This window comes from Cupressus sempervirens, chromosome 11, assembly GCF_028749045.1.
Source record: "Cupressus sempervirens isolate cs-2001-9-10 chromosome 11, ASM2874904v1, whole genome shotgun sequence".
In the NCBI taxonomy this organism is placed as follows: domain Eukaryota; kingdom Viridiplantae; phylum Streptophyta; class Pinopsida; order Cupressales; family Cupressaceae; genus Cupressus; species Cupressus sempervirens.
The window spans coordinates 761,167,905-761,230,088 of record NC_143128.1 but is presented as its reverse complement, the minus strand read 5'-3'; the positions used below and the strand labels follow the sequence as shown (position 1 = coordinate 761,230,088).

The window sequence follows — 62,184 nt, the reverse complement described above, 5'->3', positions numbered from 1 at the left end:
CTTGTGTAGAAATGAGGTGATTATGGTATGACTTTTCTGGTGTAACCTTTGAGTCTTCGATCACTTATCTTTTGATGCTTTACAGTTGCTTGTATAGGACTGAGGTGATTATTGTGATTTGTCTTGTGGTGCTTTCTAGTTGCTTGCATAGGACTGAAGTGAATGTTATGCTTTGGCTTTAGGTGCTTTCCAGTTGCTTGTAAAGGATTGAGGTGAATATTATGTTTTATCTATAGGTGCTTTCCAGTTGCTTGTAAAGGACTAAGGTGAAAGTTGTGTTTTTATGAGTTGTACTTTTATGAGCCTAGGTAGGTAATCTGTGTGTTCGTTGGGAAGTGGCTTACAATGGAGGCTGGAGCCCTAAGTGGCTACTTGGGTAACCCATTGTAAGTTGTTTTAATAAGTGATAACATTTCATTAAATGAGAGTACAATGAATTAATAAGTGTCAATTTTTTCCCTCGCCCATGTCTTGAGTGCTAGTACAGGTTAGGATGGGAGTAGAGAGGATGCTTGGTTGTGACCCTTTTTCGTTAGTATGCCTTGTCTGTACGAAAGGATATTGGTGCCGCATAGAGACACTAGGGGGCTAGAGTCTAGAGAGACTACCAGGGTAACCTTAGAGTTGGCTCATGTAATGACACTTGCCCACGTACATACTAGATTTCTTACGTGTCTTATTGCCTCTGGGATTCTATGATATTTGTGTCTTGGCACCCTTTGAGATAGTTTGCTATCAGGATTTCCTTGACCTAGATGTTGGTTATGACTTGTGGTTTGATATATGTATAGGACTTGAGTTTACCTCCCCAACACAGTGGGAGTGGGCTATTTAGGTTACCATGATGTCAGGTGGTAGTGCTTTTTACTTATACCATTGAGATCCGCCCATTGGATGTCATTGCTAGATGTACCTGTACAATTGTTCCTTTCTATTTGATCTTGTATTTCTAATGTATGGTTACATTCTAGTGTACTATAATTATTTTACCAAAGATACTATGAGATGTTGTATATTCTTTGAGATTTTCATACCTTGTGACTTATACAATGGATGATTATGCATTCTAATTATTGCCAAGTGACATTCAATATAATTGTATATTATTTAAATGGATTCATGCTTGTAGTTATTCTTTGATGTGGATTTGTTATATATTGGATTTAAAATTAATTAAACTTAAATGTGATTCAACGTCATGGGACCCTTAAGAGATGTAATCTATTTTATGAATTGTCTTTGTGTATGTGATTATTGCTTCCACTATGTTAAATATTTGTTGTTGTTAAGTTATTATCTTTCAAATAAAAAAATGTTTGACAAACTTAGTGAAACTTTAGGTTAATTTATCTTGGGTTCCCTAGTGGGGCATTACAAACTATATGATATTTTTATTGATGTAGAGAGACATGTAGTGAATAACTATCTCCACAAAACCCAAACTAATAAACACTCTGTAAACTTTTTAAAGGGTTTTATGTATTGTTAAAATGTTTTGGCATGTCAACATTGGTCTATTTGTGTTGGATATAAGATATACTTTTTACACAAGTATATATTTTTTCTTAACAACAAATGATCCCCCCCATTTGTTGGTCTATTTGTGTTGAGATAACAAAGAGGTAAACATTACCAGATTTCCACAAGCCATTAGTAAATTTCAATATATTTATGGATTTGATTGTGTGTGTTTTTAACATCAAAATTTCATATCACACTTCAAGATCTATCATCACAAAGAGAGAGTGCAAGAATAGTAATAGTAAGAAGTAGACTAAGCTTGACTCAAGAATATAAGGAAAGAAAAAAATAGAAGCCTAAGCAAAAAAAGAGAAGAAATAAAACAAACTAGAAAAGAGTGAACGAAAAGAAAAAGGAGCCAAGAAAAATAAAACTTGACAATTTTTTTTTTGAGCAACCTAAAACAAAACAAAACACAAACAAAGAACCTAACCACAACTAGAAAAATTAAAAGACAAAACAAAAAATATGAGCACAAAGACAATAAGGAGAGAACAAGTATAAAACTATATAGCATAGTAGCATATATGTATTAATAAGAAGCACGCGCGCACACACACACACACACAAACAAATGGACAAAAAATAAAAACAATAATATTTGTATATAGGAACCAAGAAAAATAAAACTCCACAATTTATTTTTTAACCAACCTAAAACAAAACAAAACAAAAACAAAGAACCTAACCACAACTAGAATAATTAAAAGACATAACAAAAAATATGAGCACAAAGACAATACATAGAGAACAAATATAAACCTATATAATATAGAATCATATATGTATTAATAAGAAGCATATATATATAACAAAGAAAAGCAAGAGTAATACACACACACAAAGTAAGAGCACCAAAAAAAGAAAGAAAAACTAAAATGTCCACATAATACCTTTGGCATTGCTAGAAAATGAAACTAACCAAAGAAACTGCAAAAGATACACATACACCCCCTAAAAAACAAGATACCAAAAACAATCAAGCGAGAAAACCACAAGGGATGCAACCATGAAACAAAAATTGTGGGGGGGGGGGGGGGGGGGGCGCAAACTAGAGCAAGGAGAACACAAACTACAAGAAAACCTCGAGAGAGAGGGGACAAAGTAGACATCAAGAAAGATGGGGGTTAACGAGCGTGCCTAACAGAGGTTGCCAAGAGAGGCTAATGGCCACCCATCGTTAGGATTGTGATTAGTGGGATGTTGGTTAATCTCAATGGCCTCCTTAAGCTCTCTTCCTGAAATAGTTGTCCTCTTTGGAAAGGATTTGGGTACTCTCCAAACATATATGATGTTTGGTAGTCGATGAGTGCTTTGCCAAAGCAAACTTGTGTACGCTCTATTTGTTTCCATTTAAGTTACATGCATGTTATATTTTGCATAGAAATATGATATTCTAGGTATTCGAAGACTAAGTTTTAGTCGAACCTATTAGATGTGCTATTTTGAAGAATTGCACCTTAGTTGTAGATAAATTAGTGTCCATTTTACATTTCTAAAAGGAAACCCAAAACAAAAAAAAATGTCTTATGTTATTCTCTACGTAGATCACATATTGATGTTGGCAAGTCAAGAGTCCCTCTTCCTTACCCATCTATATTCAATAAAATTTGATAAGTTCTTTTATTTTTTGTTGAGGAAGTATCTCTATGACCCAACCTAATGTCCAACAAATCATAACTTGGATATATGAAGCAAGATTAATTCTCTTAGAAATACATTATTACACCCGCTTAAATTCAAACCTTCGATTTGAACCCAAGAAAAGAACATACTTAATATTTAAAAATTAATTTAAGATAATATTGAATTATTTATGACATACATTTTTAAAATCATACTTTACAATCTACTTTAGAATTACTCTTTTTGAAAGAACATAATGTGATGACAACCTCGAATATGTGGGGACAATGCCCATAAAGAGCCTAAGCTAAGAATAAAGGATAATCTAAATAATAATAATAACTATATTTGTTAGATGATCTTAAGTGTTTTTTGAGGATTCTATTTGATTACGATAGCCCTCATGTTTACTCCCGCCCAAAATATTATACCCCATTGAACGGTCCACACAGCTTCGTTGTAGTCTAGGGATTTTAAAGAAAGCATTACTTAAATTTTCTTTTTAGGACTAGGTACCTAGGATGTGGGAACAAAAAGGATAAAATGTGAGGAAAATAGGTTAAAAGGTCTCAGTCAACTCGCAAAGTGAGAATTGATTTATAAAACACCTTCTCAACAAATCAGACGTGACCACAAAGCTGACCTGACAAGAATACAAACACCTTACAATATTATATATATATATATTTATACACATTTGCAAAAACCAAGGTACATTTTAACTCCGTACGAGAACCATGGTTGGTCGAGAAGCCTGACCCGGGGTTAGATTTGAAAGCGTGATCAGACGAAGGCGGAATAGGAGAGAGTAGAAGAAGAAATAGTTACCATCCAGGAGTGGCAGGTCATCAGTTCGAGTCTCAGCTGGTCAATATTGATATTGAGAGAATAAACGGCTGGTGAAATCTTAGATTGCAAGGCAGGGGCCCGCGAGCCGTAGAAATTCGAAAAAGAATGCAGTGAAAAAATGGCAAATCCGCAGAGATCTTGAACTGGAAGATGGATTAGCTGAGGAGGCGATGATTTAACATGAAAAGCAGCGCAGAGGTCAGCAAAATAACGGCAGCGAAGAAAAGTTCTTGCAATGTATGGTTGTTCAAGTACATTTCTTAAATCTTTGCTTTAGAGAGCAGTGAAGTTGCTTCTCCTCGCCTACCTGTTGTTTTCGGTGCTCGGCGACTGCATATTGCTGTAGGGACCGGTCTGGATACATTGTAATCGGCTAATCTTGTTGCTGCGGTTATTACTGCTTTCGGATCTGTTTTAAGGTTTGTGTTTAGGAAAGTGTGAAATGAATCGTCGCGTATTTATTGTGTGCATAGGAGGAAAGTAATGAGGAGATCCCTCGCGACAAGGGGGGAATATAGAGCGTGACTGCAATTCGTGCGGAATGATGATGTCGGATGCGAGGCAGGCGAGGATTCGGCAGGCGCTGAGCAGCAGTATGAGCAGCCTGACGAATGAAGATATTTCTGTTACCTCTTCCAGTGGACATTTAGAGTTTTCAGCTCCTGTGGAGTTTTCTAAAGAGACTATCGACGCTCTCCTGAATATGAAAATGAAAGGGAAAACTAAGTTCGATCACAAGGTCTGTACATAAGCAACTAAAAGCTAAAATTAAATTCGTCTTAATGCATGGTAAGTTCCAGTGCAACTGAATGTGGATTTTAGTTATTTAGCAAAGCATTACAGAATGTTTAGAGAGTAGAATGTGGTTTAAATAGGCAAAATATGAACAATTGTGAAGGTTGTTTTGGACGTCTCTTGTTTGATTAAGTTTGAAGAGTAGGGACTGTGGTTTAAACAGCGAAAATATGAACAATCGCGAACTTTGATTTTGGCCATTTCTTGTTTATTAAGTTTAGTGAGTAGAGTGGGACAGCGAAAATATGAATAATTGTGAAGCTTGCTATTGGGCGTTTCTTGTTCGATTAAGTTTAGAGAATATGCCCTGGTTTTCTAAAGGGAAAATGTGAATAATTGTCAAAGCTTGTTTTTTAAGTTTCTTGATTGATTAAGTCCTTCAAGATTGCTTATTGAATTAGATTTAGACGGAGAAAATCGCGAAATATCGACGAGCTTAATTTCAGGTTTAGATCTGTAAAAATGAGTAGGTTTAGTGATTTAAGCAGGGAAAAGTGTGAACACTTAGGCTGCAGTCCCATTGAGGGGGCTTTTTAGAAAAATGTCAGTGGGTGCTGTTGAGATTTATAGACTTATTTTAAAGTGAATGATGTCATGAATTTTGTAGTACAGCTTAAGCTTAAGCTACAAAATTTGTGAACGGCTGGCAGTCTCATAAACTTTATCATTTTGCATATTCAGTTCAACAGATTTTATGATCGTATAATAACAAAAAAAAATTAGTTAACAAAAGTTTAAAAGCTTCAAATGACTGACAAGTGACCAATATTATACTGTAAAGAACCTCCAATATTATACTGTAACAATTAGTAGTTTAGGCAGAAGTAAATAGTAAACACTTTTAGGGCTTTCCTTTCAGCTGTTCTCTGGTCAAGATATTGATGAATCAAGGTTGTACGGGGACAGGGTATTTGGGTATTTAGGGTAACAGTATGACTATTTTTTCAAAATAGAGGATGGGGTACTTGGGTATGTCAAACTTTTTTTTTATTATAATTTAATATTTATAAAAAATCTGAAATTATGAGTCATGAGAACAGGGATAAAGTTTGCAAATGTAATGTGTTGTTCTCAGTTTCAGATTTGCCATACGATTGTAATAATAATATATGATAAATGTTTAGATGCATAACAGAGAAGGCACACTTTAAACACGAACAAAGAGATTCATAAATCAATGAATCATATAACGATGACATATTGCAAATGATAAACTTCTGACTTGAACAGTGATAAAGTTTACTGTTAATCAGTATTGCATCAAAGTTTCAAACTGATTACAAATTGAATTAAGCTTGATAAACAACAAGCTGATATAGAAACAAAAAGTCGGAAAAAAATTCAGAAATCTTAATCAAGGTCCTTAGCTATGATGGTCTCCACTGAGTACCTGCTAGTATACCTATGCAATGTAGTGATGAATGTATAGAGTTTTTATGTAGTGATGATACATGGTTTAAACCAGGCAGACTGATCTACTATCAAACTTATGTTGTGCTGTTTTTCTTTTGCGTTCAATGCCTCAAACGATTTCTAGGAAGTGGATTCCGATGTTTTGTCATCTAATCAGGGCAAAGTGAGCACTTTTTGAGTAAAATTTTAGGTGTTTAAGCTATCTGTTGTTTAGTTAATGTCTGAAATATTGTGTAGGCACTGTATTACAACTTTATATGGTTTAAGCACAAAAAACAAAAAAATATAAATATGATTTTTAGCTGGTTTTAGCAATTTAATTGTTTGATTGAGGAGTTTCTGGTTTTACAAATGTTATTTTGCAATGGTTGTATGTTAAATATGCCAATTGTGAACTACTGTTGAGCTTGATTTCTCGTATTTGCTTCTTTTGTTCGAGACACAAGACACTGTATGATATGGATCAGATCATGGTGGTATGTGGTTTAAATTTTAAACAAGGTAGATGAAGCTCGTGAACATAAATGAATGCAAATTCAGGCTTTAGCCACTTTTATATGTTGGTTGTTTAAGGCTTTCAAGGATGCAGAGATCAGTTCATTATGATTCGAGGTCCAATCATCACAAGTGTGAGCAATTTTTGAAGCTGACTTTGTTTTGATTTTAATGTAATTGATTCCAGATGAATGTCCCAAAATGATGAAGTTTACTTTCGGCAGTTTTCAGCTATTTAATGTTTAATTAGGGCTCCAAATTTTTTTACGGATTTGGTTGTGTCACTCATAACTTTAAATAGGGGAAATAACTTACTTTTTGAAGATCGTTTTCACCTATCTTATTTGATTGAGGCCTCAAAAATTGTGTAGGGATTGGATTGGGCTGGTCAGTATACAAGGCATATGTGAATGATTACTGAGCTCAGTATCAGCTTTTTCTAAATTAAAATTTAAGACTTTGAACAATGCACTTGATTGCATTGTAATGATTTGTAATTTAGATATGGCGAGTATTATCAAACACTGAGCTTATTTTCAGGCATTCTGGACTTATGCTTTATTAAAGACTCATAAATGTGTAGAGAAGGGTTTGTGATGTCTACAATTTATGCAGGGAAAATGCGAACAAATGACAGAGTACATCAAGAAACTTCGTGCTTGCATTCGCTGGTTTCAGGAGTTGGAAGAAAGTTGGGTTACAGATAAGGAGCAGCTGCAAAAGGATCTGATGACTGAGAAAACAGAGCGCAAAGAAACAGGTTTCTTTTTTTTTCCTTTTTGTATTTTGGATATTTAGGGACCCTGCCAATTTCCTTGTCCTTTTAGCTTCCTTTTGCAGATCCAGATTTAATTGATATATTCTTTATTTGGTTGGATGTGGTAATTTCTTTATTTTATGCACAATCAGAGTATGGAATGAAGAAAAGGGAAGAAGAGATGCAAACAACCATAGCCAAGTTTACGGAAACCTGCTTTTCACTCCAAGAAAAACTTTCAAAATCAGAGTGTGAGAGAGAGGTTATGATCGTTCATCTATACTCTTTTTGTTATAAGCATGACTTAGTTTGTGGTTGTGTTGTGTGGATTGGCTATGTGGCAAAATATTTCTTTCAAGCATCATTTTTTTGAAGGACTTATTTTGTTTACATTTAAGCAAGGGTGAAATGACACTAATGGTTATGTGGCAAAATATTTCTTTCAAGCATCGTTTTTTTGAAGGACTTATTTTGTTTACATTTAAGCAATGGTGAGATGAAACTAAGCCAGAGTTTCTAATCAGCTTTGCTTTTTTCATTTTTGCCAATGCAGGCCAGTGTTCAAGCTTGGCAGAAAGATCTAGAAGCTCTGAAAGTTGCAGAAAAAGCACTTGCATGTGCGTCTGCAGAACGTGATAAAGCTCAACAAGAGGCATTTTGTGCAAGTCAACAGGTATGGGTAGAGCAATTTGCCTCTGGGAGCTATCTTATTTCATCCTTTGTGCTGCTACCTCAGTTCACTTCTCTATAACTTGATTGTAGTAATTGGTATGCATGATGGTGGTGGAGCAGGTGACATCGTATCAGGATATGAGTAAACGTTTACAAGAGTATAATACTAGTTTGCAGCAATATAACAGCAAGCTTCAAAGTGATGCTGCTACTGCTGCAGAGATCATTTCCCAATTGCAGAAAGAGAAATCAACATTGATGGAAACTCATAGTAACTTGAGAGGTCACACTGCTGCACTTGAGGACCAGCTTAGTCTAACTAAAGTGAGTGCCTTCCATAAACAAATTATATCTGCAAAGCAACTTATCTTACTACAAACTTTTAAGATTTTAAACCATGGCCTCCATTTATAGCATTAACTTAATTTCAATTTCTCTGCATAGATTACATCTATCATAATCTTATGCTCAAACCATTTTTTCTGAAAAGGTGTATATCCCATTCCTTCTCTGTAGTTTTATTTGGACTGGTCTTAATCTACTGAACTAATTAGTTTTTAACTTTTAAGGATAGTATCACTATTACTTTTAAATTAGTTTTGTGCCATTTGCGAAAATAAACTTATTTATATTTAGTTTATTATCAATAAGCATGTCTTCAATTATTTTATTACACAACAAGCACAGGTTTTGAAGGATGATCTGATCTTTTGTAATCATGTTGGATTCTGGTTTAATCAAAACTTTTTGTACTAAGAAAATAAACCTTAGTTTAAGGTGTGCCACATTTTTTTTAGCATAGTTGTTTCTCATGTGAATGCTGTGCTTAGACCTATGTAGTTGCTTCAAATTTCTTAGCAATTGTTGCGTCTTGTATCTTAGGTTGCACTGCAGCAGGCCGAAAAGGAGAGAAAGGAGTTTTCAGAAGAGGTTGAACGACTCCGTGGGCAGCTTCAACGCACGACAGATGACAGGGACCATCATGCCACTCAAGCTGAGATTCTGTCAGTCGAGGTAAAGAAGTATAAAGAATGTACTGGAAAATCCACTGCGGAACTGGAGCAGCTCACAAACAAAGCAACATACTTGGAAGTATGTGCCGAGGAAAATTGTAATTTATATTGGCTTTTGCAGTTTCATGTACACGGAAATCCTTTTAAGACAATGTGCATGATCAAAGTCTGATAGATTGATGATCAATGTGACAGGAGACTTTTTCTTCTCAAAGTCAACTAATAAGCAGCTTGCAACACCGGCTTGAAATTGCAAACAAGAGGGCAGAGGTATGCAATTTGGAAGCGGGAATTAGAGCAATGGTTATATATTTAATTTAATCCATTATAATATTTTTGTCTTGTTGGACAGAAATGTTCATGTGAAGTCATATTGCCTGTTCATTTGTGCGTGCAGATTGCCGAGTCATCAGATTTGCAGCAAAGATCTCAGTGTACAGAGCAACATCAAAAAATAGAAGAGCTTCAAAGTCGCCTTTCAGAGGCTGAAACTCAAATTTTTGATGGCGAGCTGCTACGAAGGAAGCTACATAACACAATATTGGTAATGTAGTGCCATCTCCTTGGTGTTTTTAGCAACACCTATGAAGACAAATTCATTAACCGTGTCTTCTACTGTTTTATTTGACACGTGTTAGGAACTCAAAGGCAATATAAGGGTTTTCTGCAGAGTGAGACCCCTATTACCAGATGATGAATGTGCCAGTGAGTCTTTAGCTGTTGCATATCCGACATCTACAGAACTACTTGGACGGGGCATTGATCTGATACAGAATACAGGTAACTGTGACTCCAGTACATAAAATAATCTTTTGAAATCTTCTTTTTAGTTACTCTTGTCTCCGAAGTAAATATTGTTTTCACTATAATATTTGTAACTGTCTTGTATTTTCTTCTGTGCTCAGGGCAAAAGCAAACATTTACTTTTGACAAAGTATTTGGCCATGAATCCAAACAAGGGGAGGTTTTTGTGGAGATTTCCCAGCTTGTTCAAAGTGCTCTTGATGGATACAAAGTAAATTCATATTCTTTCCTTTCTCTTGCTCCTCTGGATGCTCTCTTGTTAACTATGTATCTTCATTTTGCCGGGAGAATCTGTTATCTGATTACTGTATGCCCAGTGAAACTTTTAGATCCCTTTATAAAAATTGTTGTCTTAGCTCAATGTAGTTTTAAAGAAGTCTCCCAAACGGTCTTCAAATTTCATTACCAATAGAGAGTTTGTTTGTCTCATCAAGATGTAGTGTCATGCTTAGAATATTTGGGATTGCACAGAGTGGGAAGTAGATGGTGAAGTGCTATGCATGTGAGTAGGCAACCAAAAATGGAATTTGCGAGAACACTCTCTGGTTGAAATGTAGTTAGGCAATTAAATTTTTTAATGCACCGGAACAATTCTCAGGTGCACCTTTGACATGTTTGTCCATAAATGAGACATCTTTGATACATGACACCACAAAAATAAAGCTGAAATAAGCTCACTACAAAAACTAAACTCTATTAATTTCAACTTGAGTTTGTACAATTGCTCAAGCCTAAAACCTTCCAGTTTGACTTGTGATATCATAACTTGTTAAGTAATCATTTGTTGATCAGCATGGGAAAAATTAATGCAATGAGATAGGGTGTTCCGTTTTTTATTCTAGACCCAAATTTTATTGCAGCTTTATCAAAAACAATATAGAGGAAAATCTTTTATGAAGTATACAGTGTATCGTAGACCTTCTTATGTATTGCACCGCTGTTTACAACTGGCAGATTAACTTCAAGAATAGTGTTACCAAACTTGAGCAGTAGATATGATTTGGTTACAACAACTAATCTCTCCAAAAAAATCTAGGAAAACCTTTGTATGAACTGCATGCTTTATTTGAGTGAATAACAAGCAAAGTTAACTGAAATAACTGATGTAAACTACGCATGTAGCACATGCTTATTCAAATGCATACACCTGAACATAAATCAACTCAAACTATAACTGCAGACCAAAAAATAGAACAGTTGCTCATTATTTGAATCTTGGCAGTGAGTGGCAACTGCATGAGATTTGCATGTGACGGAACTGAAACTTTGCATCAGCTTTCTACATTTCTGTAATATATTTGAAATCCTTGTATTAGAAACTCATCTTATTCTCATTTCAAGGTATTTTTGCCACAAGCTTTTAAAAAAAAGAATAATAAGAAAGAAATAAATTGTGTTATGTCAAGAATTGGTCAAAGCTGCTGAAGTATGTCAATTCGATGTAAAAGTATATTCATTTGCAATAGAAAAGATCTATGTTTGAAAGACCCTAGTATAAGAAAAGTACCCACATGCCAAGTACTGAAGAAATGTAGACAGTACAAGAATTGGTAGATAGAGTTAATGAGGTTTGAGCTAAACCATAATTTCTTATTATACAAGTAACTCAGCATGGATACGTTTTATTGTGTTGGGGATTTGGCACCCTATTTTATTTTCTATTATGGATCTTCCTGATGTTTGTTCCGTTTGGTTCTATTATTTGCTAGTAGCTAGCTTTAGTTGCAATCACTGCTTCCACTGCAGATAGAGGAAGAATCAGCAGTGTTATGTGCTTAAGAATTGAACTGTATGGCTACAGTAGATACTCACTTGATGAAATTAAATGCTATATGCATGTACTCATATTTAGGGTGTTTGCATTGTAATCTGAGAATATACTTTGATCCTGATTGATTCAATTCCTTTTTATTGCTAGATTCAGGTTTCATCGTAGTGCCCAGTTATCAGCTTCATTATTTCTAGCCTGAATCTCTGCTTGGCCTTGATTGCCTCCAGTTGTTACAAGTTAATCTGAAGCAATTGTGTGTAGGCAGGTTCATCTTACTCGTATTCTATTCACTATCAGTCATAGCTTACTCGTAGTCAGGTTCATCTTACAATGCAAACACCCTAAATATGAGTACATGCATATAGCATTTAATTTCATCAAGTGAGTATCTACTGTAGCCATACAGTTCAATTCTTAAGCACATAACACTGCTGATTCTTCCTCTATCTGCAGTGGAAGCAGTGATTGCAACTAAAGCTAGCTACTAGCAAATAATAGAACCAAACGGAACAAACATCAGGAAGATCCATAATAGAAAATAAAATAGGGTGCCAAATCCCCAACACAATAAAACGTATCCATGCTGAGTTACTTGTATAATAAGAAATTATGGTTTAGCTCAAACCTCATTAACTCTATCTACCAATTCTTGTACTGTCTACATTTCTTCAGTACTTGGCATGTGGGTACTTTTCTTATACTAGGGTCTTTCAAACATAGATCTTTTCTATTGCAAATGAATATACTTTTACATCGAATTGACATACTTCAGCAGCTTTGACCAATTCTTGACATAACACAATTTATTTCTTTCTTATTATTCTTTTTTTTAAAAGCTTGTGGCAAAAATACCTTGAAATGAGAATAAGATGAGTTTCTAATACAAGGATTTCAAATATATTACAGAAATGTAGAAAGCTGATGCAAAGTTTCAGTTCCGTCACATGCAAAGTTTCATCGTAGTGCCCAGTTATCAGCTTCATTATTTCTAGCCTGAATCTCTGCTTGGCCTTGATTGCCTCCAGTTGTTACAAGTTAATCTGAAGCAATTGTGTGTAGGCAGGTTCATCTTACTCGTATTCTATTCACTATCAGTCATAGAGTCAGCCTTCTATTGGGGGGCAAATGCTTTAAATTATTTATGAAGTTGAATACAAATCATTCTGTACTGGTTTTTGCTTGCCAAATTTGGTTTGAAATTAGAATTGTTAGACTTAGTTTAAACAAGTCTAATTGATAGTTCCGGCTACAGTTGAGTTTTTTTTTTTGTATAGTGGAATAGACGTGTGTATAAGATATAGACATACCTTCGTATATGCTTATACACAATTTGGTTGAGTTTGTGCTTGATTGTCTATTGCATACTGTCAAGCTCATTCAATTTATTTAGAGCTAAGTTCACCATTAGAGTTTGGATTTGGGTTCAGTTTCACAGGTTCAATTCATGGATCCTGAAATTTTTTTGGAAGTTTTTTTCGTTCCTCGGAACAATTAAAAAAAAATTAAATATATGAATATTTGCAACCAACAGAAATATTAGCAGTAATATACGTCTTTCCTAATGATTTTAATGCACAGAAATATAAATGAGCCTTATACAACTTAATAAAGTAATAATAAGTTATTTCAATAAATAATTGTCCTTTGTGAATCTTAGATGTTCATAGGAGATGTATGATTTATTTATGACTTTTCCAAGAAGGGAGGTTCCCTAATCAGGAGGGGAAAATTGTATTTAATCTTATGAAATTATCAAGGCCTCGGCTGTTTACTTATCAAAAATTAAAATAATAATAAAAATAAAGTAATAATAAGCTATAAATAAATTCAGTATTAAATATATTCTTTAATTTAAGAAATTAATTAAACTAATGTATTAATTTCATAGAAGAGAAGGATATCAATTCTTGAAGGATTAAACAAGGATTAACTCAATTTTTTTTTTGATCGGTTAACGGCCTAAGCCTAGATTAATTATTATTATTTGTTGGAATTATTTATTATTATATGTTAAGCGAAGGTAGATTCGAACCCAAGACCTCCCACATGAGAGGCTCGCAAGCTACCGTTGCGCTGTAGGCTTTTGCCTAAGGATTAACTCAAATTAAGAAGTAAATGGATTTGGAATTGTTTTCATTAACTTTCAGTAGTGATTTCCTTCAGTTGTTATTGAGGGTTTCCATTCAACAAAAGTGGCTGCATCTTGTGCTGGTATTCTGAGGGCTTTTGTACCACAGGTCTCTGCATCCATGACCATGTTCTGGGGGTATTTGTACAGAACTGCCATGGAATATTCCATTTCTGTGATTATCTCCCCGTACTTCTTGATTTTATTTTCCCCAGTGACAGGTGACAGGTTGCATGAGTTGTTCTACTACTGTCTATAACAATTTTGACTGATGAAAATATAACATTTCTTTTTGCCATATGAGTTTTTGTGCGTGTGCATTTTCTGCTCCTTGCCCGTCATGCGTTCCTGCTGCCATTGCTCCTGTCGATTGTATCCTGCTCTCATGGGGTTTTTTTCTACTTGACAGGCCTCCTTCTCCTAAAGTGTTTATTGCCTGTGTTGGGCAGCCCCTTTGCTACTTAAACCGTCACTGCTACACCCTGCTCATTTGTTTATGCAGAGGCTTTTTTACATGCCCGCAGTCTGGTCTTCATTGCTTCAACTGCTGGTGCTTTGGGAGTCTCTGTCTCTGGCCGTGCTCGGCTCTCTCCCTACAACTCAGACTGGCCTGACTGCACATTGGTCGGGCAGTTTCTGTAATTGCTCTCAGTGATGAGGATGATGGCTGTCTGGGCACTTCATTTGCTGAGACCTGTTCTGAGGGTCCTGAACTTCCACCACTTCTCCGAGACTTACATACTAGGTTAAGGAGGACGATATCCTAGAAATAAAAAATAAGCAGTCCGAACTGGTATCTCTTCAGCAGACCCTTAACTACAAGAATGAAAAACAATTGCAGACATATGCCTCAGTTTGCAACAGCAGCAACAACGTAGCACCTCTTGCGGGGGTTGAGGAATTACTCCATGCCAAACTCTCGGAGGAGCATGTTTAGGGGAAAAGGGGAGACACTTAAATAGGATTGTAGATCTCCGCTTTTTTGGGACACTAAGCCATTCAAATATGTATGTGAGAGAAAGAGAGAAATCTCCAAATCTGATTCCTCTTTATAACCCGAACTGGATTAGCCAGGACCCAAAGGAGAAAGGGCGCCAATAAAGGAGAATGCAATATAAGTAAATACACTCTATGACCTTTATAGGATAATGACTGTAAGATTGAACCAATTGTTTAAATAAGGTAGATCTAGAAGCTAAGTGTATACGATCAGCCTGATTGAGATATACATCTAAGGTAAAGATATGAAAGGAAATAAAATATAGAAGACTCACCTTGAAATATGTAGAAGATGTATTTTTTGCTCTGAAAGTCATGGTTCCGAGCCTGTTTTCGAATATTTGACAGTGGATTCCCAATTGAAACAACGAAAGGAACAAAATCCAGAAATAGTTTGTCCAGAGAAGCAAAAAGGACTAGGTTGACATGGAAGGATTGATTCCTGCGGAGTTGATGTAGTCCAAAGGCACTGTAGCAAAGTCGAACCAACTTCTCCAAAAAGCTTCTAAGGAGTTTTTTCTAGATCTGCATGCAAAATTCAGCTATCCTGCTCCAGTGAAGGGTTTTTGTTGTTGTTGGATGAGGGCTTGCCTTGGTCAAGCCCTAGATTGAGGAATCAACCTTGAAGTGAAATGTAATTGATAAAGGAAATGCTTGCCTGTAGTAGATTTGAATAATATCAAATGAAAGATACAATTACCTTTGGAGATGCGATTGCGTTTGATATGTGATCAAGTATGTAAGTGTAATAGCCTTGACTCAAAGAAACCTACATAAATCAAAGAAGCCAAAACCTCATGTGTGGGAATTTATGTGACATGCCATGGATAATAGAAGAACCTGAATGAACTAGGATGATATATCTTCTCCAGAGCCAAACTCCACTACCACCTTGAATGAAGAAGCTTGATGCAAGAAGGAGGTGCCTAGACTTGATTGCTTGAAGAAGAACGCCTTGATTGCTTGCTTGTGAAGATGAGATATGAAAATGAAGCTCTCAAGTCTTCTTTTATACTAGTTTTTGGGCGGGAAAACAACTTAGGCCAATTGGGGAGTAAATTAAATTAATTGGCAAACTTGAGGCACTTTGGGCTCAAACCCCACAACCACTAGGGACAAGGTTGATTTGGTCGACCTTGACTTGGACTAGGTCAACCTAGCCGACCTAGTCCTAGGGAAGGGGACAGGTGGGCCTCAGGAAGGCCCAAAAGGAGTTATAGGTGAAACTGGAAGATAATAGGTTGATTGGGGGATATGGTCAACAAGGTGACAAAACAATGCCTAGAAGACCATATTAGAAGGCAAGAGATGATGAAGAAGCATGATATGCAAGGGGAGAGTAGAAAAAGAGATCGAAACCATGCTAAGGAGGGCTAAAAGGTCTCAAAATAAAGTGCGTCCACAATAAGACGGTACAAAGCACACTCGGAGGGCTTGTGAGCTAAACCTAAAAGTTTGGGGCCTACCTTCCCCTTTCTCTGATGCACTCACAATAGTGTATTCCTTTCTCAAGGATCAACTTGATATCTCAGATTTGACTTTGAACAGAGCTTGGTTGGGCTTCAATGACACCCTTTTCTTTCGTTTCCTATCTTCAATAGATCACTTGAGAGTACTTAGAGCTAGGAGGAAATTGTTTGGATTGGGATCTTACTAGATCATTGGCAGGTGAACTTAAAAAATGGCCGGTCATTGAAACTTGAAAACAATGATTAGAGATTCATTCCCTTCGCAGTGGGATACTTGGGCAACACTTGCTGCCAAATGACGATCACAAACGTGGTTGGGCATGAAGGAACTTATTGGTGGTTCCTTGCATGCCAACTCTTGAAATGAGAATGCGTCGTTTTGGTCCGTACCAGGTGTACTCCTTGATGTTGTTAGTTTGGCGGACCTTCTCATCACAAAGACATGAGAGTCTGGCTCGACTGCTCCCCAGTTTTACTAGTTTTCATTAGCTCTCAGCTTTTAGGAAGGAGGTTTGAAGCTTTGGTGGTGTTAGAGGCTCAGGGGTGTTGCTTGCTTGGTCAATGATCAGCCCCAATGATTAGCATCTATAGTTCACTTAGACACCTTGCTAGATTTATGTGGATCTGGGTGTGCCAAGTGGTGGCTCATCTCAAGGATGTCTATATTGTTGTTTGTTATTTCAGCCTGCACTTGTTCGCTATTCTATACATGGTGGGCTTGACAGGGACCCTTTCATAGAGTTGCATGATAGTATTACTAGATTCTCAATGATTGGTTATATCATCATTGTGGGTGACTTCAATGCACAAACTAGACATAGACAACTTCCTCTCCTGGATAGGGTTTTGGATTTGATGTGCACTATTGAGTGAGATCTAACCCCACTTGGTCTTCAAAGATCTTTCGATGATTTTGCGGGACCTCTATCAAGGTATGTACACCATCTACTACAATTGTGTAAGTCCTCAAACTTGGTAATCATGAACAACCTCCCCCGCCTTTTTAGGATTTGGTTCATTCACATGTTGACCTCATTGTGGTGGATTATGCCTTCTCTTGGTCCTCTCTAATTCCCTTTGTCAGTCACTTTATTGTTACGTGCTTTCCCATTGTTGACCATGCTTTCCTTAGTCTCACCTTAGACCCCCCCTTCCATTTCTCCTCTTTCCCAACCACATCTCTTTTGCTTCGATTGAAGGACCATGACCTCTTCACCTTGCAGGCGGCTTATCCCCTTTGACCTAATGCCATAGGTGGTAGTGCCTCCATCCCGTTTGACCGCATTTCCACATCCATTTGGGAGTCATTGTGCCTCTCTATGTTCCATTGCTCCACACCTGGTCCTCTTCGCATACTCGTAAGAACACTTGTCCCCATAACTTGTGTCTTGATGATGACAACTAATCCTTTCACCACACCTTGCGTGCTACCTCCACTCTTCATCCAACCTCCTTCACGCAATAGAAGCAATCCTACCGCCTCTTCCTCCTCTTTAAGTAGCACATCTTCATCTCTCATCGTAGCCATTAGCTTTGGGTCTTGCTCCTTCAGTCCCCTAAGAGCTTTTGGCACACCCTTTTCCCTCGCAAGCCCCCCTCCCACCACTTGGGCCTTGAATTGTTGATCTCCTGTACCTCCACCCTTCATGACATTGTAGGGCAACCTTACATTGTTGTCACCCCTCCCTCCCACTGCCATATTTTCACGCTCAACAACATTATTGAGGCGGTCAGGTGGCTGAACAATAGCAGAGCAACGAATGAGGAAGAGTTTCGCTTGAGTATGGCATCAGGGTATTGTGTTATTTCTTCATAGATTTGTTTAACATGGTGGTTTGCACTAGATTCCCCTCCTCTTGGTCTTGACACATTATCCACTCGATTTGCAAGGTTGGGCCTACATTTGACCCAACAATTAAAGAACCATCATGATTGGGCACATGTTCGCCAAACTCTACGCTACAGTCCTGCACACTATTCTTTTACGATAGAGGGATCAGAGACAAATTCAAGCTAGAGGGCAAGTTGTGTTTTGTCCAGATTTCTTCATACATTGGATAGGGCAATTATTGAGGAAGCATGACGTTGCTTCTCAAAGGTTTATTGCTGCTTCGTAGATTTCCGCAAGGCATTTGATTCTATCCCTAGGACGATGTTATTCTAGATGCTTTGGGTCCTGGGATATTGGGATTTTTGAGACCTTTTGGTGACCATCATGAGACTCTATGAGTTAGTGGTGGGATGCATCAAGACGCCCTAGGGGCTTTTTGAGTGAGTTCATAGCATAATTTGGGTGAAACAGGGCTGTCCTCTTTCTCCTATACTTTTTCGACTTTACATAAATGAGCTGGAGGCTTACCTGCAAACACACTTGCTTCCTAGAGACAACTACTCCTTGCATTAGGTCTTGATCTATATTTTGCTATTCGTAGATGATGTGGTCTTCTTGGCCTCCTTAAAGGGGTTGTAGAGACTTCTTCATGGTCTTGCTTCTTTCTGCGACTCGCAATAGTCAATAGTGAATCTGAGGAAGATCGAGGTGATGGTCTTTAATTGCCTCAAGGCTTCTCACCTCCATTTCTTCTTTGAGGGTATTGAGATTGAGATCTCGTCGTCCTACACATATTCAGGGGTCAAATTCTTCTGTCCTTGTTTCAAGATGAGACCTGCGCCCTGTATCAACATCAGGTATTGGCGAGATAGTGTTTTAGGCATCACTTTTAGATCACAACTTCCAAGTTGACTCTTATGAACACTTTGATTAGACCAACAATGCTCTATGGGTCTATGGTGCGGGGGCCCTCCTTGTTGTAGTTTGATTGGGCTTTAGTGAAGTGGCTTTATGTAATGTCCCCATTTTAGCAGTTGACCAAGTGTGTGTGCGTTAGCCTTGTTCTACATGGTCCCGAGGGCTAACAAAGGGTTTAATGGGATCTTGGAGTGTTTTGGCCTAGTCATTTCCAGTTTGGGCCAAAACGAAGTTGATTTACTCAGTTTCAGGCATACTTACTATTTTTAGTAAGTCGGCAGGACACAGTGCAGGTCAATTTTGGTGATTGGATTCGATACTCCTTGGTGAGAGCTTTTCGATGAGCTATCACTCGCATTATTCGGAGTTCGATTGCTAATACATTTTAATGCCTGAAGTTTTATTAAAGTAACGTCTAATTTAATTGTAAAATATTAAAGTGTTACTTTAATATTTATTTTATGGTGATGTGTACCCAAGGGAGACATAAGGGGTATTTTAATATATGTTTTATATTACACATCTTTTATCCCACATTGCCCATATGAGTTGAGGGGACCCGTGGGAATAGAATAAAAGGAAGCATTTGTGGCTTCATTTGACAGGTTGAATATGAGAAGAAATTGGTATGTGAGTTGCAGCTCAGTTCTTGGCATTTGAGGACGTCTATCCTCTCTTGTAACATTCTAGATGTCATTCCCTTGGGGTTTGGCCTTTGGAATTCTTTGTTTTTGGCTTCATTATCAGGCAGTTTAGTTGCATTTCCGGCTACAGGCAGATTTGGTATTTTGCTCATATCTTCTTCACTACTTGTCCGACGCTTATGCCGCTTTGAGGAAATGGTATTACGAAGGTAGTGGACTGATTGAAGGACAAAGTATTGCAACAGCAAGTTCGTAAGCATGGGCTGGAGTATTATGACAATATTGCTGAAGTAATTAGTGAGTTGATAAATCTGCCATGTATTTGGTTTTATGAATTCTGAAAATAACATTTTATTAGCAGCAGTTCATTTCCACTTTGCATATTATTGTAGTTCCTTTCTTGTTTATGTTGTATGATACCAATTCCATGCATGAAACACAACAAACAAATAAACGTTTGATTTCCGGAGTTATAAGGGGTTTTAAGAAGTTGAATGCAAACTGTTTGACATAATTCCTTTCAGCAATTTGGTTTAGTTTTTTGGGACATCAAGGGGTGCCCATTACAGTGGTATCAGAGCTATAAGTCCTGCCATCCTGTGGAAGTCTTATAGGGAATTTGGAACAGCCGGATAGAGGGAAAAAGTAAGTAAAAAACACAGGCTAAGCATTTATGTTTGAGCATGCGACAAGGGTCTTATAATTTCCGCGATATCAGAGCAAGACAAAATAGGATTTCAGACTTGCAAAGCAAACAATCTAGTACATCCGTGCAGGGGGACATTGAATTCAACCATACAGACACAGAGGAGATATTCTGTGATCAGGACAATAATATGGGTGATCGAGATGACAGGAATACAGGATTAGGCGGAGGTAGAAATGCTGGTCCAGATCAAGGGGAGGTACTGTTCCGACAGTTACTGGATACATTAGAGCAGGGGCAGCGTATGCAGCAGGAGCAGAATAGGCGAATGGACATGATGTTGCAGCTCATGGCTAGACAGATGGGTGTCAATATTAATCCAGGTGATGCCAACAACAGAAACAATAACAACGAGGGAAACAATAACAACGGGGGAAACAATAACCATGAAGGCCAAGGCAACAACAATGGTCCTGAGAATAACATTAATGGTAATAATGGACACGACAACAATGGGAATGAGGCTGATAACTTTAGACACGTTGCACGCCCAGCACGGACTGTGAGCTCGAGACCTCTTCTACCCACTTTTCCACCCAGAGATCCGGTTCATCCAATAAACGAACCGCAGATTACCGAGTTACAGGATCAGTTCAGGAGGGACTGGGAGGCTAGTGGACCAGAGTTTCAGGCGGATATTTCTCTTAGAGATTATATGGACTTGAGGATGAGACACATGCCTAAAGCAGGAGGGAGGAATCAAAACTTTGAGCTGAGGAAGAAAGTTGGAAAACTTTCTTTACCTTATTATGATGCTTCAGGGAAGATGACTGCACGAGCTTGGGTGCAGAAGGTAGATACATACTTGCAGCTAAATCCTATGCTTGAGGAGGAGGCTATCAAGTATGCGGCTATGCACTTGGATGGCATTGCACATGAATGGTGGCATCATGGCATGGTGACTTTGGGGCATAATCAGATTACATCTTATGAGGAATTCACCAAAACATTGATTGGGAGATTTGACACTAAGGATCCCGAGTTACATTTCAAGGAGCTAGCACAGTTAAAACAGTCAGGTTCTGTGGATGCTTACATTGCCGAGTTTCAGCGCTTGTCTGTACTTGTTACTGATATCTCTCCTAGGAGATTGGTGGTGTTATTTTGTGATGGTCTTGCTGATCCATTACGAGGTTGGGTGAAGGGACATGATCCACTCACGTTAGCTGTAGCAACTAAAAAGGCACGAGATTTAGCCCCTTCGGTATACAAAGGAAAAAACCATTCAACAGATTCTTCCTACCGCAAGGACAAAGACAAAAAATCATTTCAGAAAGAGTATAGCAAACCCAAAGAAGGATCAAAAGGACTAGACAATGAAACCTTGAATGAACTTCGAAAGAAGAAGCTGTGCTTCCATTGTAGAGAGCCTTGGGACTTATCTCATAAATGTTCTCTCAAGGCTAAGGCAAATCAAATGGAGTATTTTTCAGCAGAAGAGTCAGAGTCAGAAGGGGAGGAGCAGCACTCCGATTCAGATGAGGGTAACACTATAGAGGAGAGCAACATTCCTAAGGATGATAGATCGTTGGCACGCTTGACAGGGGCCCAAAAGGCAATCACATTTAAGGTCAGGGGTACTATCCAGGGGCAGAAAGTGATATCTCTTATTGACACTGGGGCTACACATAACTTCATAGATGCACAGTTGGTAGCCAGGAGAGGGTTACAGACAGAGGAGCATGATGGGTTTAGAGTCATGGTGGCTAACGGTGATAAGTTATGCACTCGGAAGATATCTAATCTTCGCATCAGGTTTGGAGATGGCTACGAGTTGGAGGATGAGTTCTATGTTGTGGACATGGGAGATTATGATGTCATCCTCGGCATGACATGGATGGCTTCACTAGTTGAGTTCACACTCAATCTAGCGAAATTGGAGATGAGATTCTAGCATGAGGGGAGAACTGTGGTACTTAGAGGGCTTTCAGATGGAGGTTGCAGAATAGTGTCCTTGAGGAGAATGCAGAGACTTTTTCGTCATAATGACATAGAGTGGGCGGCAGAGTGCCACATTATGCCAACTTCACCAGAGCCACAAGAAAAGAGTCATCCACTAGATGTCCAGAAGATACTCGATAGACACGCTAAAGTATTTAGCGATATTCCTCATGGGGTTCCTCCTGACAGAGGGATGGAACATGTTATTGAGCTCGAGGAGGGAGCCAAACCAGTTATGATTACTCCCTATCGTCATCCTAAGAAACACAAGGATGAGATAGAGAGGGCGATTAAGGATCTGTTGGAGATGGGGCATATCAGGCCCAGTAAGAGCCCTTTTGCTTCAGCAGTAGTATTGGTAAAGAAGAAGGATGGGACGATGCGCATGTGCATCGATTACAGGGCACTGAATAAGAAAACAATTAAAAACAGGTATCCCATTCCTAGGATTGATGCGCTGATTGATGAGTTGCATGGGGCATGCTTCTTCACCAAAATTGATTTGCGATCCGGATACCATCAGATCAGGATGAGAGCAAAGGACATTGAGAAAACAGCCTTCCGATGTCACTATGGCCACTTTGAGTTCATGGTTATGCCATTTGGTCTAACCAATGCACCTGCTACATTTCAAAGTTGTATGAACCAGGTATTCAGGAAGCAGCTGAGGAGATTTGTCTTGATCTTCTTTGATGACATCTTGGTCTTCAGTAAGACCTGGGAGGAGCACTTACATCATCTAGAGGAGGTGTTATCTATTCTGGAGAGAGAGTCATTGTATGCCAAGGAATCTAAATGTGAGTTTGGCATGACTGAGCTCCTTTACTTGGGGCATATCATTAGTGCAGATGGCGTTCGGGTTGATCCCGAAAAGATTAGAGCTATTGTAGAATGGCCTACTCCCACAAACCTTACACAGCTTAAGGGATTCTTTGGTTTATGTGGTTTTTATAGGAGGTTTGTTAAGTGATTCTCACAGATTGCTACACCCTTGACAGATCTTACCAGGAAAGGAGCCTTCGTGTGGACAGGGGCAGCACAGAGGTGTTTTGAGCATTTCAAGCAGGTAATGTCTTCATGTCCAGTTCTAGCTCTACCGGATTTCACGAAGCCTTTTGAGCTTCATTGTGATGCATCTGGTGATGGGATTGGAGCAGTATTGATGCAGGAGAAGCATCCCATTGCATTCGAGAGTAGGAAGCTCCGAGGAGTTGAGAAAAGTTATTCTGTCTATGACCGGGAGATGTTGGCCATAATGCATGCATTGGCCAAATTTCGATCATATTTGGTAGGTGGACGTTTTGTGATCAAGACTGATCACAACAGTATTAAATACTTCATGAGCCAGCGTGATCTTAATGACCGGCAACAAAAATGGGTGACTAAATTGCAGGCTTATGACTTTGACATAGAGTTTGTCAAAGGTAAGAAAAATGTGGTGGCTGATGCCTTATCTCGGAGACCTCACTTATGTGCTCTGGCAGAGATTTCAGGAGATTGGAGAGATCGGATTATAGCAGAGTATGTCGGAGATGCTTGGGCTTCTGGATTGATTTCAGGTACCATACAGGATGATCGCTATGAGGTGATAGATGGATTGATCAGAGTTCAGGACAGGGTTTATTTGATTCCATCATCACATTTGAGAGAGGCGATACTGAAGGCATTTCATGATGCACCCACAGCTGGACATCCGGGGGTCTTGAGGACCTACAGGCAGATCCGAGAGCGGTTTTCATGGAAAGGGCTCAAGGATGATGTTCAGAGGTATGTCAGGGAGTGTGTGGTTTGTCAACAGAATAAGGGAGAACACACATTTCCTGCAGGTTTATTACAGCCCTTGCCCATTCCTGATAGGAAATGGGAAAGTATTTCGATGGACTTCATCACTGGTTTACCACGAGTACAGGGAAGGGATTGCATCTATGTGGTGGTGGACCGCTTGACGAAGTTTGCTCACTTCATTGCTATTCCGTCCACTTACACAGCAGCACAGGTGGCAGAGCTTTTCTTTAAAGAGATATTCAGGTTACATGGGTTGCCCAGATTCATTGTCAGCGACCGGGATAGTAAGTTTATGAGTGTTTTTTGGCAAGAGTTGTTTAGGTTGTGTGGTACAGATCTTACACCTAGCACTAGTTATCATCCGCAAACAGATGGGCAAACAGAGATTGTGAATAAATGGGCGGAAGGATATTTGAGGAACTATGTAACTACACAACAAAAGGCTTGGATCAGATGGTTGCATATGGGAGAGTATTGTTATAACACCACTTATCATATGTCCATCAAGATGACTCCTTTCATGGCACTCTATGGTTATGAAGCACCTAGCTTCATGGATTTAGTTTTGGGGGACAGTAGAGTGCCCAAAGCCAAAAACTTATTGCAGGATAGTCAGGACATCCTGAAAGTGCTCAAAGAGAATATACAACAGGCCCAGAATCAACAGAAATTGTATGCTGATCAGCACCGAATAGAGCGCAGCTTCGAGGTAGGGGATATGGTTTACTTGAGGCTACAACCATATAGACAGTCATCGCTCAAGAAGAGCAGAGCTGAAAAGTTGAAACCTAGATTTTATGGTCCATACAGGGTGATTCGCAAAGTGGGCAAAGTCGACTATGAGCTTGAGCTTCCAGAAGGCAATCGAGTGCACAATGTGTTTCATGTGTCTAGGCTTAAGAAAGCCATTGGTCAGAGTGTAGTGCCTTCTGCAGATTTACCCCCTTTGGATGAGGAGGGGAAGCTTGTGTTAGTACCTGAGGCTATTCTGGATACCAGAGAGAGGAAGCTTAGAAGCAGGATAGTGAAGGAGTATTTGGTCAGATGGAAAGACCTGCCGGAGGAAGATTCTACATGGGAGAGTGAGCAGGTTATTCAGCAGGCTGGACTGAGATTGCTTGAGGACAAGCAATTTCAAGGGGGGCGGACTGTAATGTCCCCATTTTAGCAGTTGACCAAGTGTGTGTGCGTTATCCTTGTTCTACATGGTCCCGAGGGCTAACGAAGGGTTTAATGGGATCTTGGAGTGTTTTGGCCTAGTCATTTCCAGTTTGGGCCAAAACGAAGTTGATTTACTCAGTTTCAGGCATACTTACTATTTTTAGTAAGTCGGCAGGACACAGTGCAGGTCAATTTTGGTGATTGGATTCGATACTCCTCGGTGAGAGCTTTCCGATGAGCTATCATTCGCATTATTCGGAGTTCGATTGCTAATACATTTTAATGCTTGAAGTTTTATTAAAGTAACGTCTAATTTAATTGTAAAATATTAAAGTGTTACTTTAATATTTATTTTATGGTGATGTGTACCCAAGGGAGACATAAGGGGTATTTTAATATATGTTTTATATTACACATCTTTTATCCCACATTGCCCATATGAGTTGAGGGGACCCGTGGGAATAGAATAAAAGGAAGCATTTGTGGCTTCATTTGACAGGTTGAATATGAGAAGAAATTGGTATGTGAGTTGCAGCTCAGTTCTTGGCATTTGAGGACGTCTATCCTCTCTTGTAACATTCTAGACGTCATTCCCTTGGGGTTTGGCCTTTGGAATTCTTTGTTTTTGGCTTCATTATCAGGCAGTTTAGTTGCATTTCTGGCTACAGGCAGATTTGGTATTTTGCTCATATCTTCTTCACTACTTGTCCGACGCTTATGCCGCTTTGAGGGAATGGTATTACGAAGGTAGTGGACTGATTGAAGGACAAAGTATTGCAGCAGCAAGTTCGTAAGCATGGGCTGGAGTATTATGACAATATTGCTGAAGTAATTAGTGAGTTGATAAATCTGCCATGTATTTGGTTTTATGAATTCTGAAAATAACATTTTATTAGCAGCAGTTCATTTCCACTTTGCATATTATTGTAGTTCCTTTCTTGTTTATGTTGTATGATACCAATTCCATGCATGAAACACAACAAACAAATAAACGTTTGATTTTCGGAGTTATAAGGGGTTTTAAGAAGTTGAATGCAAACTGTTTGACATAATTCCTTTCAGCAATTTGGTTTAGTTTTTTGGGACATCCAGGGGTGCCCATTACAGTTTAGATGCTATTTCTTCAACGCATTATCTATTGTTGGCAAATTTCTCCACATAGTATTGTCTAGGTTGACTTTGGGGTCCATCCTTTCAGACTTGGTACTATCTTTGATTTGGTGTGGTTCCTACATCGCCTACGGTGTTTCGTGGATTCCTTGGAGGGTCGCCACAGATATACCTACCTTGCTTATTGTTCCTGAGTGGATATTGCTCGGTCGGACCCCATGGGGAGGTATCATTATTGGATATTGACATCAACCACCTTCCTCCTTATCAATACTCTTTGGATGCCTCGACCCATCAATTACCTCCTCGTTAGGAGCTGAACCAATACATTAGGATGGATATTTATAGACAATACATACTCACTACTTGGGTCAACCTTGGGGGGGTTTGAGTCGAAGAATGGCTTTCTGCACCGAGTACTTTTGGATATTCAGGATGGGGTCATTTCTTGCCACTTCTTATCTTTCCTGCAATTGGTCACATGGACTTTGTATCCCTCTTGGCTCCTTCAAGACTGGTTTTGACAAACTTTGCGTTTAATCCGACTATCACTCACGGAGGGAGGATAGGATCTGCCAGCTGTGTGATATGGGGGTGATTGAGAATCGAGATAGAGACTCATTTCGTTTTCTGCTGCCCCATATACTACAAGATCAGAGGAGGTTCTATTGTTTGTTTAGGGAGATGTTCTATTGTTTGTTCAAAGAGACTCAGTCTCTCCCCTCCTTTGGGTACATGGATCAAAGGTGTCTTGCTCCTTATCTTTAGGAGGTTTTGAGGCTTCATGACTACTCTTTCCAGCAATGTTTCCACATGTGACCACACTAGGATCAGTTTATCACATCATTCTTTACGGTGGTTTCTCCGGTGCAAGCAACACAAACACCTCTCAATCCTCCTTCAGGGACCTCCCAGGTTGTGCATCCTCGCAGTTCCGCCTTACGGTTGTGGCCCTCTTCGACACCTTCCCTCATAGGTTCTTAGCGATGGTTTGGGGTCTCTTCTTTGGTTTTGGACTTATTCCCAATTATTCAGGGCGGCTGGTGAGGCTGTTTGGCTTCGCCTCTCAGTTCCTTGTTTTGTCTTTTTTTGTTGCTCGTGTTCCTTTCCCCGGACACCATTTGATGATCCTGCTATAGGCTTTCCTTTGGCCAGGCTGTTGCAGTCTCTTGGACCCACTCATTGGTCTTTCATTAGACACTAATAAATTTATCTTATCTTATATTATTTGAGTTGGAATCTGTCAGATTTGCTACAGGTTTTTCTTGGAAGGAAGCATAGGTGTCTAGACTCTGACCATATAGTATTTAGCATTTAGCAAAAAATATAATTGCTTTAATCATTCCCATCAAGCAACACTTGAAACAATCTTGATTTCTGCTCCTTTTCTAATTGATTTTGGCTTTGTGCAGATACAACTAAAACCAGAATGTCTACATTAATTTTTGTTTTTGAACAGTAGAGAATTTTATTAACATCCACAATCTAAAGAGGCCATTATAGCGAAAATAACTCAGAACTACAATATATGCCTGATTGATTTTAATTTTGTGTAGATACAATTAAAAATAGAAAATGACTACTTTTTGGTTTTTAATCTGAACGTAGTGTAGGAATGAGGTTGTTAGGTAATGGTGGAGTAACCTGTCCCAACACAAATGAAATTGTAATCTTGAAACATAAAGTGAAGTCTGATTTAGACTGTTTCCTTTCAAAGTTTTCCTTTTTCTTTGTTTGACTGCAGTAATCTCTCAAGAATTTATGTAACTGAAAATTGTCTCTGCTAGTTTTCTTACATTTTCTTTTCAAGCCACGTCTTCATGAGTTGAATCAATTAGGTACCTATTAGATCATGTCTTCCTCCACACTTCTGTCTGAAAATGGAGGCAATTCACCTTCCATGATTGGTTGTAGCATTGATCCTGTTGTCTTTTGACAGAACTAAATTTTGATACTTTGGTTTTCTATCTTGAATTTGGAGTTTTTTCTTTGTAGTATTCTACCTCCTTTCAGACTCTTCATGCTCCAATCTCCAAAGTAGAGAAAGTGATATTTTACACTATTGTACTCTTCTTCATTCATATGAAAGTTCTGCTGTCATTCTTTATGGTTGCTTGTTTAGATGCATGATTATTAAAGATCAAATTATTTGTGCTTTGGTTTATTCTGCTGTAAGCTTTGCACCATTTTCAGGTGATATTCTCTTCTGTGTGTTAACCTTCTGATTTTCCATTCATTGATGGGCTAAACCACTAAAATGGATTTTGTTCTGCACCTGGAGGGGAAATTCCTAAAATGCAAATATTGTTTCTAAGAGTTAACCCTTAAGTTTTATTTTGTTTTTGGAGTTTATTGCTTCTCCACATCAAAATTTGTTTACATTCTTTTTTTCACTCGGTAATAAGGTACTATTTTATTAATAATTGAAAAGAAAAGTACAATGCATAAGTATCCTCAGAAAAAGACATCGAGGTTTCTGCTCTGGGAAGTTTACAAATGAAAGAAGAATTGCCAACCTAACAGGTTGACCCTTTACGGCATGTTAGGAATGTTAATGTCAAAAAACAAAATCCAAAAACCATCCACCCCAACTATTAGCGTTACATGCAAAAACTCGAAGCTGCATTTGAGCCAATGGACCAGCAGAGAGAAAACTCCATAAGAGCCCAAATCTTTGCCAGTATTGCAATTTCATGAACTCTATCTCCAAATTTACATCTTGATTAGACAGGATTGTTGCTGAAAAATCAACATCACAGTGCAGCCCTCTGTACATCTTCAACCACTTGAAACCCAAAACTTCAGAAAATTGGGAGATCATGCTCTAAACCAGCACATTTCATCAAAATAAAATGAACCACCCATGACCAGCAAAAATAAAAAACATAGGAGGCTTCCTCTGTAGGGGTTTTATCCATCATCCTTCAACTGCCTCCAACAAAATTGTTTTTTCATTTTGTTTTTAAATTATCATAACAAAAACATTCCAACAAAATTGTGTTTTCATTTTGTTTTTAAATTATCATAACAAAAACATTTGAGGAAACACAGAAACATCCTGCCTTATCCATGTCATGCAAGGACTTAACAATGGATGTTTCTTTTATGGTCTCTCACCTTAAAGCTCAGAAGGTATAAAACGCCGAATCCTCTCATACATCAAGACATTAACCTTCCACTTGTGTCACTTCTCATCCTCTCTCTGCTTGTGTGGGTTTTGAGCCCGGGCTTGTAAGCAACGCACCATGTCCACTTCATCTTCACAACTCCAGTGTGCCCTGTGTTGCATTGCCTTCACGCCTTCATCAAGCACATGCATGATGACCGGAAGTTTAAACATGTACCAATCTTCCCGCACTTGTTTGAACCTCGTGTGCCGTTGACCCTGAATCTCCACACAAAGGGAACATAATTGTTCCTTCAATTCTCTCAATCCCTAATTTCTTTTCACCTATCCACAATCCCACCTGGAGTGGAGAAACAAAGAATTTCTTCCATTCCAATTCTTTAATGGGCTGGCACCAATTTTGTTATGACGTATCTAACTGTTGGCTTTTGCTCACCTAGCTGGAAAACCCACGCTATGATCATGGAAAAATGTCTATGTTTGTATGATGCCCACTCTTTACTTCAAAGAGCATCTCCCCAACCACTCGCACCACCACCTCTGAGAGGAATTTATGTTTGAAGGCAAACATGCCAGTCAGGCGCTGTTTTGTAGTTCTGCCATAGAAGGGGTTTTGCTGGTTCACTTCAGTCACAGAAAAAGAAGTCTTCATTTTTTTCTTACCAAGCAACACCTACCTCTTCCCTAAGAACTGAGCGGCTTTAAAGCCTAGAATATGAAGTAAAAAGCAGCGAAACCCTCTTTAATGGTGTAGTAATTCATCATTCTCCACTCATTTAATGAGGCACACATTACTAAAAGTACACCCCGTCCCTTAGAGAAAACATTTTATGAATCTCTTTTTAAAACAAATGGATTTGTTATATTTTGGTGTGTGTGAATTTCGGCCCACTAAAATCACCTTTGACAACCAATCTCATGTTTAAAGGTTCCTAGAAGAGCTGCACATTATCCAATTAGTTACTTAATGTTAGACCATCTCCTGCAGGCAAAACTAACTTTGCAAATTCTTCTACCACCACCTCATTAATGTTCAGAGTTAGAGCCTAGTTGGATATTCGGTCAACTTCCTGATTTCCCATTCTTCTGATGTGTATGACTTTGAAATCCTCCAGAGTGGAAAGTTCCTGTCTGATGTTTAGAATGTAGTTTTGGAGATGCCAAGCATCCAGTAAACCTTTAATTACTGCATTGATGATAATATGGGAGTCCCCTTCCACATGAAGCGTGGGCACCCCTAGTTGCTTGGATGCTCTGATGGCTATAGGGCTGCTTCTGCTTCATCCACATTATTTGTTCCGTCCTGTAATCTTTTACCTACTAGAGCAATTAAGTACCCCATTGCATCTCTGATGATAAATCCTGCTCCTAAGGGTCCTGGGTTACCTTCCAAGGCCCCGTCAAAGTTACATTTGTACCATCCCCTATGTGATTTTCCCCAAACTACAGCCTCCTTTAGACCAGCAGAAGAAGCACGATTAACCTTACTGAGCCCATTCACAGGCTCTATTTACATTTTTGTGATCACAGATTTATTATCATTTTGATTCGTAAACAAGATACAATTCTGTTTCCAAGAAAGTTGTCATCTTATTTATGACTTAACGGATAATGGATCATAGGATCCCAAAGGAAGAAATGAGAAGCTCACCTGCACTAAAGCTCAGAAAAGAATTCCCAAAAAGGTTGATACCCACTGGTCTAATATCATGAACAGTCTCTTTTTATTGTTTATCATTTCCTTAAAAGATCTGGACAATCACAAGAGGACAAAAGTCAGAAAACTATCAACATAAAGTAGCCTTTGGGTAACATCAAAACAATTGCAATCTTAAGTTTTCCTGGTAATGTACACCTAATTTTGGATTAAGCACGTTAGATATTGCATTTTCTTTGTAAATTGCTGAATTCTGTTGGCATCTCCAAAACTCATGTTAATGTCTATTTTTTATTTTTTTATGGCACCATAATATAAGTACCTTGTTTTCTTCCACTGAATTTCAATAAATTCCATTATATAGGGAAATACAATATTGATTGCATACATAATGATAAAATATACAATATTTCTAGTGAAACGACATTCTCATTTTGAAATCTGTCTCACAGGTTTGCATTTTTGCTTATGGACAAACTGGCTCTGGTAAAACATATACAATGCTTGGTAAACCTGATGCACCAGAGCAGAAAGGAATAATACCAAGGTCGTTAGAGCAGATTTTCAAAACAAGCCAAGCACTATCTTCACAAGGCTGGACCTTCCGAATGCAGGTTTATTGCTTGATTTCTATTTCCTATATGCATTAAAATTAAAGAGAAGCTCTTTTGTCTATTGGATATGTTTAGATGCAATCTATATGAGAGATGGATTACATTTGAAATCTTTTTACTAAACATTTCCAGGCTTCAATGCTGGAGATATACAATGAAACTATACGCGATCTTCTTGTTACCAACAGAAATGGCAGTTTAGATGGAATCCGTTCTGATGCTAAACAATATGTTATTAGACATGATCAAAATGGCAATAGTTCTGTTTCAGATCTCACTGTTACAGACGTCAACAACTGGAGTGAGGTTTCCTCCCTCCTCCACAAGGCTTCTCAGAGCAGGTATACATTCCAGAACCTGTGATACATAAAATCCTGAAGCATATATTCTTTGTATGCTGCTTACACGTTGAACCTACCAATGCTTATGCTATCTTTGACTTTAACCATATTTTATCTTTTTGTTTATGTGTGTTACAATATCAGTCTGAGAATACTATACCAGAGTCTTGTAAGATACAGTTTCTAATGAAAAAAACTAAATATCATTAAAACAATTTACAAGATTATATCAACACTTGTCAAAGTAGTAATGCTATTATGGATTGCAGAGGACATAATTTTCTTTAATTAAGTACATTTACGAGACAGTTGGATTGTACTTGTGGTAGAATGCAATATTTGCTAGGCTATACTCTATAGAGAGATATTTGACACTGGTCAATAAGACAATGAACTAGTCACATGGCAATTTCTCTGGTTAACCATTTTTCTGGGTATTTTGTGGTAAATTGCAGACGACACTGGTTAATGACTGACCATAAAATTGTTGATTTCTAAATGGATTGTCTTTTTTTTTCAAAGATAAATTGAGGGACTATGTTGGGGCCCTCACCCAAAGCAAAACAAATTTCAATAAATATAACATACTTTAAGGAAAGAAGAGGTTCAACCTTCCAAAGATATTGAAAAAACCTAATATATTGGGATTAAAAAGGTGCCCTATCACCACTGTGCAAAAGCGCCCCCAAAAAGCATCCTTGGTGATCAATAACCAGACTTCATGAAAGAGAATAGTCATCCTAATGCTGAAACTGTCATCCTACCCTTCTGGGAAAAAAGAGATTCCATATTCCATTGACAACACTCACCAACTGTATTCAAAGCTTCCATTAACAATCTTTTTTCTTCCATCTTCCTTTCTCTCCATTTAATGGAGGATACATAATTAGCTTTGGTCTTCTTAGATTCCATTTGATAATTGAATTTCAGTTGAAAGTAGCTAATTTACCTCTTTCTCTTGGATAGCTCAACCTCTGGATTCTCTAAAACTCCAATGATCTGTTACTCAATTCCCTAGGTCACCTTCAAGTTTTTGTCTTCATTTGTTGCTGGAAACAAGGCTCAAAATTCATCCAAACACACAGCCCTTGGAGGTTCCCCGCCATACTTTTTTTCTGTTTCTTTGGTGCCAACTGAAGGAGAAGAAATACACTATGCCAAACAACATCCCTGATTTTACTCGCAAACTCTGTATCTGGGCTGTGAACTTTCCTAATCAATTTCTGCAATCAAACAGTGCAATTACCTAATGCATTAATAGGACACTGCTAATTTGTGTCCCAATTGGTTGCACTGAAGCCTTCTAAGTAGTAGCTCCTAAAAGTTTATAAATTAAACCCATATATCTTGTTGATGTGATGGGAGATATGCTTGGATAATTACACCATGATACAAACGCTCACACATCCGTTCGACTAAAAAATCATCTCTTTACCAATTTGGGCAAAATTGCCCACTTTTTTGACTAACTGTTATATCAAACCAAGATCTCTCAAAACGAAAGGAAGATTGCATGAGAAAACCACAGTGAACATTGTGATAACAATAACTACTGGATCAAAAAAGGGGTCTGAAGGCACTAAAAAGCTCCACACTGCCAAAAGACCAAGGGCCATTTATACACAATCATGGTCCTCGACTATGTGAAACTGGATAAAAAGTTGTTCTTTTTCTTACAAAGATAAGATGGGATCAGTAACATTGCAATAGGTTCAATCCATTGATTTATTTCTTTAAAATGTGTCACTTCCCCAACCATCTGCATGCCAAATATCTGCTATCATTATCTACATTGTTAGCTGGTAAACTCTGATCATCAATTACCAGCCCTTTCATGTCATTTGTCAAATCCTATCTTGCATCCTCTAAAAGAGAAGGCTATTGAGATACCACGGGCCTTCCCTTCTTCAACAGGCACACTTATTGGATGTAAATTTGGAGAAACAGGCTTCCTTGGAACATTTTCGTTCTCTTTCCCCAACCTTCACCTGTCAAGTTTGGAAACTGAAAACAGATTAAGTAGCCATTGTTCAATCAATACGGGGGAAAGGTTTGTGATATTCTGAATGATCTGTTACACTTAAAGTTTCCACAGCATTGAAAATGATGTAAAACATTTTTGCACTTCACATAGGTTCTATTGTTTGCAAATCCTCAATCAACAAAGAATTCTGTTACCTTATTCCTTGTATGAACAAAATTTTAAAATTTTGGAGTCTAATCCTTTTCCAAAAATATGCCTCAATTTATTTTTAATTTTCATTTATATTATTTTAAAATTACTTTTCAAAGTAATTTTAATTATTTAATTAACTCCCCTTGTTTATAGTTTATACCTTCAAAATTAGCATACTCCTAAGAAAAATGTGAAAAATTCCCCAAGTTGTACCTAGTTGCTCGAAATGTCAAAATTCCGAACAATGGTTTTTAATGCTCAAAAAATGGCCATTCACAACTTAAAAATGCCAAAAAATGCTTAAAATTTGAATATTCAAAACCAAATGGTTTAAAATGCTCAAAAAGTGAGTGTACATAACTGAATGGAAGGTTGTGAAGGCGTAGATTATGATGGGAATAAATGAAAGAGATTATGAATGTTGAAAATACAAGCATCCATAACTTCCAAAAAGGTTGTCGAGGCTTAAAATATGAGCAATCAAAACTAAATTAGTTATTAATGCTCAAAATATGAACATGCATAACTTATTAAAAGGTCGGGAATGCTCAGAAAATGAGTGGGCACAAGGAGTTAAAGTTAAGAATGCTCAAATTATTGACATTGCTAACTTGGTTGCGAAAATTCAAATTCCAAGAGTTTGTAACTCATTTCAAGAAGAATGGTAGCTGCTCAATATTGGATCATCAGAGGTCACAGCATGCAGGCTAAAAGAGATGCTGCCTTATGAAATGAAATGATGGACATGTGAATACAATTGAAATCCTGATTCATTTGACTGCGAGCCTTGCATGTGTCTTCGTAGCCCAAGCTAGAAGGACTACATGGACATTTCACAGAGCATGATAAAGGTAGAACTTTGTTGAAAAGTAATGACTCAAATAGTCGCAGAGGATGTGACAGATGAACGTCTATTCACATATAAGATAGCAAGTGAGAATTTGATGAAGTATGGCACAGCAGAATACTTTCAGTTCATCCACATCTTGTCAAACATTGCATTCTGAGTGTGAACATTGGAAATATGGCTCTCTTTTTTGACACTCAAAGAAGTATGGTCTTGTAAAGTTATTTATTTTGGTGCTGAAAAATGAATGTGGAATGGCGTCAAACCACAGCCATGATGTCTGAGTTCTCACACAGAATGCTTTTAGTAGTGGCATCTTAATAGGGTTTCTATGAAATATTATAAACATCTTTATTGATATGTGTCTGAAAAACAAAAAGAAGAGGAAATACATGCAAATGGTTTGGCCGAATGCGTTAGATGCGCATATATTTTACAGGTTTCCAGAACATCATATATGAGTATATTTTTAAAGAGAGCATGCCTGACACAGATATGTCATCTTAGAAGATATAGATGAAGCAATTCCACATCATTCCAATCATTCTTCTTCTTTTTCCAAATCATTAAAACTTAAAAATAGAATTAGCACGACGGGGTTCAGATTTTTGGGAAACAGTTATAATCTTAATGGTCTGACTTACAAACGAAAGTGATAGAAAATTCCCAGATTTATACTTTAAAGAGAGCATGCCTGACACAGATATGTCATCTTAGAAGAAAGAGATGAAGCAATTCCCACATCATTCCAATCATCCTTCTTTTTTATCAAAATCATGAACACTTAAAAATAGAATAGACACGATGGGGTTCAGATTTTTGGGAAACAGTTAAAATCTTAACGGTCTGACTTAGCAAATGAAAGTGATAGAAAATTCCCAGATTTAATAAATCTGCTCAATGTCTTTGAAAAGATGTGGTATCACATTATTGTGAATACATTAGAGTTGGAAATACTTGCTCAAAGTTATATAAATTATGCAAAATAATTCACAGAGCACTTGATTATCCAACATTTACAATGTAATGATTTTAGTTCCACAGTTAATGTAGCTAGGCAAAAAAAATCATTAGGAACTTTTAAGTGAATGCAATCGACAAGTTGAAGCCTAGCTCAACAAATACCGTCACACCTGTGCAGAATGGAAGATATATAATAGAGTTGTGTAAAATGCTTAACAGAATTCTTCAAAGAAAATAAAGTTGGAATCAAGGCGAGTGAATTATATGACAGAAAACCTCAACGGTATGTCATCTCATGGAATTTTATGACTACATAATTTATACAGAAGAGAAATGGTTTGGAAGGTTTTCACAAACAATACAATTGCAATGGATGGAGCTAATCCAGCAACTTGTTCTAATGCAACTCTTCTTGCATCAAAATGGAAATCTTTGAACCAGTGCAGGGGCATCCATAATATTACGATGGAAGGGTGAACAAATAAATTCTTCTGGCCTGAAACAGCAGAATTTGTATTAATGGCAGCTCAGCTTGATGACATCATCGTACCATTTGGAATTGTTGGGGAAGATGATACTGCAGCATTTTTTCTTGATTATGAGGGTGTGATTCAGATCCCTGTTTATAGTGACATGATAAAATATGTGAATACAGGAAAATTCATAATGTCAGAAGTAATGCATCTGGGAATTTTCTAACCAGCCATTGTACGTGCCATTTGTGTTTCCAAATCCTCTAGGGTCTCTAAGGTCGCTGTATAGTTTATTTGGGAAGCCAATACTAACTGGTGGGAGACAGGATGAACTTGAAAACAATGTTACTGCAGATAATTTATATTTATAAGGAAAGGTGAAGTAGAAGCAACAGTAATATATTTGCTACAAAAGAGAAGAAGATCAACTTTTGGATTCACTGTTCAAATTCCTCACGTTCATGTACCTACATCTCAAATTGGGGTTCCCAAAAGAAGTTGGCTTCAATTAGTTGTATCATAGATATTTGTGACCAACAAGTTTGGTTGGTACCATTTCACAACAACGAAGCATATAAATTGAACAAACAACGAAAGACACTGCTCAATTTCAAGAATATTATTGAGTATATCATCGACAAAGAAGATGATATGAACCTTCAATTCATGGTAAAGCACCTGAGCAAGACTTGTAGCTCAAAGATGAACTATCGGCTAGGATGCTTCTTTACAAGATGCCAAGAACTACATTGCAATATCATTTCAGAAGTTTCCAGTGTATATTTTTTCAGTTACAATTGGATGGGAAAATCATATTAACTTCTTTGGTTTATTTGTACAAAATGACTTTTGTCACTGTTTGTCAAAGTTAGGAAGTTAACTATTTTTGCGCAAAAAATATTAAGGTTAATAACCTCTTTCAGTTTGTGCAAAAACAAATTAGTTACTTTTCTGAGAAAGGAGGTCGTTATTTTGTAAAACCTATAAATGCAAGGCAAATAGTAATGTTACTTTTATGAAGTGGGAACTATAGAGAAATTGTTTTTGATTTATTGTTGAAGAAAGTTTTGAGGGGACCCAAAACCCCGTACAAATAGATTTTAACGGGGATCTAGAACCCCACAAACAAGAAACTCTGCTACCAAGTGAACAAAAGGTCTAGCAGTCCACTACAAAACAACAAGCAACAACCAAGAAAGATAGATCAAATAGAGACCAATTGCGAAAGGGAAAAGAAGAACCAGTCAGCCATGAAGGAGAGAAACCCTTAACCAAAAAAAATACCAAGGAAAACACTAGAATTTTCCTTTACCTCCTTTCTAATGGGAGCAACGATTCATATCGAAATGAGGAGAGGATTTCTTATGGTGTTTTCCAGTAACTGGGATCCACCCTAACCAACGAGACTGCCACCTCCGAACTGAGAATAAATAAATCTGTTGCAAAAGAACCAACAGAAGAGACAAGGGCGGATCCAAGAACAACAGTTCCAACAGCAACAAAATTGACTCCAACAAGGACCACGACCCAAACAACCTCCACCATTGCAGGGGAATGCACAAGAGCATCCAAACCAGCCATCTTGCTACCCACAGAAATGCAAGGAGCAGCAATTGGAACAGGTACAAGGACATGAGCAACATGAAAAGTAGGCTCAACAGTGGGGGTAAGCTTGAGCAAGCTTCTTAGCAACAGAGTAGTGTTTAGAAGAAGCCCTGTTCCACTAAGAAGAAGCCTTATTAGTGTTTGGCCTTTGAAGACTGCAATGAGCTGCCAAATGTCCAGCGTTGGAGCATTTTCTACAATTGAAGGGAATCCCTTCATAATCTAGTGTCTGAGTCCAATTGCTCCCATTAGGAAGCCCAACTTTAAATTTCTCAGGTAAACCCTTTGAAATGTCCACCACAACAAGGATTCTTGCATAAGTAGAATGCAAAATATTTGATGAATCTTCATCAACCATCAAGAAGTTACCAATAGCTTCCCCTACCGTTTCCAACAAAGAATCAACCCAAAGATGAATAGGAAAGTTAGGGAGCCAAACCCATATTGGAAACTTAGTAAAAGATTCAATAGCAGGGGAGAAAGTGGGCTGCCAAGGTTTCACCATCAACAGGTGGTGTTAATTCGACTAGGAAAAAGAAGGGCTACAAAGGATCAACTTCCGATCCCCAATTTCATCAAACTTAGCAATGAAGAACCCCTTAGCCATGGGGAAATGGTGGACAAATCCAAATAAATTAGGTTCCCATTCTCTGGAAATCCAAGCATGCAACTCTAAAAGACTCGACCAGAGACCTTGAAAGCTAAAGACCATTGCATGATCAGAGAGAGTATCAATCTCCTCCGCTATATCTTGCTCTACATTCTTCTCCAACCTGAGCAAGAAAGGGGGATAGACATAACATGTATCCTTCTCCTTTGAGGGAACCGATGAACTAGAAGCAACCTTAGTAGCAAAAGAAGACCTGCTTGAAGCCCAAGCATCGTTGACTTTCCAGGCCTACCCGTAACCACAGGTGCAGCAGAGGCCACATTCTCTGCCTCACCAAGCACTGCCGCAGCTGATGAAGAAGGCAATAAGGAGGAAACATACTTCCAATTGAACCCTGATCCAGGAAAAGTTGTGCCATGAGTAGAGAGGAATTGTTAGAGATCCGTTGGCTTGACATAATGTACGCACCATTCCATGAACTTGTATATTTTCAATGATACAATAAAGAAAGCATTTTGTTTGTATGTTTGGATGTGCTTTTTAGTCATCATTACTGATTTATCATATGCTAAGTTAGTAATGTATGTGAATTAGTGAACTCTATTGGTTTCTAGTTCAAAAGACATGTGTGATTAATGAAGCATATTCATGCCCTGGTATCTTGGTTTGAATGTGATAAAATAACTTATCTCCTTGTATGTTGAGATATGTTAATTTTATTTCATTATTGCATACTTAACCTTTTATGTGCTGAAATTGAGATATGTTAATTTTATTTCATTATTGCATACTTAACCTTTTATGTGCTGAAATCCCCTTTGTAATTTTTTTACATAATGAATCTCAACTTCTATTCGTATGTCTACTGTTGGGGTTTATGCTATGTAGTTCCTGTCCCTTTTGTAATTTTTTAACATAATGAATCTCAACTTCTATTCGTATGTCTACTGTTGGGGTTTATGTTATGTAGTTCCTGTATTCGTATGTCTACTGTTGGAGTTTATGTTATGTAGTTCCTTCAGTTTTGCATTTTGTCCTTTTGTACTTTCAGGCAAAAATTACACAAAAACATCTAATACCTCTATCATACAAGGGAGCTGCCTCTCTCAAACGCAGAGGAAGATTGCAATTAGATAGTGATCTAATTGCAATCTCTCCAACTGTTGGCATAGTTGTCACTGCCCCACAGCGTAAATGGGGTCAGTTTTGAAGATAATATCCCAATGACAAATCTGTTTACCAACACATTCTTGAGAAAAACAAATGTTAGGGGTTTGTAGGAGTTAAGAAATCTGCGGAAAATGGTGATTTTTTTTTGCCTACCATTGGATTCCACTATTTTGTTCATAGCATTTTCTCATTATTTTTCATTTCAAGTGGCACAACCCTCTTTGAAGTGTGCAGGCTACTAGCTACACATGTCATATCATCGGATTCCTCATTTGCATCTTGTCACTTCTATTTGCAATAGATTGATCTTAAACTAGATTAGCAGGCAATTGATACTTGATAATTCCAAGTTATGCATATAGATCTGCATTGGACAACTAAAAAAGTTTCAAAAGTGAGTTCAATGTAATGGAAACCTTTGGGTAATTGGTCGAGAGCATGATTAAATGAGAACAATGTGAAGGTCTAAAGAATGAAATGAGAGTTATATATGGCTGAGATGAATGGATGATATGACTGATGATTTATCAATATGGATGTTTGAAAGGGAGACAGGTGACGAAAGCTTACATGTACATTGTAAACCTTACTCTAATTTTTATATGCCATTTAAAATAAATTTACTCATGGGTTGTCAACAGTGTAACACGGGGACGCGTCCCCCCCCCCCCAAATTGGGCCGTTTCGGAGACGGGGACGTCCCCGGGACGGGGGGACGGCGTCTCGGTGTTTCGGGCGGCGCCACTTAGAGCGCCACCGCCGCCGGAGACGGTGAGACGTCTCCGAGACGGCTAGAGGTCTCCGAGACGGGGGAGACGTCTCCGAAACGGCTAGAGGTCTTCGAGTGTGGGGGTGCGGGGGGACGCCAAGGAGTCTCCTTCATTGAGGGGGGACGCCAAGAAGTCTCCTTCATTGTGGGTGGACGCCAAGGAGTCTCCATTGATTTGACATTTTGATTTGGACTCTAGGAGACTTGTAGTTTTTGTTTGCATTATATACTTATTTTGATATCATGATTCATGGCACATGATACTTATTGTAATCATCTTTATGTCATGACTCATATGATCATTGATTACTATTAGATAGTAGAATCTAGATACTCATACTATTGATTTGAAGGTTGATATATAGAGTTTAGACTAATATTTATTATTTGCTGATGTTCAATGTTTAATGTTCATTGTTTGTTTGTCATTTGATCACGAATCATGATATTCCAGTTGATATGGTATATGCTATACCATATGTATAGTATATACACCCCTACTCCTTCCGCCACCCCCCCATCCCCCGCCGCCGTCCCCCCGCCGTCCCCCCGCCGTCCCCAAATCAAGGCTCCTCTGTCCCCCCGTCTCGGAAACTTGTCCCCCCGTCCCCCCGTCTCCCAGGGTGGTGTAACTATGGTTGTCAAGTTTGTCGTACTCAAAATTGAATAGTCATTCAACTACACACGTCTATGCTTCAATTGTCCACTTCAATGCTTTATTGTATAATATCTTTGGGTTGATTACAAATTTAGGTATCCTAGTTTATATAAAGTATGATTAGTTATTTATCATCTGGAAGCTGAACTATTTCATCCTATCTGTTACTTGTTCTTACCTCTAGTGATAAACTTCAGCTTAAAGTTACCATGTAAAGTGAAACTGGTAAAAGAAGAGATAATCTTGCAATGAGGAAGAGTGGTACCACTTGCAAGATAAGTCGCTAGAAGATGTTGAGTTTATGCTAGGAGTGTTTGGTGTTTTTGAATAGGATAATAGAAATAAGTTTGTTTTCTAAATTGTATTTATGGAAGCATTTATGTACAAGTACAGGTAAATTATTAATTTTCTATTTTCAAGGTTCTTTCTGACTGGTTGAGTGGCAACAATTGTCCCTTGGACCTTTGTAACATTCTAAATGCACCTTACTCATCTCATCTCTTACACTTTTTGTTCAAATTGAACACTCATGATTAGCATTTTGTTGCCATTGCCAACAATTTTCCTCATTAAAAATAAGTCTCTGATCACTGCCTTTCTATCATATGGTTGCCATTCCACCAAACCTTTTTATCAGTGCTATAGAAATCTTTGTCGACGTGGATTTGTTTGGCTGATTTTTAATGTAGTCTAAAACTTGACCCTCATTTTTTGCAGTTGGGCTTTTGTGCATTTGTTTGGTATTCTTACATTGGCATTTGAATGTTTGTGTGGGAAATCATCATTCCCAGTTGATGGTAGAAAGAATGACAAGTTTGTAGGCTTTTTTAAACTGGGTGGTAGGGGCCAAGTCTTGCTGAGTCTGGGTTGCAAGGAATTCCTCAGGTCTGCTCATCTATGGACTTTCCAAGCCTGGGTGAGTATTGCAACTATGCAAGTTCTGATAGTCTAATTCTTTTGTAACTTAAGTTCATAGAATTTCGGTGGACTTAAGAGTTATACTTTTGTTTAGAGAGGTGTGTTTAGATTAGTCCTTTTTCCATATCTTTTAGCCTTTATTTGAGGTTGATTTCAAGATAGAACGATCTCTCTTTTATTGGAGATTTTTATTATGATGCTTAGTGAGATACTATGTGGGTTTGCAAAGTGTATGGCCCTTGTGAAAATGCCTAGTGAGATCAAACATACATGATACCCTCCATGATTCATAAAGTTTGGAATACAGTGAATTGGGACAATATCCCTGTGTATGAACATGGCATTCTGTCTTATATGTTTGAATTATATTTGAGATATTGTTCCAACTTCCAACAGTGTTAAAAATTCAGGTCAAATCTGAATTAAATTCATAGAAGTTAGATCTCCCACTCGAATAGAGTAACATAATTAGTTGGTTTCTAAGTTTTACTAGTTTGCCAAAGTTTTATTTGTAATTCGTAAACACCATTATATGACTATTTTTTCATGTATCATACGTAGTTCAGCACAGCTTCCCCACTACTGTCACTGTCTCCCTACTTCCTCTTGTCCTCACAAATTTAGGCCCTTTGTCCTCCTGTCCTCAAAAGCTGTCCTCACATCCCCTCATCAGGAAACTCCATGGAACTATGATCTATACTTAATGCTAGCCAGATTTGAGCCATAAGCATTAGTAAACGAGCATTGAGTTTGTAACCAAGACAATTGTATGCACAGAAGAAAAAATACTTCTTGGTAAATTTTTTGGCAAACCAAAAGATCAAGTTTTAACTTTTTTCTAATTGTTAGGATAAATTGGGAAAGAAATCAGGTTAGGGTTAGGAAATCTCAGAAAAAAGTGCAGAAAAAAATTGTGACCTTAGAATTTTTTACAAAAAATAATCAAGATGTCAGCACAAAAATCTCATTTAAAAAAAATCACAATTTTTGTTGTTGTTGCATAATATCAACCAAGAAACTGGCATAGGTGGTAACCATAAACAATAGAACTCAAGAATTGCAATATTTTTGGAAACATTCATTTCTTTAGAACTTCTGAGGTTTTTATACCCCTATTAACCGATGTATGCTTTAGCTTCTGAGTTTTGTACACACATTAAACTGATGTATGCTTTGCAAGTGCATCATTCCGTCTAAAACTTGTATACCTTGATAGTTCATCATTAACAATCTAACAAACTGAACTATCTTCTCATTGTATGGGAAGAAAGTCAACACTTTTTTTATGTTAGTTGTAAAGCATGTTAAGGAGGAGGCTACACATATTTATTCTAGCACGGATTCAAAATGCATTTGAGTTCTGAAGGGATCATGAAGTAGATGAGATCAGGTTTTGCCTTTTTGGTTCATATTTACAGTAACTGCTATCTTGAGTAGTTAGGTTACTGCCACTAAGGTAGTGTTTTCTTCAACCTAGACGGTAGTGAGCTGCTTTTGATGGTGAAGATCCTTCTATTAACAGCACAAACTATTTCACTATTTATTCAAAGCAAATCAAAAATCTCTGGACATTGTATATGAAATATCTTAAGGTTCTATGCATGTTCTCTTACAGGATGAGTTTGCAAAACCCTTTGAAGTTGATGGGATTGCAAAGGAGATAACATTAGGTTTTGATTTATATGCTTGTTTTTGGTGGGTTTGATACCTCTTTCTTCATTGTACTTTTGTTACTCATGAATGGCCAGGTTTTACTGCTTTAGCCATCTTAAAGGCAATATCTCCCTGCTCATGTAAAGACACCTTTACTTGATCCTTGTTGCTTGAGAAAGCTTAATGTGTTACCCATTATACCTTTGCTGGAAGTGATTTATTCAGAAATGAATTGTGTTTGTTGGCTGAATAGTGACAATCTTTCACTTGTTGCATCTTCATTTATGCTGTTCAGGGGATATGAGTAGAGAGTTTGATGAAAGTATTTGAAACTCCAAATGTCTGAATAAAATTGACTTTGAAATACCTTCTTCACTTAAAATTGAAATGAAGCAGAAAGTTAATCATAGTGCATCAATTGCTTGCTACTTATTGATTGAAAGGAAGTCCTGAGATAATAACCCTTGTAAGCATGCATCATTCTATAGAAAAGGAATATTTATAATAAACTTAAGCCTTGCTAGGAGTTTCTGTATCTTCCAGTCTATAAGATCTGGATTGTCATTTTGTGCCTCTGTGATTTATGATCAAGGTAAAAAATTCATGAACCACTCTTTGACAGAGAGATTAGATTATTAATAAATGAACATGATAGAATGGGTCAAGAAAGCAGGAGAGTCAGGGATCTGACAGAATAAAATGAATAAGTAAGAGAAACCTTTTCAACACTAAATAATAATAAAAACAAAAATAAAATAGATGAACAAGAGAAAATAGGTAAAGAAAGCAGGAGGCAGCATAAAAACACTGAAATATGTTTTTGAGGGAGAATTCTTGATACCCTCCATTGAATTAGCAATCAATAAGATATTCATTTGATTGTTTACTCTCTTCAGACACAACAGTTACACACTAAAAAAAGGTCCACAGATTGCCAATTTTCTCAGCATTAGTCTAATTATGTGTAATTTCATGACTCAGCAGTATTCATGGTTGACTTCGACCATAATTTCTATTTTGGCTCTTATGTCATTATATTTGTCTGGCCTCTTTGTTCACCTATTTATTTGACTATCCTCAAATACCAAAACTGTGGCATCTTCAATGAATATAGGGTGTTTCATAATGAGTTCATGTTCTGTGAATGCTCATTTCTCTAGTCTACCCTGATATGCATATGCATAGACATATACATAATGTATGTACATGTATATATATGTCTACATACATACAGACATGCATATGTACATACATACAAGTGGGTGTTGTTGTGTTCTTTAATACTTGTTTGAAAAGAGATCTTCCCATTTCCCAGTGTAGGAAAGACCACAAGCATAATGTAAATCACCTTTTAAAGTTTAGTATCAAGATTGTCCGTAGCAGTTCTAAGGCCATTTCTAAGGGTCCCCCAAAAGGTTTGCATCATTCTTATGTACTTTCTGTTATTTGAAAATCAATCCACATGGATCATAAAAAATCAAGAATGAAAATAGATATGCAGATTTTTATGAAAAGACCACCAAACAGTCTTGGGTTTGCGAGGTTGTATTTTTGTGTAGGATGGATCTACATTTGTAGAGTCAAGCATAGAGCCATGGAAATGATGATCTCAGATGGAGTAATTTTTAATATCAAATAAAAAGATGACTTCTCTGCTTTTATTGCCCAGGGAATTCTTGTAGGGCGCAAGAGGAACATTCGAGCACAAACATTAGACACAATTAAATCCAGAAACACAAACAACTTAACAAGCAATAATTATAAGTAGAAGTGGGAATTGGGAAGTATGGTTTTACACTGGGGAGAAAAAATAAAATGCTGTATAGATTCAATTCAGTAGAAGTAGTTGGTTCACTGGTCTAGTAAAGGCTTATACAACTGTGTATCTATTTAATGGAGCAACATGTAGATTGTATTCATAGGAACTTATTGTGCCTGGTGTTTTTAATTTTATAATGGTATAAGAGCATACAGCACTACCAAAGCTGATTTTTGCTTTTGGAGGTTTTCTAGGGTAAAAGTTCATGAGTTTAATGTGTGAGTTCTTTTATTTTGCCAGCATGTTGCTTTTCTATTTTGCTACGATATTTCTATCTTTAGCACTAAAGTGTTTTGGATCAAGTAGAATAATTGTTTAAATTTTGTGGTTCTTACTTCTACATTAATCTGAGAAAATGGGCCAAACATTTTTTTTTTTTTTTTTTGGGTAAATAAGCTTTCTTATCTATGTATGTTGATTGAGCTTGGGTGGAATGTTTCCTTTTTCTGCTTTTGTTATGGGATTTCCTTATTTGCCATTCCTGGTGCCCCTTTTTGTTAAGGACCTTATGAAAATGGAATTCCTCAAAACCAAGGTTTCAGGATCAGAAGGCTTTTGGTGAATGGCGTATTCATTACTGTGGCTTTTTGTGATGGACAGACTGTGGTAAGAGTTTGCCTAAATGCAAGTGTTCATTTGTGTTTTCCTTTTGTAAAAACTATGAAATGAAACCATTGTCTTGATCGTAGGAGAGGTTTGGATAATATCATTTTTAAATTTCTCCATTCACAAAATGGCCACATGAAGGGAGAGGGATGAGTTCATGGCAATCCCTTCCATCTGCTCATAGATATCTCCTAGGAAAGTGAAGTAAGTAGCCTTTGTAGAAAATCTTGGGATGTGCTTAATGAAATGTGCTTTGATGATAACATTTGGCAAAGAGCATGCTCACAGGGACGTAGGCAGCTAAACAAGGATGCTAACTTTTGGTATACCCTAGTTCCATGAAATGTTGAAGAAGCTCAATCTTGGGATGTGACAAAGAAGATACACACAATTTTCATTAAACTAAATAAATGTTGTAGAAGTTGATGATCCAACCCCACAATCCAATAATCATCAGCAAGCATACAGCTTGTCAGAAAATGGAGATAAAGCAAGAACTATATGCTTAATAACTTCAGATTTCTGTATTGATGCCCAAATAATAATTAGTACAAATGGACGAATGAACCTTTATGAAAGGATGAATCAAACACTAGATTCAAACCCTAAAGCAGGATTAAATTATGTAGTGCCAAGTATCACCATCATAATGAATGAGACAACATAAGCAATTATTAGCCTAATTTAATAAAAGGAAAAAACACCCTTGTTTAGCTTGAGTGAATAAAGTAATTAAAGGACCAAATCAATAAAAGATTTAGATAATGTCCTAATTACTGCAACAGTCCCCCCTTAAGATTAACTTAGGGAGAAGCTAAAAAGAAAAGGACGAATGCAAAGATGCAAGCAGGAATATATCCCAATAACAAAGGTCTGATTGGGTACACATTTACAAACCAATGTTACTCTCACAAATGGATAGAAGGAGAAAAACCTGAAGTTAAAAAAGAAGATAGAGACAAGCAAACAAACAATAATAATTACTTTTCATACTTCAATATTAGTCTTCAAATTTGATGTCCATCTATATATTCTAGATAAAATTTTAAGAGTATGAATATGCTAGTTTAATTCAATCAATTAATTTATTCGCTACAACCCTACCCTCCCTATTCTAAAAGGTGTGCTATTTCCCATTAACCGGATCAACTGAAGCTTGGACTGGATATGACTCTTCTGAACAAGCTACCAAACAAGAAGGGATGCTTCAGAGTCTCGATACTGGATCTTTATCTCTCACTTCATCTGCATCTGTGTCTGGCAGCAGAGTCTTGAACGATTATGGAGAGCGATATGTTAATTAGTAGTCCAAGGCTTCCTGGAAGTCAATCTCCATCTCAATCTGTGTCTGGAAATGAGCGAGGTGTGAGAGACGCTTAAGCGACTGCTAGTGGTGCTTTTCCAGAGCCCAATGAGCCTTGACCGTTGCATTTGAGTCTGCCACAGACAACTGCTTATAGGGAGAAAACCCCTTTTCAAAAGAGAGGAAAAACTAGGAAAGAGCATATGTGACAAGAATGAAGAACTCAAGGTGCTGAATCGATCGCAAAGTAACAATCGATATACTGCCCATAGGAGAGAAAGGAAGAGACCATGTAGCCCCCCCGCCTCTCACAGTAATAGAGAAGCTCCAATGTCAAAGATGAAGGCTCAAAGACAAATGTTCATGAAGATAGAAGAGAAGAAAATCATGTTCCTCCCATTAGGAAAAAACAAGTCCTATGGCCAAGGTAGAAGCAACTCAGTGAATGGAGATGGAAGGAATAGTTTCATGGTGTGTGCCATGGAAGTTTTCTCAGTTGTGCATTTATCTGAATTAAAAGATGCCAAATCAGTTGAGGGAAATTCAATCAAATGTAAAGATACCTGATGAACAACATCAGAAGGCACCAAAGATGGAATGAAAGGAATGTTGGAGCTGCCATCAAATAGGAAGTGAAGATCCTCAAGAATGTCCCCAGTGAATGGAATGTGTGATGCATCCAAAACCCTGCGAAATCTGGCAAGTACTCATCCCACAAAGCAAAAATTGGAAGGCAACTATAAACTCCTGAACTGAAGTGATCTCTGAAGAAGCAGGAGGTGGAGGAGGAGGCACAACATAGGTCTTAGGAACAATGGTGGATGAACTACTTGAAGGTGGCTCAATATTATGCTCCGGGAGAAGGTTCTGCAGTTCATCAAACTTCTTTGCATAACATTGATGTTCATCATGTCCTATCTTAGTTCAATGTACACTTCGGCTTATCCTTCTTTGGTGAAGACCGATTAGAAGAAGAAGAACAATTCAAAGAATCATGTGAATGTGTGTCCTTGGGCTGCTCCTGTGACTTGGAATCCTTGGGTTTCAGTTTCTTGCCTTTTCCATGTGAAGCCTTCTGATCTCTGGTACCTAAATTAATCATTTCATTATTAATGGATATATATCTAAACTAATCATTGCATCAATAATTTATATACCTCTCTATACAAATCTTTCAAAGGCCAATGGACATAAGATATATCTGCTAACTGTCCATGATGTTTGTTATGGCTACAGTTATTTGATTATTCTAGTAGTTTCTATTTTCATACACTAGTTACTTATTCTAGGTGACATTGCTTTTTCTTCCTAAGTTGCGAGTTCGGATTCTGGTTTGGGTGCGAGTTCAACATTCGGGATCGAAATTCGATCAAAATTTTGTTGGGCTGGGTTCGGGTTCGTCAGTACAAGATAAAAAATAAAATAAAAAATACAATATATATGCTAATCTAAACTTCTAAAGCAATTTAGCAAATTCAACCACATTATATATTAATGATTTTGTTCGAATGCCATGACAAAATGTCAAAATATACCACCATATCAATGTTTCAGTTCAAAAACTTTAAAACAACAATGTCAAGATTACTAATCAGTAATCAGTAATCAGTCATAGACTCATATGTGATCAAATATCAATGTATCATCAAAAATCATCAAAGAATTCATCATCATTAGGCAGTTGCTGATTAGAAGCACAATTAGTTGTTGATGGGGACAGCTTGCAAACAAACCCTCTTCGAACGCCCAAAACATGAAAGCCCAAAATGTGAAAGCCCAAAACAATGGTTGTAATGATGTGAAACCCCAAAATCAATTGAGATATCTGTCTTTTAACGCTGCATACACTTTATTAAAGACTTTTAGGTTGAAAGAAGCCCAAAAATACTTTTTTAAAATGTTGAAAAGTCAACATATTTTTGGCCAAATTCGCTTGGAAGTCACATTAAATTCTGCCCAGGTTCATTTTCCACTGCCATATTCGCACCAAATTCTTGCAAATTTGACCAAGGTTCGAAATGCAGAACCCACAGGGAATTTGCCAGTATAAAAGTGAACATGAAACGAATTTGAACATACTACAAATTAAGAGGAATCAAATTTCGAATTTTGCCTTCCAGTAGCGAATGTGATAACTCAGTTTTCTTCTGATGTATAAAACACCATTGAGTTATTTATGTACATACAATTTTATAAAATCTCACAAAGACCAACAGACAAAAGATGTACCTGCCATGAAACCTTTGGTGTTGAAATGCATGTACAAGGATTATGGTGGGAATTGTTTTCCATGTGCAATTAGTTTACTGGATGGTCTATTACAGTGATTTCTCTTTCCAGGTTTGACTATAGAGACAATGATTGGTGGTATTTCCAAGCGGCATTATTACTCTACTGACCATGTTAATAATGCATTACAAGTTTTATGAAGTCTGTGCTGGGAATGCACGTGCAGTATCTTCAAAACAAGAAAGTCATAGGCATTTTCTTTATGTGACCTCGGTTGACTCTATCATGCACAGCACGTTCAAGAAAACTTTGTACACTCTTTACAATGAGACCTATCTTTTATCTCACATTATTTTGGCTTAAAAAGCATAGCTGTGACATTGCCTTAGTTAACATGCACCAGGGACAGCAACTTTAGTTCTCTGGGTTCACCCTGGATACTCTCTAATGTGTGAATGCTGTGATGATGATGATGCTTATAGGAGCTTGATTACATTGATATGCTAGCAGAGAAAAGGTGTCCTTTAAGCTTGAGGATTCCTGTTGCAGAAATAATGGACTGTCCTTTAAGCTAAGACTTCCTAGCCTGATGCATATGTGATATAAGAATACTATGTTAAACAATTCATTGAAGTGAAAGAAACACTAAGAAAGCATAATTAAGTAAACCAGTATAAACTAATGGGACTCTGAGAGAAAATCGCAGAGGAGAAGAAAAGATTGTGCTTAGCATGGATTTTTTTTGCTGCACCATTTATTTCTAGAAGCCTTAATTAACTAACATGTTTTTCAATACTAGATAAATCATAACTAAGGCCCTTTTTTTATGAGCAACCTTAATCATTAGGAATCTTAATTAATAATCACATTGTTTTCTATGTGACTAGTTCTTGTGTCATATAACATGATACATCATATAATATGAAGTAACATATATATGATACATCTGTAGTGAGAGCAGGAGTTGCCCTTAATGCCCTTGCAGATTTATGTGATAAATTAGAATTGGATTGCAACTAGACATTGAAGTAATCTTTCCAATCCCGGTGTTGTGCTTTTAAATTTCTTTATGTTCTACTCAACATTATTGTGTTATATTGCTTTATGGGGACAAATAGTTCTTAAATAACTCTGCCAAAAGTCCTTTCCTAATAATTCTTTTGTCACAATTTTGCCTTCCAGATTCACTTTTAACATAACTATTTTCCCATCTATCATCTGGTCAATTCAATCTTCATGGTGATGTCTGATTTGTTTCTCATTTGAACTATAAAAACAATTTGCAGTTTAAATGTTCTCAGGTAGATAATCCCACGGGAAATATAGAGGCCAGAGTAAAGTGCTCTTTTGTCCAGATAAACATATTTTGCATCTTTTTCTTTAGGATATTAAACATTTGAAAGATGGACATGTTAATATGAAAAGATCCAAGATTTAAAATAGATTGTTGGTATTTAGAAATTTTTGTGTCCTTGGTAATTCTGGAATATCCCAGTGTGAAAATAATGGTTGTACTTTTCAGCAATTTTTGTATATAAATAATCATTTACTCTATGACTTTCAAACAGCATGTTTATGTCTTTGTAAAAATCCAGAATTAGGATCACTCCTTTTTTAATCCTGAAGGAAAGTCTTTGTTTGTTTCTTCAATTTTGTTGATTTTATTTCTATCCTGTAGTGATTGATATTACTTCAGTATTGAAAATTTCAGTATCCTGCATTTTTGTATTTTCAGGTCGGTGGGAAAGACATCAATGAATGAGCATTCTTCTCGAAGCCATTGTGTGTTTACTTTGCGCATCTCAGGAGTAAATGAGGTCTTGTTTTTCTGTTTAAGTAAATGCTTATCTCTTATTGGCGCAATGAATCTTCAGAAGATCGTGGCTAACTGTGCAGCATTGTTTAATTCTATAGATAGGAATAAATGAGCTCACATTTTTCTGTTTTAAGGAAATGGTTACCTCTTACTGACATAGCAAGTTTTCTGAAGATTTAGCTTTAACTATGCAGCATTGTTGAATTCTGCAGAGCACAGAGCAACAGGTGCACGGAGTTCTCAATCTGATTGACTTGGCTGGAAGTGAACGCCTTTCTCGTAGTTGTTCAACTGGAGAACGTCTGAAAGAGACTCAGGTGTATATTGCAATAAAATTCTTAATAGAGTAATGCTAGTCCTATGATAATTGTTAGTCTGATCATTGTCTCTGTTTCTTATGTGAAATCTAATTTCTTTTTCTTATTCCCCTTTCTTCATGTCCAGTAATAGCTATTTGCCAGTGAGTAGATTAGAGATTGTTTGGTAGTTATGGCAAGATCAAAATTATTAACTCTTGAGATTATTTTGGTAGTTAGGTCATGATAACAATTTTGCTTCTTGTGGAGAATGTATTGTTTATTTTATTTCAATTCAATATGATAGAAAGTGCTTTTCCATAGCATAGATATATTGAGAGCAAATAAAATATAGAGTTCAACCCATCAATCATAGAGAACTCCATGAAAATATGGTTTTTCCCTTGCTTCTTACATGCTTTGACATTATCCTTGGATGCAAGTTCTATTTTTGTATTTTTAGAGGGTAAACATATTGGTTTCTAAGCTTCAGAGTGTACATATAATATATAGTTTTGCATAATTTCTGAAATTGTATAGTTTCTCCTGTTTTTCTGCCCTACTGTCATGTTATTTTGTAGTCAAGTGAGTAGAAAATACTGTCTAATTGACCTTGTTCTTGTTTGCTTGTCCATGTATGCTATTTTGAGGTGCCACAAATGAATGTTTTTAAATTACTTACCACATTCAAAATATAGTCACTAAAAGACTAAAAGTAGATTGAAATATTGTCCTTAAATATACAGCTTCTGATTCCATATTCTGATACTGTTGCAAAGACAGCTTCACTCCCAAGGATGTTAGTGAAGCAAGAGTTTTATATACCATCCTATATTAAATTCAAATTGATACTTATTTTAATAAAGATCAATAACACACAGTAAAATGTTGACCAAGTATACTTTGGATACCTTACTGATTTTTAGTATAAGTCTAATTTGAAATCTTTTTGCTTGCAGGCTATCAATAAGAGTTTGGCATGTCTTGGAGATGTGATCCTTGCTATCGCTAACAAGGAACAGCATGTGCCTTACAGAAACTCAAAGCTTACATATTTACTTCAGGTGGGTATTGCCGGGCTCACCTTATCATTATTTATTGAGTTTTATATGTTTGTATTTGCTTGGAAGTATACCAATGACAAAATTCAACTGTTGTTAGTATGCATCTATTGCGCTGAACTGTATGAACTCATAGGGCATTGATTGTTTGTGGTTTCTATATTTGATATATGCAGCCTTGCCTAGGTGGGGATTCCAAGACTTTGATGTTTGTAAACATATCGCCTGATTCAAAGTCCTTGAATGAATCTCTGTGTTCATTGCGTTTTGCTGCGAAGGTAAATACTTGTGAAATTGGAATACCCCGGCGGCAAACTCATATGCGTCCTTCAGATGGCCGATTCAGTTACAGCTGACACACATTTTAGGTTCTCAAAGAAAAAGCTTTGCACTTGGTGTTGCTACCAGTTGCCACGAGGGAGGGCTTGAAATTTGTAGACAACGCTCCTTCGAGTTTAGTACAACATATCTAAAGAAAAAAGAACAGGGTAGTTATTCATTTCTTTATTTCTTGATCTATGTAAATGCCATTCTCAGTTGCACATCAGCTAACATGAGATTATGTCACGGGGCTCCAGTCAACAGTATTGGTTGACTATTGCAGCCTATATGGCTTTCTTTATGGTTCAGTACAGATTTTCATACAGAAGGCTTGATATTGTTGTATGCAGGTAATAGGCATGAGGGTCCCTCATGTATTTGGTCGTTCAAAGGCAATTCATTAACATCCATCATTGTAAGAATCTACACAAATTTGAGCTATTGCAAGTTTTATGGTTAATTATTGGATCAAAAGTTTCCCAAAAGCAGTTGTGTAATATAGCATCTTGAGTTCTAAAGATGAACTGTAAATATTTTACATTGAAAATTTCACCATTCCTTCTAGGTTTTTGTTATGTGCATTGAAGATCAAGCAAATGTGCTCCATGGATATTAATAGCATATGTAGCAATGGAAATTATGCGTGTAATATGAATGTTAATATCAATGCATTGTAATTATTATGTGCGTTATCATTGCAAGCTTTCTAGCATAGAGGTTGCAGTTTTATGATGTTTTTTCAAGCTATCAGAAGTTCTTGGATCCTTTCTTGTAAATTATCCTTACTATGAATTTTGCCAGAATCACCCTTCTGTCAATGATTGCTATGTTCTTCCTGTCCATGGCAGTTCTCAAAAGTCAAAAAGTCTCAGATACTAAAAATTAATCTAGGAGTCGTAAAATTGTGTCAGGCACTTGGTAGTTCCTAAGTTTATCTGTCTATATTACATTACATTCTCAGATTCTCATAACTTCAAAAAGGCTTGCCTTAGTTTCATAGAAAATTCTCATTGTTGCTTTTTATTTCAGTCTGTTAATAAGACTTCTCAGAATACGCAGTTCTTTTTTAACCTTTACCAATGCACAGCCAATTTGGAATTTTTTTGCAGTCGTGTTTATCAAAACGAAGCTCATGAGCCACCAAAAGCCCATGAGCTGCTGTCCCGTCAGAACTTCATGGATCAGAGTTTATAAGAGGAATATAAGGAAGAACTCTACGCCTTGCAATAAGAGAAAATGCACAAATACTGCCCCAATCCAGCCACAGAATCCTGGATGTAGATGAAGACCTGTAGAATTCTCATGAAATTTATCTTGCAATCTTTAATCGCTACCTACCTCATGGGAACCAACTTGATTGAACTGGTTAATTCTTCATATATCAGTAAAAACATCTCTCTCCCGCATTCTCTGGTAAAACAAACAACTCAAGTTTTCTCTCTAAAATAAGTCTAATCCTTATAAGTTGAAGATATCTGATCTGTGTAACATAAAGTAGCATTTGTACTAAAAGGAGGTGCAATAACATAAAGTAGCATTTGTACTAAAAGGAGGTGCAATAGTTAGTCGATAGTAAGATGTGTAAACTCTTTTACACTCCAATATTATTATCTACCTACTTAAGTTTGCTGATAGTAAGATGTGTAAACTCTTTTACACTCTAATATTAGTATCTACTTAAGTTTTAGCAATCTGTAATTTTAATCAACTCTCAACACTTTAACTCTAATCTTAAGCTAATCATGACCTTAACCCTAACTAAAGTTTGCTAACCTTGATTTTAGTAACTACAATTTGCTAACCTTGATTTTAGTACAACGACAGTTGACGAATTGACAAAAGGAGATGGATATACGGAAAACAAATCATTCTCACGCACCACATAACAATAAGTAGGTTTAGCTTGGACATGCTCAATGTGGGTAAATGGGATTGTGTCTCTAATCCTTTATCAGTAATAAATGTAAGGCTACAAGATCACAAGTAAAGACATCCAACTAAACAACAATCTCCCTTGACATTGCTATCTAGAATTCTGTTATGCTCCTACCTTATGCAATAAAACAAACCCACCCTTCGAGAACTTCTCAATTCCCACAAAGATCTCTACTAAATTTATAATCATTTTGAAAACTCGACAAAGATGATTTGAGATGTCTAAAAGATGACATCGCAATTTGTTTATGTTCTAAAATCAGTCACATTGTCGAGCCATATTTTATTGGACGATTGGAAAAATTTACTAGATTTGAATAACAATGAGGGTTTTTGAAGTTCTCATATTGTGATTTGGGTTCTCCCTTTTTCGCAAGTTTTATGTTGGAAACATTGAAACATTTTTGTCTCCCGTGTTCACAAAACAAGACGACCTCTCCGAACCACTCTTCGTTGTAGAGCACTGATTTTTTGGGTAAGACATTCACTCTCAGATCAAACTTTTCCCTATAATAGCCTATCAACTAATAACATGGGCTAAAATTGATATCCTACCCATTGTAGGGTAGATGGTAATTCCTCCCTAATGACAACTTGCATTCAGGTCTTTTGTTAATGAAATGGTACATATATGTGTTAGCAAAATAGTTCTACAAGTCTAGTGGTATCAAGCATTGATAGGTCTATTTTTTGGTGCAACGACAACCACACTTACAACAAGTGGTATTTGAGCTTGGTCACATTTTAGAATGCCCTTAGGTGACGCTAAGGGGGAATTTGTTATCAAAACAGTCAGCGCTCCCCACGTGATTCATGGCAAGGGACTAACTGCCTCTTGTGGATTCTAAAAGTGTTGTGGTTGTATTGAGCATTGATAAGTCGATCTTTATAATCCAACAACTACACTTATACCATGCCCTATATGTATTGAATTTTGAATTATTTACCTTCCTATGCCTTTTGAGATTTATTATGGGGTTGCATGTCTAAATATGATTGTAAACACATTGAATGGATTGGTTAGTGAAGATTGAAGTAATTCGTAAAGGAATTATGTTAGTGAACACATTTTTCCTTTCTTTTAAGTTCTTGATAATTCATAGACTCAATCCCCTTAATCAGGAAAAATGAACACACTAACAATTGATCTTCTTTCTTAGCAAGCTCTCTGCATTTTCAAGGTTCAACTTCCTTACTTAAAAGATGATTCAATTAACTCTTATTGTAAAGGAATGTTTTGAATGACACTTTAACCACAAAGCACAAGGCATTAATATTCAGTTCATCAATATGACTTCCATATCTCTTTCACCTTACGAATATGTTTCATTTTTCTCTCGTGGGCCTTAAGATGATCCCTGCATATGATTAGCATTCAGTCGACCTTGGAGATAGTGGTGAAATATTTGATAGAGATTTCCTTGATCTCTTTCATGACCTTCATTTTATCTTAAAAAGAGGCTATTATCTCTTTGGCTCCATGATCAAGATTTTCTTTGTTCTCATCAATCTGATATCAATACATTTGAGATCGTTATCCAAAATTTCTTTGAGGCATTCCATTTCTTTGAGTAGCTTTGACGATTCATCCAAACCTTGTTCAATGACGATTTTCCCCCATTCAAGGTTAGCCTTGACTACAAACATGAGATGATCATCAATACCAACAACAGGTTTTTCAATCAAGAACTTCATCACACCATAGACCTGTACTTCATTGATTTGTATGATGTACTCATCCCATTTGACCTTTTCTGAATATTTTAATTCACTCTTTAGCTTATTTGCTTGCAACTTAGTCTCAATAAAACTGGTGATGTAATTCACCCCATTAGCCATTACCAAATCAATCCAATCATTGAACATCCTGGCTTCTGCTTTGTCTTTTTTCATTTGATCTAGGAAGTTCTAGTTAGCAGGGGAGGTAACATCCACTACTGAGGTGACATCTGATAGAGCTAGGGCATCTGAATTTTGTACGACGTAGATATATTCAGGCATCAGTCTCATAGACTTTTTCAAATGCCATATATCTTTCTAGTCTTTCTATATTCTGTTAGGAATCTGTTGGATGCTGGCATTGAGAATCTTCATATATGTTGCCCTTGTTGCTAATCCAAGGCCAATTCTTATAACAATATAGTTATTGTAATACCCCAAAATTGGCACATTGCCATGCTAAACCAATTCTAGTCTATCTGATCAATCCTAAGTCCTATTTTACTAGGCAATTTTGATTTTGATTATCGCTACTTGACCTAAGTGTCAAATGCATAAAAACCCTACTCTGCATTAATCATACTCTTTATTTAATTCCTAAGTATCAACTCAAATTAGCTACATTAAACCTATTAATTAAGTTTAATTTAATTATAAGTGTTCATATTTTAATTAAATTAAAATGACCTCTTTAGCTAATGTACAAAGGAATTAAATGAATTTAATTTAATGAGATAATGTCCTCATTTAAATTAATGAGTTTAATTATTCAATTAATTAGAATTATGCATTTATGAGGTCATATTCTATTTTATTAAATTAAATATCTTCTCCAAAATCTTCTCTTCAATTCGGAAATGGAAATTCTGAGTGAACTAAAACTTGAAATGGAATTAACTTCATTAACTCTCTCTCACACTCAGAAGAGAATCAGTTAACTCTCCATGACACTTAGATCTGAATCAGTTAACTTCATTTGCACAAGGAAGTTTCCACTCTAACTCAATATCATCTTCAATCTCGATCGTTCATTCCAATTGATCTCGACCGTCGATCGATTTCTAGAATTCTATTTAGGAGGCCTTCAATTCCTCATTATAGAGGTTGAATTGATTTCATATTGAACTTATTCTGAAATATCTATCCATTACTATTGCATTCTTAGCTTAGAATTTCTAGTATTATAATCTCATATCATTGTTAAAATGCATTCATTTAGCATAGTATGCTCTTTTATTTCCTAGCTTAATATGCATTTCATATAGATTAATTTGCATCCTCATATAGCTTAATCAAATCCTTTGTACTAGAGGTTTGGTTAGCTTCTCATTCTAAGAGCAATAGCATAATTCATCTAGTTAGGAGGCAACATATCGATTTGCCGGATCGTTTTGGGTGAATGACTTAATGATTATTCCGGGATGGTTCCACATATAAGGATCATGTTGAAGTGTGTGTGAAGATCGAGGCCCACATTTCTCGCATACATTTTTGGTGCACACCATTGGGCGCTAGAAAGCAGGTCAAAATTTGCTATTTTGAGTCTTCGTCTGCTTCATTGTACTTTCTTGCGTGGTTGTCTATGAATCCTCATGTGGGACCTTGTCCTGCAACTATCAAACTGTTATGTTAGAGTTATCTGCGCTCCAAATCTGATCTATGTCCGCAACATTGCATCACTTCTCTATCTGTAAACAGTGTCAAACAACGACTTCTTGCTTAGCTGACAACTTGCGATCTACCCATGACCTAGTCTCCTAACTTCGTTATCTTATTTTGTCCTTTTGTGTTTGTCATACCTTGTGTCGTGATAGTCATAACTCTTGGTTGTTCTAGCCATTACTTAGATGACTTGTACCTAGGTATACAACACTCTTATCCCACTTTGAGGCTATGTTCTAGTGTGATCCTTGTTTAAGCTTTGCTTTTTACCATTGTTTATGACTATTGCAACTAAGGGTAGAAGAGATTTTTTTTTTCCTTCACATAAACCGAGGACATCACAATGGCTAACAACAAATGCACTAAATCCAACATTCCTAGTGAGGAAGAAGAGATACTTATTGCAAACATTTAGAAACAAATCCAATCAATGAGTGCTCAACTTCAAAGACTAAAAGAAGAAGAAGACACATCATCGAGCACATTCTCCTTGCAAAGTTATTCCAGTTCCTCTAAAGACAATGAACCATCAACTTCTTATGATGTTGAAACCAAACCCTTGGAAAATAGTGTACCCAAGAAATCTAAAGGTATCTTTAAAAACAAACCTTGGGAATTTAAACCAAAGCGTGATTTCACACCTTTGGGAAAATTTTACGAATTAACCTTGGAAGAATTTCTTGAAGAAAACTCATTATTTTACCTAAGGTCACTTTGGTGGGAGTTTTCTTTATGAGTAACTATTGTGCCTATCATAGACATAACTTACATAAAACTTCACATTGTAAGGAGCTGAAAAACAAGATCCAAGATCTCTTTGATAATGGCATAATTCAAAAATCTAAGCTCTCATCTACTAAAGATTCTACTCTCAAGAAGGATCAACATCATGAAACCAAGCCTGGTAATGGTTTAAATGTGACACTTATCTCTTCCAACATACAATCACCTTCTAAAGTGCCCAATCTTTCCAACACGTATTCACCAAACAAAGAATTCGCTACTCCTCCTGTTGACTATTTATACCCTCAACGATTTCCTTTAAAAGAAACTCAAGCCAACAAATATTGGGCTGCCAGTCTTTTCACTACCTTCACAGATCATACATCTTCATGCCCTACTATGCCTATGAAGTCCACTCCAAGTAATTTTCCTTCTGAAATTTAAGAGCCTATTATGAAGACTCCAGAAATGGATTCGAATATAGATCTTGATAATCTTTATACTCCCTCATCCTCAGAATTGGTCTCATGTCAAGAGGACTACTTACACGATGAAGAAATAAGTGTTGATCAAGACCCAGATTCCTTCATTCCCTTTCAAATCTTCCAACATCTCATGCCTCCATCTCAAGAGCCACATAGTTCTCCACCTCCCATGTCATGCACCTCTACTAAGCAAGATCAAGATATTCCTTTCACCATCCCTAAGGAGATTATTAAAGACCAAGAGAAGGATACTTTTCCTATGCTACCTAAAATTCCTTTTGAAGAGAAAAGTGTTCTCTTATCCTCTTGTTATACCTCACTACGGTCACTTCAAAACTATGCTCAAGCTTTAAATACTCCTATCAAAGGTATTGTTCCTATAAGAGTTACTCATAAATCTATTGATGGCTTTGGTCATGTTGCTCACTCTAAATATGTTGATATCTCTACTCATGATCCATTCACATTTTCTAAATCTATTCTTGGTCCCTATCCATCTAAGCTAAAACGTTCAAGTCTTCCATCCATATTGGGACCCTATGTCCCTCTATCTCCTACTTCCACTCTCATCTCATTACACATTCCTCCTACCCTACCCTGAGATCAACAAAGATACACATACTTGAACTCTTCACATTCACCTTTCCATCTAAACCAGTCATATTGGCCTCATTCATCCACAAGTGCCAAGTCCTTTGGAAGCAATTTGGATGATCAACTCAAACACAAGTGCATGAATCCATCTTCAAAAGTTCACTATGTCTCCTCTAATCGACATGTGAATGTTAAGAAGGAAAATACACAAAATAGACCGCAAAGGTCAAGTATTCAAAGAGCTCAACCAAAGAAAGTGTGGGTTCTTAAATTTGTTGTTGAAGAAATGCGTTCCAAAGCATCTAATGAAAAAACAAAAACTATATGGATTCCCAAGTCTCTTTTGAAGGACTTTAGTATTGAAAACAAATCAAAGTTGACATTGAAGCTTCCAAAGGCTTCCACTCCATCTTCTTCCCAACATCTTCCTAAAAAGGTTTCAAAACCTTCTACTCCACCTTCTTCCAAAATGGCTCTGCTGCCTCATGTATCTAAGCCTCAATCTATTCTGTCCATGATTTCCCCATCATTCCATCACCCTTCAAGGTGTGTGTCAATATTGATCTTTCCTAATCTCTCATATAACTTCAATGAAATCATCTAAATCTTATGCCTACTAGCTATCCTTGCTTGTTTCAGTGTTCCAAAACCAACAACCTTATCCTCCATATGTATATTTTCAACTATCTCCCTTCCATTACCTTGTCGGCATCTTTGAGCATGCCTTTCTATGGTCTTGGCTTATCATGACTTCTCCTTCCAATAGGAGTAGTATCCAAATTGAAAAATGTTTAAATTCTTTGAAAAAAATCTAAAAATCCCCCCCGAAAGAAAGAAAAAAAAGTGCCTTGGTGAAAACCTGGAAACAGGCACCTTGGTAGCAAAAGTAAAGAAAAAGAAATCCATCCTACGGTGAAAACCACTTCTTGTGGCACCTTGGATAAATACCATGATGAAAACCTTGTAAACAAGTGTCATGCGTTATTCTTCCATCCATGACATCCTATCATGATCTTGCTTATCCTTCAGATGTCCTCATTCCCAAAGTCATTCACTCATAACCTCCATAACAAACTTTGCTATCCTATTTAGTTAACCCTTTGGTCTTGATCAATGAAAGAAAGAAGAAAACTCAATTCTTAGCGATCTCTTGACATGGTAATTTTCTCAAATTACTTACGTGATATCCTTCATTACACCATGAGCTTATATTGCTATATCCTTTTTCCCTAGCTTGGGTAATCTTGTGAAGACTTTCCTTGAGGGTAACATTCACTGCTTCATACTCCTTGCCTATCCATCTCTACTTATCCACCAACTTGCTACTACATCTCATCCTACACCTTGCTAGACACTGGAACAAAATGATAAATCCTGTTTGAGAGTTAGTAATCTCTAAAAAAAGTTCTAAAAATTTGAAAATGTTTTGAAATAGTCTAAAAAAAATTGAAGAATTCAAAAAATACAAAAAAAAATTGAAAAGGAAAAAAGTGCCATCGATGAAAACTTAGCAAACAAGCATCATGGTAGCAAAACAAAGAATCTTTGCCAAGAAGGTGAAAACCTAGTAATCAGGCACCTCTTGTTCCAAATCCTACATCTTGTAGTGCATCTTCTAGCTCTTGT

The 62,184-nt window shown here is 37.1% G+C and overlaps 1 protein-coding gene across 2 annotated transcripts; it reads left to right on the top strand.

Moving 5' to 3' along the window:
* Positions 1 to 3,855: 3,855 nt before the first annotated feature.
* Positions 3,856 to 53,925, top strand: LOC149531832 (kinesin-like protein KIN-14C). Of its 2 annotated transcripts, XM_089811809.1 has the most exons (17): positions 3,948 to 4,361; positions 4,470 to 4,735; positions 7,315 to 7,459; positions 7,609 to 7,718; positions 8,010 to 8,129; positions 8,249 to 8,452; positions 9,011 to 9,220; positions 9,337 to 9,411; positions 9,539 to 9,685; positions 9,780 to 9,921; positions 10,047 to 10,156; positions 31,645 to 31,806; positions 31,939 to 32,147; positions 51,682 to 51,763; positions 51,975 to 52,079; positions 53,018 to 53,122; positions 53,296 to 53,925. In XM_089811809.1, the coding sequence occupies exons 2-17, from the start codon at positions 4,538 to 4,540 to the stop codon at positions 53,473 to 53,475; spliced, it is 2,304 nt and encodes a 767-aa protein (XP_089667935.1). In that variant the 5' UTR covers positions 3,948 to 4,361; positions 4,470 to 4,537; the 3' UTR covers positions 53,476 to 53,925. The 2 variants fall into 2 exon arrangements, with proteins under 2 accessions (XP_089667934.1, XP_089667935.1); XM_089811808.1 differs by having other exon boundaries at positions 3,856 to 4,735.
* Positions 53,926 to 62,184: the final 8,259 nt, after the last annotated feature.

Bases quoted from the DNA above. Each gene is read 5' to 3' on its own strand.
- LOC149531832 (XM_089811808.1), top strand. From the start codon at position 4,538: ATGATGATGTCGGATGCGAGGCAGGCGAGGATTCGGCAGGCGCTGAGC. The intron at 8,453-9,010 runs GTGAGTGCCTTC...CTTGTATCTTAG, and splicing joins ACCAGCTTAGTCTAACTAAA to GTTGCACTGCAGCAGGCCGA. The intron at 32,148-51,681 runs GTATACATTCCA...TTGTATTTTCAG, and splicing joins CACAAGGCTTCTCAGAGCAG to GTCGGTGGGAAAGACATCAA.